Source organism: Siphateles boraxobius, unplaced genomic scaffold (assembly GCF_051911475.1).
Source record: "Siphateles boraxobius isolate OS27281-9 unplaced genomic scaffold, OSU_SipBor_1 16, whole genome shotgun sequence".
NCBI lineage: Eukaryota > Metazoa > Chordata > Actinopteri > Cypriniformes > Leuciscidae > Siphateles > Siphateles boraxobius.
Window position 1 is genome coordinate 1,703,313 of NW_027508766.1, and position 72,089 is coordinate 1,775,401.

A 72,089-nucleotide genomic window follows, 5' to 3' on the forward strand; every position below is an offset into this window, starting at 1 on the left:
TTAGCATATCATGAAAAGGGTCTCTAAACGAGCTATTAACCTAATCATCTGAATCAACTAATTGACTCTAAACAAAAGGTTCCTGAGTCTGAAACTCCAAGCCTGTTTCATTACTCAAAACCGCAATCATGGGTTAGACTGCCGACCTGACTGCTGTCAGGAAGGCCATCATTGACACCCTCAAGCAAGAGGGTAAGACACAGAAAGAAATTTCTGAACAAATAGGCTGTTCCCAGAGTGCTGTATCAATGCACCTCAGTGGGAAGTCTGTGGGAAGGAAAAAGTGTGGCAAAAAACGCTGCACAACGAGAAGAGATGACCGGACCCTGAGGAAGATTGTGGAGAAGGACCGATTCCAGACCTTGGGGGACCTGCGGAAACAGTGGACTGAGTCTGGAGTAGAAACATCCAGAGCCACCGTGCACAGGCGTGTGCAGGAAATGGGCTACAGGTGCCGCATTCCCCAGGTCAAGCCACTTTTGAACCAGAAACAGCGGCAGAAGCGCCTGACCTGGGCTACAGAGAAGCAGCACTGGACTGTTGCTCAGTGGTCCAAAGTACTTTTTTCGGATGAAAGCAAATTTTGCATGTCATTCGGAAATCAAGGTGCCAGAGTCTGGAGGAAGACTGGGGAGAAGGAAATGCCAAAATGCCTGAAGTCCAGTGTCAAGTACCCACAGTCAGTGATGGTATGGGGTGCCATGTCAGCTGCTGGTGTTGGTCCACTGTGTTTTATCATGGGCAGGGTCAATGCAGCTAGCTATCAGGAGATTTTGGAGCACTTCATGCTTCCATCTGCTGAAAAGCTTTATGGAGATGAAGATTTCATTTTTCAGCACGACCTGGCACCTGCTCACAGTGCCAAAACCACTGGTAAATGGTTTACGGACCATGGTATTACTGTGCTCAATTGGCCTGCCAACTCTCCTGACCTGAACCCCATAGGGAATCTGTGGGATATTGTGAAGAGAAAGTTGAGAGACGCAAGACCCAACACTCTGGATGAGCTTAAGGCCGCTATCGAAGCATCCTGGGCCTCCATAACACCTCAGCAGTGCCACAGGCTGATTGCCTCCATGCCACGCCGCATTGAAGCAGTCATTTCTGCAAAAGGATTCCCGACCAAGTATTGAGTGCATAACTGAACATAATTATTTGAAGGTTGACTTTTTTTGTATTAAAAACCAGTGGTTGACCGATATATCGCCACGGCCGATATATCGGCCGATATTTGGCTTTTTTAAAATATCGGCACCGGCCGATAAGTTTTTCTGATTGGCCGATGTGTTGGAAGCGGGACTTTTATTTTGACGGGCGGCGCTGAGTACACCAGCACCTGAGAAGAGAACACAGCGCTCACTCACATTCTCCGTCTTCATTAGTTTACGATCTCTGTCAGTCAGATCTAATATTTTGTTAGACAGAACCGGTGGCTACAGAACTGTTCAAAGAAAGTAAACGGTATGCGAAAAAGTAATACGTTTGCTTTTATATTATTTGTAACCGAAAAGGCAAACAATCAGCCTAAAATACTTTCTCATTTACTGTCAACATTCAGCAAATGCGCATCTACATAATTTAAACAAATCTCTGAATATCTAATAAACATTTAATTTCACAAACCTTGCAGATTTAATCGAATCCAGCTGTGATATCTTGTGAAGAGTGCGTTTGTAGCCTGCATAAACGTGTTCCTGCGAGTGACGGTCCGTGCGCAGTGAGTCAATGCGAACAGAAGATCAGCTTCGCAGGAGATGCGATCGAAACACTTTAAAACCTTCATTTTAAAATATGCTGTGCTATATCCAGTTGCCCACTGTGTCATATTCATGTTGTTTTCACTGTGTGGTGTATGTCCTTTTTATTCACATATTCATATATTTTTAAACAATTACTTTATTTGTGAAAAATTCTGTAATAGGATTGCAGATTCAAGAAGTTGGCATCTAGTATAGGGCATAAGCATGTTTATTTTAAAGATTTTTAAATATGTATTAAATTTATTAAATTTATTAAATATTGATTTATATAAATCTAAAGTGTGTGTGAGTGTATGCATGTATATATGTGTGTGTATATATGTGTGTGTATATATATATATATATATATATATATATATATATGTATGTATATATATGTATATATATATATATATATATATAAATATAAATATCGGCTTTATATCGGCCATCGGCCACCCTGCTCTCTAAGATATCGACATCGGCCATCAAAAAACCCATATCGGTCGACCACTAAAAACACTTCTTTTATTGGTCGGATGAAATATGCTAATTTTTTGAGATAGGAATTTTGGGTTTTCGTGAGCTGTATGCCAAAATCATCAGTATTAAAACAATAAAAGACCTGAAATATTTTAGTTGGTGTGCAATGAATCTAAAATATATGAAAGTTTAATTTGTATCATTACATTATGGAAAATAATTAACTTTATCACAATATGCTAACTTTTTGAGAAGGACCTGTGTATATATATATATATATGCACTTCAAAGACCTTTGAAACTGCATTGATTTGGACTTCAAAACGCTGGAGAATTAGTGAAGTGTCGTGTGTAACACTGTGTACAGTGTACTAAGTATAGTGTGTATGGGATGACAATTTTAGCTTGCAAGACAGATTTGAATTAAGATATGTTCATGTTTGCCAGTTCAGTCGTATCTGCATTTTTGTTACTAGACTCACCTTGTCCTATAGCGTGACAGTAGATGTGCGTGAGGCTCTTTTAAGAATTCAGTTAGTGCTCAGCCATGAAACTGCTTTCCAAGACACAGGGAGTGAGTCTTCAAACTCTGTTTCTTGTCATCCTGTTTGTGCGTCCATTGACCGTAATCTGTAACATCATTGTACTGTACAAGCAATATACACATATTGTGCTGACACGCTTTGAATCACACTTTTAGGCAAGCTTTTATAAATGTTCCTGCTTAAATTGGGAATGATGTTGTAGGAAGGAGGTGCCACTGTTCACAGCTTTTTAGATCTGTAGGAGGGTTGGTTTTTGTCACTATAGCAGATTAGTTTGAAACCACCCTTTCCAAGTGCCTCACTCAGTTTAATGTAGCTGAGGTTTTGAGTGAAGATTGAGTGAAGCATCTTTGAAATGGATTTTGTGTGTGTGTGTGTGTGTGTGTGTGTGTGTGTGTGTGTGTGTGTGTGTGTGTGTGTGTGTGTGTGTGTGTGTGTGTGTGTGTGTGTGTGTGTGTGTGTGTGTGTGTGTGTGTGTGTGCTTGTGCTTGGAATTTATTCTGATGACTTGTTTTTGAGACATTCAAAGAATGTCGTTGTGTGATGTAGTCCTTGGAAATTTTGTCATGTTTTTAACCCAAGCAGAAATGGTGTGTGTGCGTGCGTGCGTATATACAGAATATATTCCTAGTACGCACGCACGCACTAGGAATATATTCTGTTGAGTAACTAATCCTTTAATGGACACACATTTCCTTGTAGTGGTTGGAAGATTAAACTTGCATTTAAAAATACTTGCAAATCTAATGGCTTAAATAGTTTACCATAAATGTATCTAATACTTTGACATTTGATTTTCCACTTTAAATCAAGGTTCTGATTACTCCTAGGTGCCAAGAGGAGTTAATTTATTTAAATTCATTATGCAAAGTTTGCATATAATATACATCTACATCATTGTTCTGGAATATTTTAGATCTGATGGTTGAAATTGAATTACTTTCCTCTTTTCTCCTACAGGGTTATGATGTTTGAAGACAAAGCTAACGGAAGCAGCTGTAAACCCGATGGACCCCCACCCAAACGTGACATCACCAGCCTACCATAGAGCAGTGAAGATGGATTTGATTGCGTCCCTGCTTTTGCAAATCTCGCCCATTTACCATTAGGTGCTAGGTTTCTATAGCCTTACCTAGAATCTTTTTGCCAAGATCCAGGGACATCTTAGTTCATAGATGGACAAAATGCAGGGGAAAAAAGGTGAAAGATGTCTATATATTTGCTGCGAAGAAGTCAAAGCGCAAAGTAGCTTTTTATAAGTAAACAAATGTATATATTTATATGAAAAGGTTTTGTTTTTTTTAAATGGTGTTTACAAGCACAAATCCTGTGGTTGGAGAATTAGTGAAGTGTAGTGTGTATGGGATGACAATTTTAGCTTGCAAGACAGATTTGAATTAAGATTTTTCGTGTTCCCCTAAATGTGAGCTTTTTTTTTTTTTTGGTTTTTGTTCATGTTCGCCAGTTCAGTCGTATCTGCATTTTGGTAACTAGGCTCACCTTGTCCTATAGCGTGACAGTAGATGTGCGTGAGGCTCTTTTAAGAATTCAGTTAGTGCTCAGCCATGAAACTGCTTTCCAAGACACACTCTGTTTCTTGTCATCCTGTTTATGCGTCCATTGACTGTAATCTGTAACATCATTGTACCGTACAAGCAATATACACATATTGTGCTGACACGCTTTGAATCACACTTTTAGGCAAGCTTTTATAAATGTTCCTGCTTAAATTGGGAATGATGTTGTAGGAAGGAGGTGCCACTGTTCACAGCTTTTTAGATCTGTAGGAGGGTTGGTTTTTGTCACTATAGCAGATTAGTTTGAAACCACCCTTTCCAAGTGCCTCACTCAGTTTAATGTAGCTGAGGTTTTGAGTGAAGATTGAGTGAAGCATCTTTGAAATGGATTTTGTTTGTGTGTGTGTGCTTGGAATTTTTCTGATGAGTTGTCTTTGAGACATTCAAAGAATGTCGTTGTGTGATGTAGTCCTTGGAAATTTTATCATGTTTTTAACCCAAGCAAAAATGTTGTGCAGCTCTGATGCAAATATTCCAGTAGTGCTTTTGTCCTCTATTTTATTTTCTTCAAGTTTTGTTTGTATAAGATGTGCTATGTAAGGCAAGCACAATTATCAAGAGGTTTTTGTTTTTTAATTAAGATAAAGACAAGTCAGCAGTAGCAGGTGTGGCTTTCACTTCCATTTCAGATCTTACCTACAAACAAAGCAAATTGTATTTGTCTCCGTCACATCGTATTTTGTAGGGTTTTTTTTCTGTGCCTCTGTTCAAGTTTATTTCATTTTCATTTTCCTCTTTTAGTGGAAATCAGTGAAGTGTAAATTGATGACTGCACTGTATTGCTATTTATTAGAAATGCATTTTTATGAGTTGTGTTTTCTGTCAGCATATTAATTAGCAGAGGCATTTGTAAACTAGATTTTTTTTTGTTTGTTTGTTTTTTGCAAACACCAAAGGAAGTAAATAGCCTTCTGTTACACCTGAACTTATAGTGGATCTCTTATTTCTGTGTGCATGTGAGACAAAATCTCCCTTTGTAGACATTCAGTGATGTCTTGATTTAGAGGGGGGATTTTTTTTTTTTTTTTAGGAAGTTTGCTCTTTCATAATACTAAAATTGCAAGTTTTCTTTTAGGGTTAGAGTTTTAGGTGTACTCTGTACTGTTACAATTATGATTAACTTTCTGTTGACACGATAGAAATGTCTATGCTACACTGTGTTTTTTGTAAGACTTTTTGCAGAGTAATATTGTGAAATATTTTATCAATTTAAAATAACTCTTCTCTGTTTGAATAATTTATATTCCTGTGATGGCAAAGCTGAATTTTCAGCATCATTACTCCAGTCTTCAGTGTTATATGATCCTTCAGAAATCATTCTAATATATGGATTTGATGCTCAAGAATAATTTAATTAATATCGATGTTGAAAACATTTGTTCTGTTTGATGTGTTTGTGAAAACCATTACCAATTCAAAAGTTCTTGATTCGACATTTATTTGAAATACAAATATTTGGTAACATATAAATGTCATAACTGTCACTTTTGATCAATTTAAAGCATACTTGCAGAATAAAATTATTGAATTTGATTTGAGGGATTTTCAGTTCTAGAGAAGTATGGATAAATGTGTTTCCAGACTCTTCAGTTTTCTAAAATATAAAATTAAGAATTTCCGAAAATAAAAAATTATCATACAAGCAGAATTTTCATGTCACAGGTTTAGTGATTGTCGAGCACAACTGAATGAATTCAAGGCACACAATTTCATTATGCAGTATTGTCTTATAAGTGAGTCTCTTTTGAACAAATGTGTGTGGAACTCAAACCAGTAACAGATAAAGGAGCAAACAATCATCTCAATCAGACTTTACTGTTTGTTGATCATCAAACATCAAACAATGACTGCTGCTGTATCAAACCGATGTGTCAGCGTATCAGTAATAATTTAGTCCAGAACAAATGCTACAGTAGTCATAACACAAAATGGTTTGTGTATGTACAGAGCTTACGTACAGCATTTTGTAGCAAAGGGGTCCAAACCTGCCCCTGGAGGGCCACTGTCCTGCCGAGTTTGGCTTACCCCTGACTTAGATGTATGAACAGACAGAAGCCATGATAAACCACATATATTTACACAAACACATGTCATGCACATAAATAACTTATGCACTTCAGCTGTAGCCTGTGAAACTAGCATGTCTGATCTCAGTCATGTTAAAAAATATGCTGTAATTGTGGGTGTGGCAATGGTCACAGGATGATATTAGTTCTAGAGTTTGTTTGTCCCACCATACTTTGTAGTGTGTGTGTGTTTGTGTAGGTTAGGTATTTGTTGTGTTTGTTTTAAACAATGTAAGCATGGCGATAAAAAAAAAACTTTAAAATTACGGAACGACAAGGAAGGAACTAAAACACCTATTCATTTTGCTCTGGGGACAAAAACCTACTTCACTTATGGGTTTTTTAAAATTTTGAAAAACAGAAGTTAATTTTGGGGCATTTCCAGAATAGTGATAATGAAGAGGACCTTTTCATTAGAGTAAACCCAGTGGTCCAGCTCACTTCCTCGTTAGACTTCTGTTTTGCAGATCTAGACAGAAGTTGTCTTGTTCTTACCCACAATCCAGTTCTTTCTGTACATGAAACAATGTTTAAAAATGTAATTTTTACCTCCACACAGTTAAACAGTAGGTCCATATCATTCTCTTTCTGTCTTGAACCTTGTCTTTTTTCACATTCTGTCTGAGAGACGTACAAAAAATGAAATTTGCCACACATTTCTTAAAATCTGGCAGAAATAACAACAGCAAGCACAGGCTTAAGTTCCGCATAACCAGTAGTTTTATATGAAGTTATTAGTAGCCTACTGTATTGTGTGTGGCTGTACTGTCCTACTGGTAGTCAGTTGGACAGGCTTGAACGAGTGTCATGGACTGTGTTGCTCCCTACTGGGATGAAATGGTAAAGCACATCGGTGGGGCACTCAGATTGATTACATTTACTTTTAGGTTGTAATATTTAAAGGTAGATTAAAATGCTGTTGTGACTGCAATAAAAAAAATTGTTTATTATTATTATTACACTTCTTGTTGTATCCAGTTAATGTAATTAGATATGTGTCTTATTTCTCGTAAAGACAAAGAATACAATCATACCTAATATTTTCTGTTACTGTGGGCAAATTTCAAACGGCATTTTTGCACCCTTGAAGGGCCGTTTGGGAAGGGGACGCCCTTTGTAGGGGTGTTCCAAACTAAAGTGAACAACTACCTTCACGAAGGGCCCTTCCACAAGGCCTTTAGCGAAGGGAATATGGGATGGTCACTTCAAGGAAGAAATTTTATCATGGGCATGTGACCCTGTAAATACTCTCGTGATTCATTTTAAAGCTAGATGGCGGGTGAGAGTTACAAACAGAGCAATTCAAATTGTTTTGTTCGTCATATTTCAAACATTTTTGTCATGTTATGTTTAAATACGTTTTTTTTAAACAATTAAAAATTGCGCAAGTCGCAATTGCGACTTTATATCTCACAATTCTGACTTTATAACACGCAATTGCGACTTTCTATCGCACAATTCTGAATTTATAACACGCAATTGCGACTTTCTATCGCACAATTCTGAATTTATAACACGCAATTGTGACTTTATATCTCGCAACTCTGACTTTATAACACGCAATTGCGACTTTATATCTCACAATTCGGACTTTAACACGCAATTGCGACTTTATATCTCGCAATTCTGACTTTATAACACGCAATTCTGACTTTATATCTCACAATTCTGACTTTATATCTCGCGATTCTGAGAAATAAAGTGATTATTGCGAGATGTAAACTCGCAATTGTGAGAAAAAAGTCAGAATTGTGAGATAAAAAGTCGCAATTATTATTATTATTTATTTATTTAATGGCGGAAACAAGCTTCCATAGTATTTTGCCATAGACTATAATTTTTGTTTTTTTAAAGCCCAGTAACTTATTTGCCCACAACTTCAACGTTATTCAGCGGTTAACCCCGGAACATCTTTCCGTTGATTCATGTTTCTAACGGACTTATTTGCAGATGCACCAATACGAGTGCGTCCAATAACCGTCACCGACTGGAATTCATCTATATAGAGAATTTGAAAACTATCAGTTAACGGCGTTACATGGTGTCATAACATAAAATATACGATTCCCCCCCCCCATTATCGTGTGCTCAGTGAGGCCCGACCCAACTGTCAAAGCGCTACGATGAATTAAATGTAAAATCCGATCTTAACGTGACTTTGATAGAGCACAGCAGTCATGTATCATAACGTTACTGTACAACCGAAGCTTTAACTCTTCTATCAAACTTTCCTCCTCAAAATGCATTTAAGTGTAACGTTACCTATCATCCGAGGGGTAAGTTTGAGCTGTTGATTGTCTGTCTTGAATGCATTAGATGTTAAGGCATTTGTCATTGACAGTAATTTACCATGATAACAATGCTTTCCTCTAAAATATCATGGTAACCACAGTAAACCTTGGTAATTTGCTATTAGTCACCTCTGTTTAAAAATAAATTGTTTTAAATACATCTCATATATTTGTATCTATGTTTTACATTGTTAACTGTAACTGGTTACCATGGTTCATTTTATAAGGATTTGACCTAACATGATAGAACAGAACTCATTCATTCCCTTCAGAGCACCAGACACCTGATGAACAGATCCTCACAGACATGGAGATGGAGAGGGGAAATTAATAGAAATTATAGCTTTTTTCAAGGTAAAGGACAGAAATGGGTAATTAGAGTTCTGCAAATGTTCTAATTTAAGTAATGTTTAAGCAAATTTTAAACTAGTGTGTCAACTTTTTTTTCTGCAGATGAGGTGAAATCACTTAGAGCAATGCTCAGCCCTGACATATCAAAGTAAGATATGATGAACAAATTGCTACTGTTTAATTGTTCTTGTACAGTATTTGTAGTAGGACACATGTAATATCACAAACACACACACACACACACACACACAAAACATGTTTGCTGACTTATTACCATGGTTAAAACAGACTAAACACATTGGAGACTGTCTGTCTGTCTGACTAATATTAGCTCATATGGTGTAAATCTACATTTTTGCTAAAATACCACAGATACTACAATTATTGTTAATGTAGTAAAACTATGGTAACTTTCTTTAAGCATGAGCATGTTATTACAATTTCCTCTTGAGCATAATGGTCTATTCACACCAAATGGTTATATTATGTTCCTGATCAGAATTCGTAACATAGGCATCATGGCACATATAGATGCAGGCAAGACCACCACGACAGAGAGAATGCTGTACTACTCTGGCTACACACGGGCTCTCGGAGGTAAGGTGACATTCACTGTTCAGTGATGTTTCATTTAAAAAAAAAAAAAAAGTTATTAATTTAGTTCATTATATATATATATATATATATATATAGCCGCTCTGGAGTAAACCGTGATGTCATCTTCCAGCTCAGTTCAGTTCTTGCATAATAGTGTCAATGCAGGCAGATCAATAGTATTGAATCTGAATATTGAATATTAAATTAAATGTTAAATTTAATATCCCCAACTAAGCAAGCCAAGCCAATGGCAACAAAGTTGGAAAAAGGTGACAGTGGCAAGGAACCAAAACTCCATCAGGTGGCAGAATGGAAAAAAAAAACTTGGGAGAACCCAGGCTCAGTCGGTGGGCCAGTTCTCCTCTGGCCAATGAACGAACAGTGTATGATAATGATTCAGGCAGTATAATAGGTCAGAAGTCAGATTGGTTTGTAATAATCAGAATATTATCCAGTTCCATTTGGTTGAAGATCGGAGTCACACCGGTATGGAGATGGGTTTGTTGAGGATCAGTGTCGATGGCTGTTGTATCGATGAGGCCTTCACAGGGGAGAGTCAAGTTGACACAATCTCTGCTGACTCTTCAGGGATGCATTGTGGTCATGTCTAGGTGCAGGTCCTCCATCTGGTCTGGATACGGCCCGGATCCGGCTGACTACATCATGCGTTGTGGTCGTGTCTAGGTGCAGATCATCCATCTGGTCTGGATACGGCCCGGATTCGGCTGATTACAGTAAACCTCGGAATAAGCAGAAAAACTAACATTAACGTAGATGCCATTCTTGTTATGATGTAATGAGTACATTGGGTGTTATAGGAAGTGTTCCCGGTTCTGGCTGACCTAATTTATGCAGCCTAATAATCAACTGATTTGAATAATAGGAATGTATAATTTTCTATGTCTATGCCAGGTTAAAGGGATGTGTTTTTAGGCTATATTGAAACAGAGAGAGTGTGTCTGCTTCCCGGACAATGTTAGGAAGACTGTTCCAGAGTTTAGGTGCTAAATAGGAAAAGGATCTACCACCAGCAGTCAATTTTGATATTCTAGGTATTACCAACTGGCCAGAGTTTTGAGATCTCAAAAGGATTATAATGCGTTAAGAACTCGCTCAAGTACTCGGGAGCTAAACCATTTAGTACTTTGTAAATAATCAGCAATATTTTAAAATGTATACAATTTTTAATGGGGAGCCAATGCAGTTTTGACAGAACCGGGCCAGCTGTAGTTTGTTTATAATGCGTGTAGGGCAACCACCCATAAGAGTATTACAATAATCTAGCCTTGAGATCAAAGCTAAATAGAAATATATATTGAAAAAACGAATAAAAAAGACAAAAGCACTTAAATGAAAATTGCTGTCTGTATTGATATGATATAATTGATTGATATTGATAAATGGTCACATTGATATGATTGTAAATGGTCATATGTTGTGTTTAGATGTTGATGATGGAGACACTGTAACTGATTACATGGCCCAGGAGAGGGAGAGAGGAATCACCATCCAGTCAGCTGCTGTTACCTTTGACTGGAAAGATCACAGGATTAACCTCATAGACACGCCAGGTACACTTGGGTCATCACATTTGTCAACACACTCATTCACACCTACAAAATAGTATTATATACAGGGCAAGTGATACACACACCCCTCCAAATTGAAATAAGATCTTTAGGCATTATTTTATGGATGCATATAGTAACACAGACTAACTAATTTATTGTCACACTCATTTGATATTCATAAATCAACATTCAAAGTTTTTTTAAGGTTATTTTTTTTAGGTCTCTTATGTTCACCAAGGCTGCATTTATTTGATCAAAAACACAAAAGTAATATTGATAAATATTATCCCAATTTAAAATAAGGCAAGGCAAGGCAAGTTTATTTATATAGCACATTTCATACACAATGGTAATTCAAAGTGCTTTACATAGAAGAAATTAAAATAATCAAAAGAAATCAGAATAATTAAAACAGTTTAGAATAAAGATAAAATACAGAAATAATCACATGAAATCAGAGTAATTAAAACATAAAATAAAATACAGTGCAAACAGTCAGACGAACAGTGGCACAGTGCTCATTCAGTAAATGCACAGTTAAACAGATGTGTTTTGAGTCTGGATTTGAATGTGACTACTGTAGGAGCACATCTGATCTCTTCTGGAAGCTGGTTCCAGCTACGGCTGGCATAATAGCTAAAAGCAGACTCGCCATGCTTAGAGTGAACCCTTGGTATTTCTAGCCGATGTGATCCTAATGATCTGAGTGATCTGTTGGGTTTATATTCAGTGAGCATATCTGCAATGTATTGAGGTCCTAGGCCATTGAATGATTTATATACCAGTAATAATACTTTAAAATCAATCCTAAATGTAACTGGGACCCAATGTAAAGACCTGAGGACTGTTGTGATGTGTTCATATTTTCTGGTTCTGCTCAGCGTTCTGTATGAGCTGCAACTGTCTTATGGTATTTTTGGGAAGGCCAGTGAGAAGTCCATTACAATAATCCACCCTACTGGTGATGAAAGCATGCACAAGTTTTTCTAAGTCTTGACTGGAAACAAAGCATCTAATTCTTGCAATATTTTTCAGGTGATAGTATGCTGATTTAGTTATTGCTTTGACATGTCTACTGAAACTAAGGTCTGACTCTAGAGACACACCCAGATTCCTGACTTGATTTTTAGTTGTTTGACCCCTAGACTGAAGGTATGCGTTCACCTTGAGAACTTCATCTTTGTTTCCAAACGCAATGATTTCAGTTTTGTCTTTGTTTAACTGAAGAAAGTTTTGGCACATCCAATTGTTTACTTCATCAATGCATTGGCAAAGGGAGTCAATGGGGCTGTAATCGTTAGGCGATAGGGATAAGTAGAGCTGTGTGTCGTCTGCATAGCTATGGTAAGCGATTTGGTTCCTTCTCATTATTTGGCTCATTGGGAGCATGTACAGGTTGAATAGGAGTGGCGCAAGAATTGAGCCTTGAGGGACTCCGCATGTCATGGATGTCCACTCAGACTTATGGTCTCCTATACTCACATAATAACCTCTGCCTCCTAAGTATGACCTGAACCATTTTAGGACTATCCCAGAAAGCCCGACCCAGTTTTCCAGCCTGTCAAGAAGTATTTTGTGATCGACAGTGTCAAATGCAGCACTGAGGTCAAGTAGTACCAGCACTGATAATTTGCCTGTATCAGTATTTAAGCGAATATCATTTATTATCTTTATGAGCGCGGTCTCTGTACTGTGGTGCGGTCGGAAACCAGATTGAAAATGGTCAAAGTATCCATTCGAGCTTAAGAATCTGTTCAGCTGATTGAAGACAACTTTTTCAATGATCTTGCCTATGAAAGGAAGATTTGAGATCGGTCTATAGTTGTTTAATATGGTCTTATCCAGATTGCTCTTTTTCAGGAGGGGCTTGACAACAGCAGTTTTCAGGGAGGTCGGAAAACTCCCAGAGAGAAGTGAGGCGTTTACCACTTCTAGGAGATCTGCTTCTAAGCTGTGTAACACATTTTTGAAAAAAGATGTGGGAAGTGCGTCAAGGGCGCAGGTTGATGTTTTTAGGTGCTGTACGGTTTCTTCCAAAATTTTGCCATCAATTTCTTCGAAATCAGACATAGTGGCTACTTTCTCAGGCTGTTGTCTGATCTGCCTGACCCCAGCGCAACTCAAGGATGAGCTGATCACCTTTCTGATATTATTGATTTTCTCAGAGAAGAAAGAAGCAAACTCACTGCACTTTCTCACTGAGAGCATTTCACTGGGAATCTGGCTTGGGGGGTTTGTCAGTCTCTCTACAGTAGCAAAAAGAGTTGCGCGTGTTGTTTATATTGCTGTTTATAATATTCGAGAAGAAAGTCTGTCTAGCTTTGCCTAGTTCCTTATTGAAAGCATGGATGCTGTCTTTGTAGATGTTATTATGGACTACAAGTTTTGTCTTCCGCCACATGCGCTCTGCTTTTCTGCATTGTCTTTTCATATTTTGCACTTCTGTTGAGTTTCTCCAAGGTGCATTTTGTCTGCCACTCTTCTTCCTGACTTTCACAGGAGCAATATCATCAATTACACTCTTAACTTTTGAGTTAAAAGAATCAAGGATAAAATCAACAGAGTCAGCAGATAAGCTTGGTGTTAAAGACATAGCCTTCATAAAATAGTACACTAGTGTTCTCATTTAAGCATCTCTTCTTGACAGACAGAGATCTAGCTTCAATGGCAGGAGAGATCAATATATCAAAGAAAATACAAAAATGATCAGACAGTGCTACATCCTTAATAACAATTGATGAATTGTTTAGACCCTTACTGATAAGTAAATCTAGAGTGTGTCCACGATTATGTGTGGGTCCATGTACATGCTGAGTCAGATCAAAAGTTTTTAAAACAGTTTTGATTTCTTTTGCCATATTGTTTTCTGCATTATCTATGTGAATGTTAAAATCTCCAGCAATGCCAAAGCAGTCAAACTCTGAGGAAATTGTTGATAACAGTTCCGTTAAGTTCTCAGCAAAAGCTGGAGAGTATTTTGGAGGCCTGTAAACAATGATAAGTAAAATGCGTGGAGCACCTTTTAACACAATACCCAGATATTCGAAAGACGGGTATTTCCCAAATGATATTTGCTTACATTGATAGACATCTTAATAAAGAGCAGCTAAACCTCCGCCTCTTCTGACAGCTCTGCAGACACTCATAAAAGTAAAGTTAGGAGGGGCTGTTTCATTGAGGACTGTTGCACTGCAACTTTCTTCTAGCCAAGTTTCATTTAGCAACATAAAATCCAGGTTGTATGTGGTTATTAAGTCGTTGACTATAAGTGATTTATTTTTAAGTGAGCGGATGTTTAAAAGTGCTAACTTAACAGTGTTACTTTTTGTCCCCACAGCAATCTTAGTATGTCGTATAATAGGCACCAGATTAGATGGGTTTGCTGTACGGCTTTTGAAGGCCTTAGACTTTCTATCATGTAATCGAACAGCAATAGAAAAAGATACAGGCACACTGGGTTCCCGCTTGTTCTGTAAACATTTGAGAAAGTTATTGTTATCATAGCGGGGACCCGACACATATCACTGAGAGAATTGTTTAGTTTTTTATTATATTTTCAATGTAATTTATCCCTGTGATGGCAAAGCTGAATTTTTGTAGCAGACATTACTCCAGTCTTCAGTGTCTTCTGAAAGTTCAAAAGAACAGCATTTATTTCAAATATATATTTTTGTAAAAATTAGGGCTGTCAATCGATTAAAATTTTTAATCTAATTAATTACATACTCTGTAATTAATTAATCTAAATTAATCGCATACACAATTTTACAATGTTTACATGGTACAATTTCTGGTAAGCTACGTTTTTATTATTATTGCTTGACACAAATTTCACAATTTCAATTTAATTTAATTATTGTGATGTGATGCAATATTGACTCATTTGGATAAATATTAGGTACACAAGATAGGCATTCATTTTTCTCAAGAAAAAAAATCTCACCCAATGCTGTAAAAATACAGAGAACCATATCAGCTGGTAGTATTTAAGGTTAAAAATAGCTCAAATTAAATATAATGCGTGTTTATTACAAATAACAACTTTGATATAAGTAAAAATATAATCCATACGTAATATACTAGTAGGCCCTAGACTACATAAATTTTGAAAAATACTCTCTATAGCTCTTTTTTTATAGCCAACTATAACATGCTAAATGGTCATGAAATGGCTTTCCTGGGGTAACTTAGGGCTAAATGTTATGTGACATAATTGTTCTCCAGCTGTTTTATTGACCTCTTTTCGCGGTTGAAAAACACGGATTGATCGAGGAATATACATTTCGGTAAGTTTTAGGCTGCCCTACTGTATCTTTCAACATTGGTCATTCGTGTTTATTTACTATTAGCTAGAGATGATCGGTTCACGTGCCGCTATAGGGATCTGTCATGACACATTTACAAGAACCAAAACGGTATTGCTTGATTTTCGTAAAAAAAATTAACAGAATCTGAGAGCTGAGATTTTTTAAATATCATAAGTAACGTGCTCTGTCTTGTCTGTTTCCGTGTCCTCTCTTTGGTGCGCGATTTTTCTGTGGGTGAGAAAATGGTTGTGTGACGTGAGAGCGCGTGAAAAGTTACAACACACACACACACACACACAAGCGCGCTTTCTCTCAGACACACTCGCCGACACACACTCCTGGATGCATTGATGTGGTACTTTAGAGTTTGACGAACTCCGTTTGTTAAAAGTAAATGTTCCAAACAATGATCCAAGCAGCGCGTTCTTGTCTCCCTCCTTTTTACACGAATGCTAGAACGGCTCCGCAAAGGTCAAAACGGAATGGATTAATCTGCGTTATTTTTTTTAACGCGTTATTTCTTCTCAGATTAATTAATCGAAATTAACGCGTTATTTTGACAGCCCTAGTAAAAATATAAACATCTTTACTATCAAATTAATGTAGGTTATACACAATCATGATGGATTATCTTTCTTTTCTCAGGTCATGTTGATTTTACTCTGGAGGTTGAGAGAGCTTTACGAGTGTTAGATGGAGCTGTCGCTGTGTTTGATGCTTCTGCCGGAGTGGAGGTTTGGCTGAAATTATTTATTAATATAATGAATCATTAAATTAACAAATTATTAATTATATTGTATAAATTGATTATGAACTGAATTAATTAAAAAAAATGTTTGGGCAATGTGTTTTCTGTTGAAAAATATAATTTATTTATTTAGAAGGTGGATTTCCTTGTGGTTTTGACATGAATTTCAGGCTCAAACCATGACTGTCTGGCGGCAGGCAGAAAAACATAAAATTCCTTGTGTGTGCTTCCTGAACAAGATGGACAAGCCTGCAGCTAGGTTATAAACAAACATTTTACTGCTCATTTCTCAGAATCTCACACTTAAATTTAAAGCATCTATTACCACGTTGGGTAAAAAAATAGCATGTGTTATTGGTCTGAATGATTGACTGAAGTTCACTAAGGTTTAATCTCATTCTAATTTCTCCTAGCCTGAGGTACTCAATAGACAGCATAAAGACTAAACTAAAGGCCAACCCTGTTCTCCTTCAGGTAACCTCTTTTAAAAATGTTAATCAACTACATTTACAAATGAAAAGATCCAGACTTGGTATTTGGTATCATTTGCAGATTCCCATTGGCTCAGGAAAGAGCTTTACCGGATTGGTTGATTTGATCACTAGGCAGAAAATTACTTGGCAGGGGAGCTCACTGACATATGATGGACGTGATTTTGAGATCAGCACCCTCCAGCCCTCAGATGACCCAGATGTGCTCCAGGCTGTTAGTGAGGCCAGGGAAACTTTGATAGAACAGGTGAAACACAAAATGTGTCTGAAAGCTACATAACAAATGTATACATTTAGTGTTATTTTGAGTACACTAGAAAGTACAGTTCTGTCATCATTTACTCTTTTATGTACGATTTACTTGCTGCTGCATATTCTGAAAACTGATTGTGTGCAAACAACAGTGGGCCCCACTGACATTCATTGTATGGAAAAAACAACAACACTAAGACATTTGTTAAAGCATCCTCTTTTTTTTCCACAGAAGAAAAAAGTTAAACCGATTTGCAACAAATTAGAAATAAGAATTTACATTTTATTTTGATATACCCCTTTAAATGTATTGTGCTTTTTGATATTTTGTTATCCATGCAATGAATTTCAGATATTTCTAAGTTTTGCTAAAGTTACCACACATTGCTGTAAGTGTATAGATTGATATAGGTGCTCTGTTTGAACTGTGTGGACAGGTAGCGGATCTAGATGATGAGTTTGCTGAGCTGCTGCTGGTAGAGTACAGTGAAAATTTTGATGCAGTGCCTGCAGGGAAGGTAAGAATATACAGTTTGTCTGTACATGCTCCATGTTTTTCTCTTTTTATTGACTCCTCATCATTGGGCTATGGAGTGTTATTGTGGAGTGTCCTGGATATTCACCATTGAAATTGAATATCCAGTTTCAGGAGGCAGTGAGGAGAGTGACATTAGCTCGTAAGGGGGTGCCAGTATTGTGTGGAAGCTCTTTGAAAAATAAAGGGGTTCAGCCTCTGCTGGATGCCATCACTGCTTACCTCCCTGCCCCCAACGAGAGGAACCATGAGCTGGTGTGAGTACACCATCAACTCATTCTGCTTAAAGGGATAGTTCACCCAAAAATGAAAATGCTGTCAGTATTTACTCACCCTCATGTTCTTCCAACCCCGTAAGACCTTCGTTCATCTTCGGAACATGAATTAAAATATTTTTGATGAAATCTGAGCTGGATCACTCCTCCATAGGCGTCTTAAGGGATTGAAGCTTGCCAGCCCCGAAAAGCTTTTAAAGATATCGTTAAAATAGTCCAAGTGACTACAGTGGCTCAATCTTAAGTTTATCAAGCGACGAGAATACTTTTTGTGTGCAAACATAAATAACAACTTTATTTCAACTATTCATTTCCTTCTCTATGGGCCTCTAGTCAGTTAACGTAGTGTGATTGCGTAGAGATACGTCACACGTAGGCTCACTATTGGCCGACGCTGGTCATGTGGGTGATGTGTGTGACGTACAACAACAGAAGAACTGCCCTATATCATTAGTGAACTGACTCGAGGCCTACAGAGAAAGAAACAAATAGTTGAAATAAAGTTATTTATTTATTTTTTGCGCACAAAAAGTATTCTCGTCGTTTGATAAACTTAAGATTGAGCCACTGTAGTCACTTGGACTATTTTAACGATATCTTTAATAACTTTTAGGGGCTGGCAAGCTTCAATCCTTTAAGAAGTCTATGGAGGAGTAATCCAGCTCTCAGATTTCATCAAAAATATCATAATTCGTGTTCCGAAGATGAACGAAGGTCTTACGAGGTTGGAACAACATGAGGGTGAGTAAATACTGACAGAATTTTCATTTTTGGGTGAACTATCCCTTTAAGGACAAGAAATATTGTTATGATTATGTATTTGTGTTCCTGTCTTTCCAGGCGCTGGTATAAGGATGATCTGTGTGCATTGGCATTCAAAGTGGTCCATGACAAACAGAGGGGTCCACTTGTGTTTGTTAGAATCTATTCAGGAAGCATGAAGGCTCAGTCAGCAGTGTACAACATCAATAGGAATGGGACGTAGGTTCAGTAAAAATTTAATATTTTCAGGACATGATTTTTGATGTCAGACTTATGTGCAATCTTCAATAAATGAGACCCATTGAGTACAATGCCAAATTGCTGTCATTCTCTGAAAAAAAAAAATGGACTGATCAATGTTTTACTTTTTCAGCATTTCATGTATGTTATTGTGTTTTGTGCTTGAATATTTTTCAAGCACAAAACACTAAAAAAAAGAAAGATAAAAAGAAAATTTACTGTGGGGTTAACAAACGGAAATTTTAACAACAGATTCCTGGATTTCTTCACTTCATGACGATTAATCTCTTAACCATAATGATATTTTACAATGTTTTCCAGATATATTTTATTTAAGCTATACTCTCGAGAACAATCTTTTGTGTGTTTGTCGCTCCAGGGAGAGAATGAGTCGTCTTCTCGTGCCCTTTGCTGATCAGCATATAGAAATCCCTTCTTTGCCTGCGGGAAACATTGCACTCACTGTAGGACTCAAACAGGTAAACTCAACTTTCATGGGACAAAGCACACTTACATGTTTACTCAAATTGTTTGAACCGCTTTAAGAGGACAAGAATAATATAACACCCTTGAAATAAGGTGAAATAAGTAACATCAGTTTTACCTGGTTAAAGTGACTTGTATTCTAGTGGTCGTGTGTTTAAAAAAAAAATAGCAGCCACCATTAGGTGTACAACACTTGCATAGAATAAAGTTTTTTGTACCTGCCAGCTTATAGGAATGAAGTTTTCATCTCATGCATTATATAACCTTAAGAAAATAGTATTTTTTTTTATCTTTTTGTGTGTTTTGAGTTAGACCGTGACAGGCGACACCATCGTCTCCTCCAAAGCCTCTGCGGCAGCTGCGGTTCGACGGGCTCAGAAGGAAGCAGAGAGCAAGGGGAGCTCGCACAGGGAGAGCAGCAGTCTGCTACTTGCAGGGGTGGAGGTCCCTGAGCCTGTGTTCTTCTGCTCCATTGAACCTCCTACTATGGCCAAACAAGCAGGTAAAAACATTTTGAATAGGTCTTCAGAAAATTAATTTTCCTATAGGGCTGCAGCGAGTGCCAGGATTGAGATCTCGGTGTGATTTGTGAAACAGATCTGGAGCATGCACTCAACTGCCTACAGAGGGAAGACCCAAGTCTGAAAGTCAGAACAGACCCCGATTCTGGACAGGTAAAGTCATTTGTTTACACTTGTAGTTCGGTCCTCTTGGTTCATAATACATTTAGGCTACGTTCAGACTGTCAGTCTAAATCTGATTTTTGTGCATATCCGATTGAAATCTGATCAAATTTAGCTTGTGTGAATGGCTAAAAATCACATCATTCCATTTTTTAAATCCTTATCGAGCTACATTCATATGTGGTTTGAAATCCGTTTCAGTCTGACTTCCCTGATCGGATTTCGCATGGTTTATGTGAATTTCTCTCCCCACATAAAACGTAAACGTTGGACGTTTGTTACAGGAAACATGCTGAAAGTCACTTCAGAAACAATTGGCATTTCCAAATACCCACACTTGGGGTCTGGGCCATTTGAGAGCACGTGCACAAAGCTGCCAAAGCTCAGTGCCCTGAACGCACACTATCTTGAATACAGCATTGGAACGGTATTTGAGGCTAAGCGTATCCCATCATGCATTAGGATGTCATTTTTAAGACCAAACCTAAAGATAAAAAATAAAATAAAAATTGTGACAGAACTTAATAAACATATAAAACAGTGCTGTGTACTGGGCCCTTGCTGTATGTGCATACGACGTATATGATGGTATTTTGGCCAGCTGAGAACTCATGAAAAGTGTATAAAATGTATAAAGGAGTCAAAAGCTGCAGCAATTCCTCCGTTTTTACACAAACGAAGATCTGCTGCAAGGAGAATGTGTTTCTGACAACTGTACTGAACTGTAATGGGCAACGTAGCTCCTATAGCGAGAAAAAACTGGTCGCATCTTGTAACATCACGCCCCGTTATTGGTTAATTTAGATGTCTTTGGTCCGTGTGCGTCCATATTTCAGTCGAACCGCATTCATTCAAGAGTTCATTTAGAAGCTTTCACACTTAAAGCTCCAGTAGGTAGCTTTTGTAAACAAATATTTGTTAAAACTGTCATTATGTCCTGAAAGTAGAATATGAGACAGATAATCTGTGAAAAAAATCAAGCTCCTTTGGCTCCTCCCTGTGGTCCTACTGCCATTTGCAGAAATACACCGCTCCCGGTCAGAAACAACCAATCAGAGCCAGGAGGAATGTCTTAGCAGTGTCAATCACGCTCGTGTACGCGCTGATCACCCCTCTCTTGCACAGCGCGAGCGCGTACCGTCGTTCGTGTCTCTCCTGTTCGAACTCGTTCATCCAAATGAACGAATCTTTTTTTGAGTCATTTCGTTCATTCAACGGACGAAATGACTTGAAAAAGATTCGTTCATTTGGATGATCGAGTTCGAACAGGATCACGAACGTGCATCACAGAACAAAGCAAGGCGAGCATTTGTGCTTATAAAACTTAAAGTTTTTTATTTATTTTTGAACTGACCGATCGTTTCGCTAGATAAGACCCTTATTCATCGTCTGGTATCGTTTAAAGCCCTTTGAAGCTGCGCTGAAACTGTCATTTGGTCCTTGAAACGTTTGTGTCCTATTGAAGTCCATTATATGGAGAAAAGGCCTGGAATGTTTTCATCAACCTTAATTTCTTTTTAATTTCTGTTGGAAAATAAACACTTATTACCATATCTGTATTTCGGGTTCGGAGGCTACTTCAGTACTTTTATACACAGTGATATGAACAGTGTTGATGGTGTTGGTTTTACTGTCCTTGTCCTAAGTGCATGCAAAGTGGATTTGTTTTCGCCCTCAAACACTAGTTGTAGCTGAGCCCTGGAAAAGTAACGTTAGACTCTTTTCATGGGCAGCCAGTGAAGACCATAAGCTGGCATTATGCTCATTTTTCACTAACCTACGTAGGTTTGTGTAGGAAGTGAGAAATTAGAAGTAATTACTGACAGCTTGTTTCAGGCAGCTCAGATTTTTTTCTTTATTTCCGTTTGTGGGACTTTGATCTTTGAAACTTTGCAGACCTTTTACAATCAAAAACAGCTATTTTACACCTGACATAAAAGGGACACTTTACATATTTACTGTTGTTCCATCTTAATTTTTGTGATTTGCACGAAGCCCTAATCCTAAGTATTACATTTTGACGAATAACTCATCCTGCATCATTTGTGCTATGGACGTTAAAGGGATATTTCACCCAAACATGAAAATTCTGTCATCTTTTAGTTGTTCCAAACCTGTATAAATTTCTCTCTTCTGCTGAACACAAAATAAGATATTTAGAAAAATATGGGTAACCAAACAGTTGATGGACCCCATTGACTTCCATAGTATTTTTTTCTCTTATTTAACCACATACACACAGACGGTACTGTGTGGCATGGGAGAACTCCACATTGAGATCATCCATGACCGTATAAAGAGAGAGTACAACATCGAAACACATCTAGGACCCTTGCAGGTGGCCTACAGAGAGACCATCGTCCAGTCAGCAACTGCCACAGGTAAGGCCATGCAAACCGTCACCTCCTCATCATGTTATCGCTTTGCTTGTGTAAATCATTAAAACTATTTTCCAGTGACAGTTCATCTGTTTTGTTCGTCTGCTTCACTGTTTTATGATTCAGAAAAATGTTGGTTACAATAGACTTTGTCCATGGTAAAGACTAGGCATAAAACAATAAAAGGAAAAACAAAACAGCATATATGACCAGTCACGTGCCCTGTTTCAGTGTACACTGTTTAAAAGTTTGCGGTCAGTGAGTCTCTTATGTTCACTAAGGCTGCATTTATTTAATCACAAATACGGTAAAAACAGTAGTATTATGAAGCCTTATTACAATTTTAACGTAACTGTTTTCTATTTAAACATATTTTAAAATGTAATTTATTCCTGTGAGTTTTCAGCAGCCATTACTCCACATGAGCCTTCAGAAATCATTCTAATGTGCTGATTTGCTGCTTGAGAAACATTTCTTAATATTATCAACAGTTGTAGTCCTGCATATTTGTGTGAAAACTGCTAAAAAATATATATGTACAGGTCCTTCTCAAAAAATTTGCATATTGTGATAGTTCATTATTTTCCATAATGTAATGATAAAAATTAAACTTTCATATATTTTAGATTCATTGCACACCAACTGAAATATTTCAGGTCTTTTATTGTTTTAATACTGATGATTTTGGCATACAGCTCATGAAAACCCCAAATTCCTGTCTCAAAAAATTAGCATATTTCATCCGACCAATAAAAGAAGTGTTTTTAATACAAAAAAAAAGTCAACCTTCAAATAATTATGTTCAGTTATGCACTCAATAGTCAATACTTGGTCGGGAATCCTTTTGCAGAAATGACGGCTTCAATGCGGCGTGGCATGGAGGCAATCAGCCTGTGGCACTGCTGAGGTGTTATGGAGGCCCAGGATGTTTCGATAGCAGCCTTAAGCTCATCCAGAGTGTTGGGTCTTGCGTCTCTCAACTTTCTCTTCACAATATCCCACAGATTCTCTATGGGGTTCAGGTCAGGAGAGTTGGCAGGCCAATTGAGCACAGTAATACCATGGTCAGTAAACCATTTACCAGTGGTTTTGGCACTGTGAGCAGGTGCCAGGTCGTGCTGAAAAATGAAATCTTCATCTCCATAAAGCTTTTCAGCAGATGGAAGCATGAAGTGCTCCAAAATCTCCTGATAGCTAGCTGCATTGACCCTGCCCTTGATAAAACACAGTGGACCAACACCAGCAGCTGACATGGCACCCCAGACCATCACTGACTGTGGGTACTTGACACTGGACTTCAGGCATTTAGGCATTTCCTTCTCCCCAGTCTTCCTCCAGACTCTGGCACCTTGCAAAATTTGCTTTCATCCGAAAAAAGTACTTTGGACCAATGAGCAACAGTCCAGTGCTGCTTCTCTGTAGCCCAGGTCAGGCGCTTCTGCCGCTGTTTCTGGTTCAAAGGTGGCTTGACCTGGGGAATGCGGCACCTGTAATCCATTTCCTGCACACGCCTGTGCACGGTGGCTCTGGATGTTTCTACTCCAGACTCAGTCCACTGCTTCCGCAGGTCCCCCAAGGTCTGGAATCGGTCCTTCTCCACAATCTTCCTCAGGGTCCGGTCACCTCTTCTCGTTGTGCAGCGTTTTTTGCCACACTTTTTCCTTCCCACAGACTTCCCACTGAGGTGCATTGATACAGCACTCTGGGAACAGCCTATTTGTTCAGAAATTTCTTTCTGTGTCTTACCCTCTTGCTTGAGGGTGTCAATGATGGCCTTCTGGACAGCAGTCAGGTCGGCAGTCTTACCCATGATTGCGGTTTTGAGTAATGAAACAGGCTGGGAGTTTTTAAAAGCCTCAGGAATCTTTTGCAGGTGTTTAGAGTTAATTAGTTGATTCAGATGATTAGGTTAATAGCTCGTTTAGAGACCCTTTTCATGATATGCTAATTTTTTGAGACAGGAATTTTGGGTTTTCATGAGCTGAATGCCAAAATCATCAGTATTAAAACAATAAAAGACCTGAAATATTTCAGTTGGTGTGCAATGAATCTAAAATATATGAAAGTTTAATTTTTATCATTACATTATGAAAAATAATTTTTTGAGAAGGACCTGTATATCCTAAACAAAAAAATCTTACCGACCCCTAACAATTGATATCAGCAGTGCTTATTAATCCTTTTTTGGGGGGTAACATTCTATTAACTAGAAGTAACTTTGCAACTACATGTCAACTTACCTTTTGAGTATTAGTAGACTGTCTGCTTTATATCTGCCAACACTTTCTTTTGATGCTCCCCCAACAGACATTCTATTGACTATAACAGGGCTTCTAAACTCCACTGTCCAGCAGAGTTTAGCTCCAACCCTAATCAAACACACCTGAAGCAGCTACTCAAGGTCTTCAGGATTACTAGAAAGTTATAGGAAGGTGAAGGTGGAGCTAAACTCTGCAGGGAAGTGGACCTCAAGGGTCAGAGTTGAGTAGCCCTGGACTATAAGTACCTTTGCAAGTACATGTCGACCTTTTCTACTAACTATAACCTAACAGTCTACAAATATTAAAGTAAGAGTAAATTCCAGTATGATTTGTATGATCGTTTCAGACTCGTTAGATCGTACTCTGGGAGACAAGAGGCATGTTGTTACTGTGGAGCTTGCTGTCCATGCTCTGATGCAGGAGTCTAGCACTTCTTGTGACATGACTTTTGAGGAGGAAGTAAAAGCTCAACTCCCTGCTGATGTCAGAGAAGCTGTTGAAAATGGAGTCCAGAGCGCCTACCTCCAAGGTAATCAAATAGTTACTTTAAAACTTTTTGTAACAGGGTCATTCATTACATTCATATACACTAACATTCAAAAGTTTGGGGTCAGATTCATATATTGTTCAAATAAATGAATACTTTTTTCAGAAAGGACAAGGACAGGAAAGACATTTATAATGTTAGAAAATATTTTAATTTCAGATAAATTATGTTCTTTTAAACTTTCTAATTATCATTAAATCTCAAGTTATCATGGTCTACACAACTGTTTTCAACATTGATATTAATAAGAAATGTTTCTGGAGCACCAAGCATCAGCATATTCAAAGGATTTCTGAAGGATCATGTGACACCGAAGACTGGAGTAATGATGCTGAAAATTCAGCTTTGGTATCACAAGAATAAATCACATTTTTAAATATATTAAAATAGAAAATGGTTATTTTAAAAGCGTTCACAATATTACTGTTTTTACTGTATTTTTGATCAAATAAATGCAGCCTTGGTGGGCATTAGTGACTTAAAAAAAAAAAAAACATCTATCAATCAATCTTACTATCCTACAGACCCCAAACTCTTTTGAACGGTGGTGTATAACTGATACTTTGGCTGTTCAGCTATTGTTTTGCGGTACACTTGGGCCTGTCTATAGGACTAATGTCCCTGTCAGCCATATGCTATATTGGTAACTTTCTTCCTTTTCTTCCTCTGTGCAGGTCCTGTGCTGGGTTTTCCTCTACAGGGAGTACAGACAATTATCCAGCATGTAGGTTTGGAACCAGGCACTTCTGCAGCCATGGTGTCAGCCTGTGTGTCCCGCTGCATGCTAAAGGTACTCGAACGCTATCCTGTCTCAATCATTTTCAAATAATGTCACATCTGACTTTATTCTTCTCTGTTTGTATGCATGCAGGCTCTGAAGCTGGCTGGAGGGCAGGTTTTGGAGCCGGTGATGGCTCTGGAAGTGACGGTAGGGGAGGAACATCTCAGTCCTGTGCTTGCAGATCTCTCCCAGCGACGTGGTACTCTATGCGACATCCAAACTCGACAGGAAAACAAGGTTTTGATGGCTACAGTTCCTTTGGCTGAGATAATGGTAAGTGTGCAGTGCTGTCTGTCACTAAAAATATTACCATGACATAATGTGTCAGTTAAGGCACAATTTAACTGAAATTTTATAATCAATATGTATAGTAAGGTCATTTAAATTTAACTCACCGGATGACTACCATATACTCCATAACTAACTACATTGAGAATACAAATTTGATATACATTTTCTTTTTTGCCTCAAGGGCTACTCGACCGCTCTACGCACTTTGACCTCTGGGAACGCCACCTTTTCTCTGGAGCTGTCCAGCTATGAGCCCATGAACACTCAGGACCAGAACACACTGCTTAACAAGATGGCTGGACTAGCTTGAACCAGTAACTGTCACAAGCTGAACAGACAATATATATACAAATTGATTGTTCTGTGATTGGCTGCTTCCATATGGTCCAGAAGATAAATCTTAGAGACTGTATGTATGTGTGCGTGTTTATAAAATATTACAATTTTACAACAACAATGCAGTTTGTTTATGTTTTATTTAAATATTTAATTTATAAAACACTTATAACATACCTAGCTTTGGAAAGTAATTAAAAAGAAGACCTCGTTTCAAAGACTTCAAATTCCATAAAATTTATTCACAAGAATAGCCATTACCATTTAATACAATTTGAGCCTACAGAGATAATCCAGATGTACAGAAGTGTATTTAAAAATTATAATCAAGTTCTGGATAACTGGTTCAGTGCATACAACAACAAATCATGGTATTGGAATGGCTAACATGGTTTGATGTTTTAAAAAGTGTTTTCCTGTGATTCCCTTTAATTGTCTACTGTGAACTAAATCCTGAAGTTCACAGGCCCTTGTACTCATGACGACAGTGGCCAACAAATAGAGGTTCTGCAGGAATGCCTCTCCTGATTGGGGGAAAAAAGGGGAAAAAAATCACTTTCACCTGTGAAATATACAAAAATATGCCTGTGCAAATCTTTAGAATTTACTTTGCATTGTTGTATGTTAGTGGAAATGGCTAGTAGATAAGAAATTAACCGAACCTGAAAACTGCCTTGGAAGAAATTAATGTTATAATCATTAAAAATAAATAAAGCAATCAAGAATCTAAAAAATAAATAAAAACAAATAAACCCAAAAATAAACACAGGACTCCTAATCATCATGACTATTACACATATTAATTAACGCAAGAATAAAACAGATAAATGGAACCACATGTTGTATTATTAGCTGGGATTGCATGAATGAATTTGCCACTTGTCATAGTTTAACTCACTTGACCATGCGGCAGCGATGCTGGACCAGACGATTATAGGCCTTACTGACGTCTGTCACGCTTTTATCACTCCATAACCTCTCAGCAACAGCACTGGCTCTTGGCCTGCAATGGCACAACAACAAAAATACACATATTTACATAATTCTTAATATACAAATAAATAATAGGTTTGGTTTCAGTTTTGGTACAAACTCCATAATTTAGCTTTCACTTTTGTTTTACATATTGCACCATTAATTAATCACTTGTTTGTATATGGTTAGTCTTTGTGTTGAAACTTGTTGGTACAGTTGAGTTATATGTTCTTAGTTAAGGTTGCAGTCATACCAGAGTCGAGGAGTGAGGTTGGTGGCATCTACATACTCTCCCCAGAGGCAAGCTTCTCCTCCAATCACCAGCTTCTTCTGTGCATCTGTGCCTGTTGTCAAAATACCATTAAAAAATCATAATTAAGAGTATATAGATTTAGTTTAATTGTAAGAATGATTAATGCAAGACTATTCAAACAGCTAGAAGCTGTCACAAGACTTCCCTTCATGGGTGGGCAACAAATTCAATTCACTGAATGTTTTACAACACTGAAAGGATAAAAAAAATGGTCCGACTACGAAGCAAGAGTTGGTCCAGTTTGAGACTGAATCTTTAAGCAGTAAGACTATATGTGTCTATTGTATCCATATGTCAAACACCCCAAACAAACACCAGAATACCACGAGACAAAGAAAACTATTTTAACTGGGTTGTCACCGAATAGACTAATGACTGTCAGTCTGTACAAAGTGCCATAGTCACGTGACAAGCATGTTTGTTTGCATATCTACTTGAGGAAAACGGGTCACTGACAATGCCATTACTATGACAAAGCTTTGGACTGAAAGAACTATTATTCAATGATTTCAGGATATGTGATGATGAATGATTGTCTAAAATCACATGCCACCTTTGCTATTCACTGTTGCTTTTGATTCAGTGTGGCTGACCTTAAAAACCTTAAACCAACCTCAATTACGTTAAACAAGAAAATTCACCAGATTGACCCATTAACAGACACAACATGGCTAGCTTAATCATGTATTGTGTGAAAAGTCAATGTTTGTTTTTTTTACCCCAAACCTTGAGATGTTGTTTGATTTAACAAATTAGAAACAGAACAGGTCGAACAGAAACAGAGGCTATCGAATAAATCCACATAATCTTTATCTGCGAATGACACACACCAGTGAAATTCTGGGGGTCGGCTTTGTAAATGTTCACCCAGTCCTGGCCGTAGCTGATGCGGTTGAGGTACCAGGGTGCGGAGAGAAGAGCACTGAAACCAGCCGCCGTTACCTGCGCCATCTCATCTTGGTACTGCGGCCGTTCTTTCCACACATGGATCTGTGTGTCGGCTTTCAGCTACACGTGTACACATACACACGCATGTACAGTATAACACAAACGGACACACATCAATGTAGACAAATTCTTATGGACTTCATTTAAGGTCTTTACAAGGCTTTTCATGCTTCATAATCATATCAGGTTTACTTTGTCAAAGATACAGAGATACCAAATTTATCAAGCTGAGACAGCACAGTAATAAAAGACTAGTCACAATAAATAGCTGCTTTAAAGTGACAAAATATAGTTATACAATATTTATATACAATATATTTAAATTATGATGACAAATCAATTACCAATTGTGATAAAAATAATTACTGTTTATCAAAATTGGCACTACATGTAATCCAAAGAAATACGCCCATGAGTTTCATATTATAAGATGCTCATCTTTGACTCTGAATCAACATGCATGCTTTCTCATTAGATCATTAGTTAATGGCATGACAACAGTTAAAGGGATATTTCACCCAAATGAAAATCCTGTCATCATTTACTTTTACTCACCCTCAAGTTGTTCCAAACCTGAATGAATTCCTCTATTCTGCTGAACACACAAAATATTTTGAAGAAAATGGGTAACCAAACAGTTCATAGGCCACAATTTTTTCCATACTATTGAAGACAATAGGGCCCATGAACTGTTTGGTTACCCATGTTCTTCAAAATATCTTCTTGTGTGTTCAGCAGAAAAGAGGAATTCATACAGGTTTGGAACAACTTGAGGGTGAGTAAATAATGACTGAATGTTTATTTCTATCCATTTAAAACTGTTGTTTCATACAATAGCATCTAATAAGATGTAGGCATGTTTTTGCAGTGATATTGGTGTATTGATTTTAACAAGGCTGGAGCAAGGTGGAGGAGGAACTCAAAAATTCAAGGTGAGGTTTTATTTTCAGAAATAAATTATTTTTGATCAAATAAAGGCGGCCTTTGAGAGCATAAAAAACGTCTTTCAAATAAATTTTTTTTTAATCTAACCGACCCCAAACTTTTTAATGTTAGTAAATAATTGCTAGTGACACTTGCTGAAACGCATTCTTTCTAAAGTGTACACGAAAAGATGTTTACAATGTCTTCAACAACTGAACTCAAGATGTGGCAAGAGTTGATCAGGGTGCTCAAACACTCTAACATACTTACTTAAAACTAAACACAACAACCTACTAGTGACAAACAAAGACAAGCTATAAAGAGACTGAAAGAATCACAATTAATCACTACAATAACTACACAGATATTACAGGAATTTCTATATATTCAATCCATGGTCGATGACAAGAGCGCATGTCCTCCATTAAAATGCTGGTGTTACTCATTAGAGTGGTGCAGGTATGACGTCACTTTGTAGGCCATCCGGCAGTTAGCCTCACACTGGATGCCTCGACAAAAACCCAATAGGATTGTCCCATAGGCTTTTGGATTAACGCAAAAAACAAGCTCTGTGATCAGCAAAAGTTTATGATACTTGCTTGTTTTGTCCATCAAGATAATTTTCACAGATGAACACAACTTTTATGAATTTTGAAGCCTAAATGCAGTCGCCAGAAGTAAAAAGCTCAAGGGTAGGCTATAAAAGAACTACACCATCGCGGGCCTTTTCAACGTCACCATCACTAAAATTCCAACATGTTTTTTTAGTTTGTATCTAAAAACATTTTCCCAGAAAGCTCAAGTTAGAAGAGTGGAATGAGTTTACTTGTTCAGCATGACGACTTTTAATCTCCTCGACAGCCTCTAGTCCTATTTAGCCACTTGTGAGCAACCGCCTTTTTTAAGACACCCAACAGCTTTAAAAAATCACGAGTGGGGTAATATTAATGTATTTTGTGTCATAGAATAAAACGTGAAAGTGTCTTGAGCTTGTGTTCACCACAGACCTTATTTCAGCCATTTAGCCAAAATCCCATTTAAAAAACCTATTGACTTAGGGACTATGGAACTGGAAGTGCCAAATCACTAAATTCGCTAAAATGCATTTCCGTGTTTTTGCCTGCAAAATTACGTCATACCTGCACCACTCTATAGACCTTATGTAGCCCCGCCCCTTTTCAGCGCTGCGCTCGTTGTCTTTTGACTTCCGGTCTGTATTTTGACAGCGATCTTGCATAGTATGAATGAACTGCTCGTAAAATATTTCCCGGTCGACATTTGTTAAGACATCTGCTTTACAATGCTTATGATAAACATTACAATACTCATGATAACATTTGTTAACTCTACAATAAGTAAATCCACTTCACCAGCTAATTACTCCTCGACAGTGATGCCATAGAAATATACAGAGCGACCGCGAAACCGGAAGTTCAAAGACAATAGGTGCGTTCCATTTGACAGGGTCCCTACGCAGTGTTCACTGCTCCCTACTCCCTGAACACGGTACATCAGTTGAAGTGGACTTCGCTGACAATAATCTCTCATTTGGAATGCCCTGCAACGTCATCAAAGAAAGGCAACAACAGGGTCAAGCAGATTATGATATAACTGAATAAAATTTTGTAATTTACTTTCCTTTCTAATTTAAAATCATATAATAGGCCTAAAGATACATTAATCACCCCAACCGTTCATAAATACTCTAGTTTGTGTAATAATAACAATATTTATGAATACTCAATGCATACGTAAACTATGAGCCGTTAGAAATTTAAATTTAAAATCTATTCCAACGGCTCTGCTCTATGGTTAGTTCAGACTGGTGACGCGATGCACAATGACAGTTGGTTGATTTTCGCTCTCCACTTCCTGTGAAGTGATGTATCGATGTTCCCTTATTCCCTACGCCGTTTGCAGTGCCCTTCGAACAGAACATGTTCATTCCCTTCGGATTGGAATCTCACTTAAGATGGCGAAATACCCTGTGAAGTCCACCTCGCAGTCCACTTACGGTCGAATGGAACGCACCTAATATTCTAAAGATGACGGCGCCCACGTTTCTCTGGTGCATAAGGTCTATAGACCATCTCTACCCAGACAACATCCTCAACCCCCAAGCCTATTTGTGATTTAAAGGAGAACTCCGGCGCAAAATGAACCTGGGGTGTAATAACACATTGGTATCGAGTCGACTGTTCTCTGGGATTTGTTTTCATGATAATCGAGTGTAAAGAGTTTTATCTCTAAAAACTGTTTAGCTTATAACGCTAGTATATGGGGCATATAATACTGTAAGTAAAAAGAGATCGCTAGTTAATACCACTAACAAGGCTCAAAATAGCCCCACACTAACACGGTAGCTTAATGAGGGTCTCTACATACAAACCGAAGCACTGAGAACTTTGTAAGTGTACAGACAGTTTAATAATAATATACTTTATAAAGACAGTACCATCGCGTATACAGGCAGGAGCCATCTTTGGGAAACAGCCTCGACCAGTCGAACCACTAACGCCGTGCTAAGTGAGCTGAACTGTGAGATTCCAAGTCACAGTTCAGCTCGTAGCATGGCGTTCCTGGTTCGACTGGTCGAGACTGTTTTCCAAAGATGGCTCCGCGATGGTACTGTCTTTATAAAGTATATTATTATTAAACTGTCTGTACACTTACAAAGTTCTCAGTACTTCGGTTTGTATGTAGAGACCCTCATTAAGCTACCGTGTTAGTGTGGGGCTATTTTGAGCCTTGTTAGTGGTATTAACTAGCGATCTATTTTTACTTATTATATGCCCCATATACTAGCGTTATAAGCTAAACAGTTTTTAGAGATAAAACTCTTTACTCGATTATCATGAAAACAAATCCCAGAGAACAGTCGACTCGGTACCAATGTGTTATTACACCCCAGGTTCATTTTCCGCCGGAGTTCTCCTTTAACACCAGGCCAGCTTACATGGCAAATGTAATTTGCACAATTTTCAGTGCAAAAACCAGGTTAAAATTTTATAAAAAGTATAGTGCTTAAAAACCTATATTTTTAAATATATTTAAAAAAAACTCTAAACTTAATAATCTGGACCATCTTTCTTAACTTTAAATTGCAAACGATCACTAGAGGATAATCAGTAGTAAACTAATGGTGCTAAAACAAACTAAATGAGACTTTGGTTGAAGAAACTAACCAGGGAAACTGAGTGGCTCAACTTTGTAGTAGTGTTGCCAGTCCTGTCCATAGCTAATGTAGTCCAGGTACCAAGGGGCAGAAAGAATAGTTGTAAATCCTGCCCCAGTCACATTCTGTAGCTCCTCCTCCATCTTGTTCCCCATCCAAACTTCCACAACAGTGTCATCCTTCAGCTGGAACATGCATAAAGCACATTATGTGCTCAAATTAATTTTTTTTCTCTCTTTTTGGCTGTTTAATTGTTACGAGGCAACAAATACCTTTACTTGCAAGCACAGTTAAAAATGCCACTTTAGTGGCATGTTAGCAGTGGCTTGTGAAAAAGCAAGCATGCAAGTCAGGCTATTTGTGATTAAGAAGGTTAAAGTAGATTAGGCTTTGATTTAAAGTCATTTGAAGTTACAAGACATTGTGGACCTACTAGACTAACAGCTTCGTCTAACTAACTAAGTTCCCAATAAGACTGTAAAGTCTGAATATGAATTTTATGGATCTACATTACTTTCTAACAGCACAAGCACATTCATACAGATAAGAAGAGATGAGCCTTACCTTCACCCCGTTGTCAAACACTTCTTGCCACACCATGTAACCTTTCTTGGTAGCAGCCACAATGTCAAGTAACCTGATTGTCATTGATGAATAATGTAAGAATAACTTTGCTAGATTGTGTTCTGATTCATACTTTAACACAATTGCTAAGGAAGACAATAAATATTAAACTATAACTACAATTACATATTAATGGGGGAAAATAATAGGCAAACTATCATAAACATCTTGTTATTTATATTACAAGCCAAAATAAATGGACTTCCTGACTTTACTGAAGCTCTGACCTTTGAATGTAAAAGGATTCCAGTTTTCTGTAGTCTGTGCCAAAGCCCTGCTGCTCCATAAACTTCCGAACATCAGGATTAGACTTCCTACAGGAACAATGAGTAGAATGTAAGTATTGTGTGATTTACAATATGATTATTGGCATTAGGTTCATATTCTGGAAAATGATTTGGGTAAGAAGCCTCTCTTTTTCGCACCAACAATTGAAGTCAACCTCGTCTCCCCCCAGGTGAATGTAGGCATCAGGGAAGACAGTGCTGATCTCTTTGAAAAACTGGGCCATGAACTCATAAGAGGAGTTTAAGATGGGGTTCACCGGCCCAAATGTTCCAGAAGGAGTAGAACCACTGTAACAGGGCGTTAGCAGACCCTTCATGCCTATGGAAAGGAGCGACAGAGAGAAAACAGTTTTATTAATCGGTAACTGAAATATGACTGTATAAATCTCTCATTTATCTTGCCCAAACTAACCATTGCCCCATGACTCTGTGTGTCCTGGGGTGTCAAACTCCGGGATGACCCGGATCCCCCTCATACGGGCAAACTCAATGACCATCTTCACGTCAGATGGAGTGTACACATGTGTGAATGGGTGATAGGCTCCCTGTCAGTCACAAGACAAATAGGGAAAACGTGATCAATACACAAAATTAAACACTTCGCCAGTCAGTTTTTACAGTGGCAGTTGGATTCTACACTCAAAGCATGTGAACTGAAGCTTATGCTTTTGATTTAAGGTGAAATGTCTACTCTAAAGGAAACTGACACGTCCTACGGCAGTATCATCATTTTGTTGTACATTTTTATTCCTTACCTTTTGCTTTCAATGCAGCAAAATACAAAATAAGTATATACATTTAACTATACATTTAAAAACTATTTAAAATTTATTTATTTTAAAAGATGCCTTCTCTTTTTTAAGTCTTTAAATAAACCTGAAATGTTTCAGTGTAATTATAGTTTGATACATTAACTTGTGTTTACCTATTTACATAATGTTAACCACCAACATAAGTGATAATAGGAGTTGGAGCCACACTTATTTAAAAAGTTTTTTATGATTTTTATGATTTATGATTCTAGCTAGGCAAACCACTAACAACCTGTATGAATGAAATCTACAATATATTTTGTGCCCTGAGGCAGTCAAACTTGAATCCAAAACAGGTCATGTGTGTGTGCATCACATACTCACCTTCTGACTTAACTCAGGGAATGTACGGCTCATATAAGGAAATGACTGATCATCCACAATGTGCCAGTGGAATACGTTAAACTTGTTCATCGCCATAGCTTCCTGTGAAAATGAGATGTCTCTTTACTGAACACTGGAATAAGAAGAATTTCAAAACCTGGGAAATTCATTGCACCAATGTCCATTGATAGGAACATTTAATTCTAGATCAAATTACAAAGCTACGGACAAACATTCTCACCACTGTGCGCTCGCTAGAGCCCGACCGATATATCGGCGGGCCGATAGTATCGGCCGATTTTAGGCATTTTCCTAACTATCGGTATCGGCATTTATAATGGCCATTAAATGAATATTTTTAAAAATGCGGTGTGGTGATTCATGTAAGGGTGCGCTGCCAATAAAGCACCTAAAAGCTGTCACAAGAACTGGCAAAAGTAATGATTATGAATACAACAAATATAGCAAGGAGACATTTTAATTGTTTATTAATAAACTAGTGTTTTCAGTCAGTGTCAGCCAAAGATGAAGTTGACGATGCTGACTCGCGATCTTCAGTGAACGCGCGAAAGAGAGAAATGCACATTTCATACGATTACATGAGTCTGTCTGTCTTTCGTTTTGAATTGTTCTGTTTAAAAGTAGACATTTCAATATAGATATATTTCAATTCTCAGGTCTATACGCTGAGTTTCGGTTCATGAGACGAGCTCCAGTTCACCCGCAGGCGCCTCCGTGTCGAGATTGTCTATCGTCTGCTATATTTACTTCTTATAAATTAAATGCAGGCAAATGGTTGATGAAACATTGATTAAAATTAAGATACAATTAATACAAAACGAAATTCACTTTGAAACGAAAGGTTTTGTTTCTTTCTGTTTGATGTCTATGTGAAAGTTTCAAAGCATTAGTGCCGCTTTCAGAGCGCTCACGTCCGTAGTGCTGAACTGTCGCGTCTGTAACATTGTTTTTTCCTCATAAATGCAAACACGAAAAATAAAATAAAATAAAATGAATATTTTGTGTAGCCTGTGGAGACTGAGAGCCAACCCTTCTTCATCCGGTGGGTAGTAGCCTACTTGTGATTTGCGCAGTGTAATTCACAGAATTGATTTCTCTGCTACAAGCCTCTGTCACGTATTGTGTGAGCTTGTGACTATTGCAAGCGCGCAGCTGAGAAGTCCTGATTATATTGTCTGCTATATTTAGGCCTACTTCTTATTTATTAAGGCAATTGGTTGATGAAACATTGATTAAAATGCGTGGCGCGAGCGATCTCCGACAGTAAACTGATTCTGCTTTGTCTCGGGTAAACAGCTGTTGCGACGCGAGCAATAACGGCCGTGTAGACACCGTGTTAAAGCTCATTCTGCCTGATAACGCTACGTTACAACATCAAGCAATATTCCAAAAATTTATATAATTATAACACTTTATATAGGGCCATTTTGCATTAAGAGTAGCCTAGTTTCACGTTTAGTACATTTTGCTTACTAATTATTTAAAATAGTATAAAAGTACTGTACATGTAATTAAAAACGTTTTCATTATGATATTATTAATTTTACTTTAGTAAAAAGATCTGAGTTCTTCCTCCACTGGTAGAGATTAGAGGAATTAAGAGTAAAAATAGAAGATAATAAGGTTTTGTCAGTGACACTTTTTATATATTTATTGATACAAGTTATGACTAAATTAAAAGACAAAGTCGTTAGTGAAGATTATGCAACAGTATTTAGAATATAATAGAATAGAATATAATATAACATGCAATGCAAACTAGTTTGGTTACAGCTCAGCTGTATAATTCTCATTCTATCATTCCCCCTGCCTCCATTACATATCTGTCACACAAGTGTATGATTACCACATTTGAGTGATCATTGCAAAACTTGTTTATAAAATATATTTATTCTGTTTATAGCTCATGTGTAAAGTACCCATCAAAAGTTTGTACACACCAATAGGAAAGTGTCCAAACTTTTGATTGGTATACTGTACTATAATACACAAATAATATTGCTACAGTATTATAATATACACATAAATAATATCGGCGATATATCGGTATCGGGCTTTTTTTACTCCCTAATATCGGTATCGGCATCGGCCCCCAAAAATCCATATCGGTCGGGCTCTAGCGCTCGCCACAATTTTTAACAGACAAACCTTGTGATGAGCATCATCTTGTCTTGTGATTACTGTCATGAATGTAAAGAACCTGACTTTACAGTCTTACAAATAAAATAACATCCTTGAGCTATTTAGCTGACACATGTCTTCACCAATTAATCACAGCCAATTTTGCTGGTAAAAAAGAAATTGCCCCTCTAGACCCATGTATGTTTTTATGTCAAGCCTGTCATTATAAAGAATTTTTTTTCAGCTCACCAAATTGGCCAAAATGACTTTGAGTGGCAGGAAGTGGCGAGATGAGTCCAGGAGGATCCCTCGATGGGCAAACCGTGGGAAATCTGAGATGACTGTCTTATTGATGTTATTCTGTTGAGAAGACAAAAAGATGCTTTGATTTGAGAAGAGCTTAGACGGATCAATAATTGATATTAATTCATACAGAAAGCCTTAGGTGTCCACCAAAGCGTTTTTTCACGCAGCTGGCGTAAAATTCCAATTGTTTTCAATGGGAGCGCCGCGTTTTTTAAACGCCATGAGCGTAACGAGCAAATATAGGTCTCTGCAGGACAGTAATAGAGTGCCGAAGTTATGATGTCACTTTGTAGGCCAAAACGCGGAAGTGAGTTAGCATTTAGCACTTCCGGTTCCCTCGCCCTAAAGTCTATGGGTTTTTTGAATGGGTTTTTGCTAAAGCGCCTGAAATAAGGTCTGTGGTTAACAAAGCCTCTAAATATTTTCACTTTTGATCTATGCAATAAAACCAGTTAAAACCTGCTTGTGGTTTTTTTAAACTTTATTGGGTCTGCTTGTGGATTTTTAACTTTATATAGGCTTCAAAATTTATAAATTTTGGATTAACTTGTAAAGATTATCTTGATAGACAAAACGTGTAAGGGTCACAACTCTTTGTTGAACACAGATCTTATTTTTTGCGATTTTCCAAAAGTCTATGGGGAAAATGCATAGCTTTTCGATCGAGGGAACCCATGTGCGCTAACTTCCGAGTTGTCCTACAAAGTGACGTCATAACTTCGGCACTCCAGATCAGTGGGCGAGGCCATAAACAGAGGGGCGTTTTCGACCGCGTTACCTGATTTGCCCATGTCACAGTGAGGGTAGGGTTAGGTGAAAGGCATCATTTTCATTGCATGATTTATAAACACCCACCAGTTTGCAAACACCCACAAATTGAGAAACGCTCAGTTTTGTTCTGCAGAGACCCCATACTCGTAACGAGGCGCTGAGCGTTATTTTCACGCTGAAGCGCCCAGCGTTTTTTACTGGTCGCCGAGAGTTGAAGAATGTTCAACTTTGGGTAAAACGCAGCGCTCATCACTGTCACTTTTTACCCAGCCGTCCAATCACAATAGAGGAGGGGCGGGACAAATACCACACTGACCAACTGTCACAACATTCTTTCTGTACAACGACATCAACCAGCAGAGCAGAGCTTTTAAAAAAGAAAAATTCATTTTTAGTATGAAACAAATTATCTGTGAAATCAGTTACAAGTAAACTGTGCTGCAGATATTCTGTATCATAGCAACGAATCGTCTCAACTGAAAAAACGCTGCGCTGCCACAACGCTCTCAAGCGCCCACAGCTATGCGTTTTCAGCAGAGCGTCTAGCATTTTCAGCTGGCTAAAAACGCTTTGGTGGACACACGGCCTTAATCAAGTACAACAATGCAGCAAATAAGCGTTTGCTTTGAACTTACAACTCCATAGTCATCCTCATAGACCAACTGACTGAATGTTTCCAGTCCTTACAACAATAAGCAGATGAAGAAGTTACAAAATGAGGAAACCACACAATGATAAAACATCTTATATGGACAGGATATAAAGACTGCAGTCTCTTCTTCTCATAATTTAATATGTTGGGATCGCATAGAAATGTAATTGAACTGCTATCTTAAAGTATATGGGGTTGTTAAACGTGGTAAGCTGTTCCTGTGACCTATTTTAAATTTGTCCTACAATTGTCATCAAGAAAATACTTTAAAGTTTGTCTGTGTTTGTTAGAGAAGTTTGTAAAATTTACACTACCATTCAAATGTTCAAAAGATTTTCTTTTTGTTTTTGAATCAAAAACATCTCTTATGTTCAAAAAGGCTGCATTTATTTGATCAAAAATACAGTAAAAACAATAATATTATGGCAATTTAAAATAACTGTTTTCTATTGCAATATATTGTAAATTGCATTCCTTTCAGCATTCATTACTCTAGTCTTCAGTGTCCTGAACTTGATCCTGAAATCATTCGAACAGGCTGATTTGGTACTCTGAACATTTCTTCTTATTTTCAATGTTGAAAACAGTTTTGCTGCTCAAATTATGAGTAATATTTTGTTGGGTTCACTGATAAATAGTAAGTTAAAAGAACCCCATTGTGGAGTTTTGCTTACCTAGCAAAGCTCCCCATACATTAGCAGCTTTCAGTACAGCAGACGGTTCATCAACTGACAGCTCATCTACACAAAGAGAGCAAAATTTTACACAGTTACAAAGACAACCAAACTATTCACTGGCTCACGCCCAGCCCACACAGGTTGATCACAACACATCTGATTGAAGAAACAGTGATTGACTTTGATAATGCCGTTTACGGCTACACTTTATTTTAAGGTGTCTTTGTTACACAGTAATTATACATTTAAGTACTGAGTAATATTAAGTTACTTACTATATATTAAGTATGTAGTTGTTAACGGATTAGGGTTTGGTTTATGGTTAGTTGCACGTAACTGTGCACAATTTACAGTTATTACTATAGTAACTACGTAACAATAACCCCTTAAAACAAAGTGTTTCTTTTTGATAACATTAAAAAGAAAAACGTAACAGAATACTTTGCATTGGTCAAATGGTACTACATCTAAAAAGACCTCGTCGCGTTAATACATTAACCAGATTACAACTCCGACAAACAGGTGTCTATTATTGGATTTTCCCATCTTCTATTGGATTAGAGAGCACTGAGGTTACGGTGTTGTGGATCACAGAGGCGGAAGGGAGAAGAGCTCACATGACTCGTCGGTTTGCAGACTCGGGTAACCGTCGCACTCCGGATCAGCTGCTGTGATCCATACCTTAAGCTCCACAAGATCGGAATCAAACGCTTTCTTTCGGCTCTTCTCGTGCTTCTTACGTTCGCCAAACATGTATTCAAAATATCTGCAAGGCAAATGATCAGTTCATGAACCCAAATCGATTGCTTTACTGTATGTTTGACGTGATGGGGCGCGCTGACTGAGTGCTATGAATCGCGCGTGATTCTGTAACTGTTACTTCCTGTTAAAACTCAACATTAGCGTCTTTCATAAGACAACGTCAGCATAAATATAAATGAGATATGTTACAGTACCTGCGAAATGCATTCTCCAGTAGACTGCAGCTCGGTCCGGCGGAGGACTCTTTCGCGTGGACGATCTGAAATCTGGCGGGGCTGAGTTTAAAAGCGACAGCGGACGACTGGAATTTTTGCGGTAGCGGCCAGAGAGAGATTTCATCCAGCTCTTTCTGTTTTCCAACAAAGTCGCCGAAGAGCCACCCGTGGCAGACGGATACCGCTAAAAACAGCGGCGCAAATTTGAGCAGAAAGTACATGGCTGTTTGTTGAACCCTGTGCGGTCAGCTGACTTGCTTCCAGTCTGAGCTCAACTGACGAGTTGGTTGTTGTTAGTTAGTAGGGGCGGCGTTTACCTCAGCTAACTCAAATCATGGGACCTATTTCACCACACCTCCCTCGGTCTTTAAAGAACTGCACATAACCAAACCTCACTTCTTTTATCTCTGCATTTGTACAGAGCAAAATGAGGGTCAATGATTAGTGTCAATGAATGATTGTCGGGTTCACTGATAAATAGAAAGTTAAAAGAACCCATTGTGGAGTTTCGCTTACCTCGCAAAGCTCCCCCATACATTAGCAGCTTTCAGTATCTACAGCAGAGGGTTCATCAACTGATAGCTCATCTACACAAAAGAGAGCAACATTTTACACAGTTGACATAGTCAAATGACATAGGTTCCATGATTTAGGCTACAGCAAAACTGTAAAGTGAAACATGAATGAAAGAGAACACGTGACCGAGACAAAGGAAATGATATGAGCAAATCTTATGATTATAACAGAGGTGTCAGACTCATAGGTCAGACTGCATGCATTTTTCAAACATTTCACTTAATAAAAACAATTAAAATTGGAAGGCTATTATCTAAAGTCATATTCCATGAATATATTGAATATATTAAAATGAGAAGTTCTACAGAACGAACTCTAAAGGAAATAATTTTAGATATTAAAATATTACAGGTCAAATATGTGTTTCTTTAGCTATTACCTAGAAACATATGTAAATTTCATAGGTAACACTTTGCAAGTCCCATGTGTTAACAAGTATGTATTAACTTTCATGAACGATATGCATTATGCAATATACAATATATGTTTTTTTTTTACTGCATGTATTAATATTTGAGCAATACAATTGTACCTTGATCATTCATATTAGTTTATAGTAATTAACTGAGCTAATAACAGATCAAATAAAAACTCAATATAAAATGTATTACTAAATGTTGAAATTAACAAAATATCAATGAATAATTACTTCTACAACATGTATTAAACTTAGTTAATGCTAAAAATGGAATCTTATTGTAAAGTTTTACAATTTCATATAAATCAGAAGAAGCAGGCTTAAACATGGCCATATTTAAATATATGCAAAGGCCAGAGCATTAAAATTACATAAATGTAGACCTATATTACGTGTTGCCTATATCCTCTCACTTTATTCGCTTCTAATTTTGAACACTTGATGATTATCTAATCAAAACAGCAATATGTATTGTAGTGATAAAAAAGAAAAAATTGAATGCGTTTCTGATTTGTTTAAATGTTTCTGTCGGCTGCATGAACATATCAAATTTGAGAAATCACGTCACTTTAAATATGCAACTTCGCCGGCTAATGAATGCATAAAAATGACCAGCTGGATATAAACTAATGGAAATAGATGGTAACAATTGCGAAAACTTTAGCTAGACAACAACTTTATTCTAGAGTTGTTGTTAAGCCAAAACAATCTCTGTTACTTTTATTTCCTATTATCACCGTAAAGCTGCTTTGAAACAATCTATATTGTTAAAAGCGCTATATAAATAAAGATGACTTCACTTGACAACATTTGGGTCAGGTTTGCGTGTGTTTTTGTCACATTGCTTAAATCACTTGCGGTAGCCACTACTAATGTTAGTCCTCTCAGCCTCGATTGCAAACTGCGGTTATTTCTCTGCTAATGCAGCATCTAGTCAACAAATTAATTACTTTATAATTATATGGCAATATGTACTTTAGTATTCTGTATTCATACGGTTTCACTCTCTGTGTTTTAAATGCACATCTGTGTGCAAGTGTCAGCCCTCTCTGTGCTGCGTGTTCTCTCCAGTGACAACTCAGTCAGTGAAAGTTTTTTTATTTGCCCTCTAGATGCCGCTCCTGCTCTGTATAATGCCAGCAGTCTCTTGTCAGCACTCTCGTTCTTTCTAATGACAGCGCACTCTTCTCAGCCCCTCCAGCAACGGGCGCAACCAAAACTATCGGTGTAAAAACTACAGATTTTTTTGTAATGATTTTTGATTTCTGATTTTTGTACTGATAAATCAGTCGACCTCTACTCGAAATACTCAGTCCATCAGCGGGGAAAATACCCTTTGTCAAATAGTCAAATCAGTCCATGAGTCCATGCAGCATAATCTCTTTGCTCGATTCCGGGGTTCTTAGGGCTCTTGCCACTTTTATAGCTCCTGGCACACAAAGACTCCCCTCGCACCTCTCTCGAACCACATTGAAACACTCCTTAAATAATGAACTTCACACGAATCACCTGTGCACATTAATTTCATTAGGGAGCACCCATTAACATAGGGGGTGTGTACGTTAAACATCCAGTTATCATCACATTAGCCCCCTTCCAAGCTAAAGGACTCGCCCTCGAGTCAAGCAGATAACTAGTAGTCCAAGAACCGGAGCGGTAACCTCCTGGTCCGCGGCGAACGTCCTTCAGCAACTCCATTATGTGTCCCAGCCCACAACTTGTCATGATTCTGCTATGTCTTTTGATTTCCCTGGTCTTGTCAGAATCATGACAGACCCATGTTTTGTGTACAAGCACACGGCCTTTTGCTTGGGCCATGTGCTTGTGTTGTTATCCTCGTCTTGTCATTATTGTCTAGTCAGTTTCACCTGTCCTCGTCATTAGTGTTCCCTATTTAATCCCCTTGTGTTTGCTGTCCTGGGTCGGTTCATTGTGTCAAACAATGTGTGTATCATTCTCTGTGCTTATCTTACCTGTGAGTACTTTGTGGAAGGTCGTGTCGTTGTGAACATTTTATTAGTAATATTGTTTGTTTTCGTATAGTCATAGTCTAGTCTTGTCAGTCTAAGTTTCCCTGCCCTGTCCGTATTTTGCCCCCTCGTGGGTTTTGTTTTCTTGTTTGTTACCAATAAACCTTGTGTTCATCGCACTCTGTCTGCATTTGGGTTCATCTCCTGCATCCACATAACAGAATGAACCAACCAAACCGAACCCTGCAGACCGTTTGCCCGTCCCTGCCAAGCGTTATCCGGACCCCCTTAGAGAAGTCTGGTTGTCTTCTCACCTCAACAAGAGGAGTGTCACCCTTCCATACTCACCCGAGGGTGAGTGGATCTTGTCGAACTTCTCTCGTCTGTATGACCACTTCTCCCGGGAGGAGTCCGAGGCGGCATCCTCGAGGTCTTCACCTTCTGCCCGCCTACCTATCATTCCCGAGGGTCGAATGATAGGCGTCGTGACGCTTGGGGACAAGGCTGGTTCCCCCACGACTCCAGAGGCGTCTTCCACACCCGCTGACCTCCGTGGGAAACGAGGGAGACGAGTTTCTTGGGATTCCCCCTCGGAGTCATCGTCATCTGACCTCACCCAACCAGAAGTGCCTTCCCTGTTCCCGTTTCGTATTCCATTGAGCCCGGCCAGCCGATCGCGAGCCCTGCTGTGACCATTGCACCGCGGCCAAAGAGAAAGAAGAGAAAGAAGGGAGCTTCCCGTTTTCTATCGCCATCTTCTCCTGAGTCTGTTGCCGCGAGTGCTGTTAATGAAGCTGCAACTGTAAGCGCTGTTCCTGAATCTGCAGCCGCGACCGCTGTTCCTGAGGCTGCAACACTAAGCGCTGTTCCAGAATCTGCAGCCACGACCGCTGTTCCTGAGGCTGCACCTAGAAGCGTTGTTCCAGAGTCTGCGGCTGAGAGCGCTGTTCCGGAGGCTGCAACGCTAAGCGCTGTTCCTGAGTCTGCAGCTGTGACCGCTGTTCCTGAGGCGGCATCTGTGATCGCTTGTCCTGAATCTGCTGCTGGAAGCGCGATTCCTGAGAGGGCGAGATCTGATGCAGTGAAGCCTGCCGTGAGAGCAGCGGCCCATCGAGCGGCTGATGCAGTTTTGCAGTCTGTTTCGTCACAACATGAGATGCCTGTCATCATAGCTGCCAGGACCCTATCCAATTATTTGTCATGTCTAGTCAAGATCCTCGAAGTCCCTGTCCGCCCTGTCTTGCCCTAAGTCCCCGAGCCTGCCGCCGAGAGCGCTGCACCCGAGCCTGCCGTCGAGAGCGCTGCACCCGAGCCTGCTGCCGAAGACCGCTGCACCCGAGCCTGCCGCCGAGTGCGCTGCACCCGAGCCTGCCGCCGAGGGTGCAGTTTCAGATCCTATGGCGGTCACCGAATCGGAGTTCTGGAGTGTTGATTCTGGGTCTACCTCTGGGAGCTCTGTTCTTGTTCCTGACAATCCCCTTGTCTCCGTTCCACTACCTGCTGCGGCAGACCCCGCTGTCTCCGGTCATCCGTTTGTTTCCCCTGTCTCCTCTGTCATGTCTCATCCCCGGAATGTTTCCCCGTTCGTCCCTGTCGCCACTAGTCCCCGGACTGTTCCCCCTGTCATCACAAAACCCCGGACTGTTTTGCCCAAGTCTCGTCCTCGTGTGTCTCCCTCCAAGCCTGCCCGGATTCTTCGCTCCCCGCCCTCATCCCGTGGACCTAAGACCCCCAACACACCCATCCACCCTGGACCACCCCCCATGAACTCTGTTATTCCTCCACCTCCCCTGCCATGTTTGATGTTTTTATTGTTCCATCCCAACCCTGTTATTATTTTTTCTTGTATGCCTTTATTAGTGTTTTCCAAGTTTTGTTGGTTTTTATCCATGTCACGGTCTGTCTTGTGTTTAGTTTCCCTTTGAGGAGCGTCTGGTAGCCCTCCTTAAGGTGGGGGTTCTGTCATGATTCTGCTATATCTTTTGATTTCCCTGGTCTTGTGGCAGAATCATGACAGACCCATGTTTTGTGTACAAGCACACGGCGTTTTGCTTGGGCCATGTGCTTGTGTTGTCTCGTTACGTTACCCCGCCCCCTTGTTATCCTCGTCTTGTCATTATTGTCTAGTCAGTTTCACCTGTCCTCGTCATTAGTGTTCCCTATTTAATCCCCTTGTGTTTGCTGTCCTGGGTCGGTTCATTGTGTCAAACAATGTTTGTATCATTCTCCGTGCTTATCTTACCTGTGAGTACTTTGTGGAAGGTCGTGTCGTTGTGAACATTTTATTAGTAGTATTGTTTGTTTTCGTATAGTCATAGTCTAGTCTTGTCAGTCTAAGTTTCCCTGCCCTGTCCGTATTTTGCCCCCTCGTGGGTTTTGTTTTCTTGTTTATTACCAATAAACCTTGTGTTCATCGCACTCTGTCTGCATTTGGGTCCATCTCCTGCATCCACATAACACAACTCGCGATGTAGCCATAAAAGATCCTTCACATGAAAAGGTGCAGCCACATTCAACTTAGGTGCTGACAGCAGGGTAAAAGCAGGAGGTAGCGCAACATCAGACACAGAAGAACTAGGCTGCGCAAAATCAGAAAGCATCACAGGATCAGGAGCCAATTTAGGCTTTGCAGGGTCCAGGAGCGCAGGGTCAGGAGGTAGTGCAGGGTCCAGCCTAGTAGGTTCAGGAGGAGGCAGTTCACTCTCTGCACCCGCCACAGCAGACATTCGATCCTCCCCACCACTCTGCCGTTCCGGCATCCCTGCAAATTAGTTTGAAACATGTGGCTTAAGACGATTAAAATGTACAACTCGCTCAGGCCCTTTTTCCTGTGGGGCTATCCGGTAAAAAATATCTGTAACTCGCTCAATGACTGTATAAAACTGATGGGAAACTTTTACATCGAAACATAGTTTTTGACTTCCTGAAGCTCTAAGCTGATGTGCTTTCGCAGCCTCTACTACAGTAGACAAGCTCTCAGCTACCTTCACCACATAATCATTTACTGAATCAAAACGTTTACCACTTCCAACACAACATCAACAGACAAAACAATCTCTCGTCCAAAGAGAACATTGTATGGTGACAACCTAGCATGTGTACTGCTCCCATAAGCCATCATCACATACTGCAGGAGTATGTCCCATTTCTACTGGTTACCATCCACAAACAGAGCCAGCATGGAAAGGAAAGTCCGATTAACCCGCTCCACCATTCCATTCGATTGTGGATGATAGCAGTCGTTCTGGTTTTATTCATCTGCAGCAACCTACACAACTCTGTAAATAGCGTAGATTCAAAGTTGCGACCTTGATTTGAGTGAATACTGCGTGGGACCCCAAATCTGCACACCGACTCCTGCAGGGGTGGCTTTCATACTAACCGACCTCGCTCAAACTCCAATTGGTCCCACACGGGCAAAAATCCCCTCACTTCCGTCCTTGTCTGTGCCGCCGCACGCCCCTCCTTCCCCCGCAACCACAGCTGCGTTACAATCTGTAAGTCATCCCTCTTAGACGGCTTAGCCTTCAGATTAGCCTGGCGTAATTTACAGAGGACCTCATCCAGCCGCTGAAGATGTTCCCCAAATGTTCTCCCAAAAACAATAATATAAATCTATAATAACTATAATAAATAAGGCAAGTGGTACACTGCAAATCCAAACCAAATCCTTTGCCAGTAACAAAGCCAAAACCAAATCCATAAGACGCTGGAATGTGCTTTGTGAGTTCAAATTGACCCTGCCGTGTTGTAGCAAATTAGCTCTAAAGAAATATTAATAATCAATAATAACTTGTTATAATTAATTATGAATATTTGGATCAGTTAATAGAATTAACTTTTAAATGTTGTAAATTAATATTACAATCAATTAACCTGTTTGTCCCATGAACACTCAGTGTTAATTGTCTATTAATTCTAAGAAATGTAAATTTCCGGAGTATGGGAAATGTCTTTCTTACTTTACAGTACTACGAAGAGGAAGTAGTCAAAATTTATGATTAGCGACTCCAGTATATGAGCTTGAGACACGGACAACTTTACGTGTGACATGAAAAAGACTTAATTAACTAGACTAAACATGTACATACACATACACGCATACAGTTTACCAAGGGAAAGAAAGCTGAAGCAGAATACAGGAAATCAAGAAGTTATAGCATTGTTTGAATTTCAGCAGATCAACATTCAGCAGATTGCCCTTCTTAAGAAGGGGCAAGGACACTTAATGTATCAAATAATGAAACTAAGTTTGATACTTGCATTTCTCCCCCATTTGAATTAAACTGTCCTGATGCAATTTGTTGATGCTCCCGTTGATCTTTGCTGATGTTGCCTTGATGAGAGAGAACCAGTGGGAGTCAGAGGATCTTTGATGAATGGAAAGACAAGGCCGCAGCCTGGCACAAGTTTGGGGGTCCTTAGAAAACTTCTAGTTCAGCATTAATCTTCGTTAGGATTTCAGAAAGGGACTAAGAGGCTAAGAGACTTGATCCTGTGAACAGTGATTTTTAAAGCGTGAAGATGTCACACCCACTGGAGGTGTGTGAGCCAATAAGAAGTTTTCCCTTTGGAGGGAGATTTTACGACCCATTGTGTTCTAGCAGGGCATTTGAATATATAATTTGATTGGGTGTTTAAGAAGAATCTTCAAGATTCTTATAATACAAATGCGTCACAAATTTAGAAAAATGTAATGTAAATTAACAAATGGTTGACTCTAGATTTTTTAGAGACTAAACATACTACACATATGATTTAGGTTAACCATAGTATGCAAGTCTGAAACATTAATCCATAAGAGTTTAAAAGAGAAAATGAAGACATAGGCCAAACCACATAAAAGGAAAATCATGAGATGGGAAAATTAGATGCATGTTTATACCTTTCTCACGTGGTTATATATAGAATATGTAGGATTAAAAGGGTTTATTTCTCTTTTATCAGTCACTTTTATCAGTCATCAGTCCACCACAAGAAACTCGGAAATTACAGTGAGGGAATCAAATTGGCAAATAGTTTGCCAACGTCCCAAAATTGGCAACCTTCCCCCGTTAGCCACACCCCCATAACAACGTCTGCTGTAGGTGGGTGGTTAACATCCGACGAGACAAGTTTCTTTCAACAAACACACGAGTCTGCAGCCGACACTTTCAAAGTGAAGACGTGAAAAGTGAAGACGTGATAGAGCCTCTGACTCCAGCTCGGCGGAGACGTCTAAAGAAGGGAGCTATTCCAGTGCTTTTTCAATGGAACAATTTCAGTCTGCCAGCCCCTCGGCCCGGAGTTTGCGAAAGGGCCGAGCGTCCCAATACAGAAACCACGCACGATCCATCTGTGGAATTGGACTATCCTCCTGACCATGACTACTGCGACAGTAGTGAACCTGCTGCACTGGATATGTCTCTTAACCGCATTGAAGAACTTCATAAAGAAATAGCAAGACTCAGAAACGTAATAGAGGAGATATCTATCAGCAACAAGTTCTGCTTGGAGCGGTTTGCTGGATCAGATGATGACATAAGGTTCTTCACAAGGTAAATTAAAATGTCCACTGTGTTTAATATAGACGTTTTAGAGCTTTTAACATTGATTAGTGTTATTAAGCCTATCTGTTTAAATGTTGCATGTGTGATGTGTGTTGTTGTAAGCTACTGGAAACTTTGAATTTCCCTCGTGATGAGAAAAGTATCAATCTAAAACTATCTAGATCTATCTACTAGTGCATTGTATTTTAAAATACTGAGAAGAGCAGTAAGCAAAAGGACTGACGTGTGTGATCCAGTTGCTGACCTTAGTGCCTAAATGTTCCAGGATGTTTACAGTAACTGTCAATACGGAGGCTAACATGCTTGCAATTTAATGTTGTGTATGGGCAATTAATGTAATGTAATGAAATGTAACACCTATGTCCCAAAGATTTGCAAGTCATGCCCACCTGATGGCCTTTTGGAAGCAGATAGAACCAGCCACCCGCAAGATGGTACGGGTGACAAGAGCACAAAGTATGAATGATGAGGTCCCTCACACTGGAAGTGCAACGGTGAATATATTTTACAGTTGTTCTTACGAAGCAAGATATATTGCATAATCTTATCAGATCCTTACATCTAATTCTTTCTCTTTTCAGATTCTTCAACCCATTGACGATTTTTTTCTCTTTATGAATTACTTGTCATTGGGTCTGATGCAGAAGGATCTGGCCCACAGATTCAAAATCCACCAGTCAACTGTAAGCCGCATCATAAATACACTCTTTATGAAGGTGCCATCAGCGATAAAGAGATTCTGAAGCAGTCTGGCAATGTGGCTCTCTTAAACCCATCTATGGCCATAATGGTTGACAAGGGTTTTCTCGTAGAAGACTGTGTGCCCTTGCAAAGTCCACATACCTACCTTTCTGTGTAAGAGAGCACAACTCTCTGAGCCAGAGGTCAGGAAGACACAATCTATTGCCAGACTGAGAGTCCATATTGAGCGGCTCATTCGCAGGGTTAAGGAACGTAAACTATTCGGCACAGTAATCCCTCTTACATTGACGGGCAGCATTAATCAACTTTACACAGTCGCATGTCTTTTGGTCAACTATCAAAATGGCCCCTTGGTTAAAGCCTGGGCAACACAATTATGTGTAAATGCATGAATAAATCATTTACAACACTTTCTGCATCCCCTTATCTAAAGTGAAAACTATTCATCACTTGTACATGTGTTACACAGCATTCGTAGATTACCACTTCAAGAATCAATGATGTCTAACACATTTACAAGTGATGAATAGTTTACACTTTAGATTAGGGGATGCAGAAAGTGTTGTAAATGATTTATTCATGCATTTACACATCTATAACAGGTAATGTGTACTGCAGTGTAAGTGCTGACTGGTGAGGGTACAAAACTTATTTTACATTTATTTATTTTACAATTACAATTTATTTTACAATTTGATATGTTACAATTTGTATATGTGAGGATTAATATTACAGTGTGGTAAATAAAACAGTTGACAAAATAAACTTTAAAATGATTATACAATAATGCAAAAAGTCATGTGTCTGTTCAGTTACTTTTTATAGAGAGGTATTTGGGCATGTATGTGTTAAAGAAAAACAAATCACATCTCTCTTTCAGGCAGCTTAATACAGTGCTGTCTCTGTAAATGCACTGCACGAAAATGTCATCGTGGGCACAAACAACAAAATCACACCATTCTATGCCTGTGATGAGTAACTGTCCCTGGACTTGCCAGTAATAACAATGGCTCTCCTTCAATTTGTGTAGGCCATGGTCAAATCTCAGGAACTTACAGTCTATATAGCTGGCTAAATTAGGGCATTTCATTTCAACCAGACCAAATGATGGTCGCTCAAGTGGGTCATATACCAGCCCATCAGGCGATGCACCCAGCCAAGGTGCGTCCGGGTGCACGGCTAGCCCACGCTTGGTCAGATTGACATTTTTTAGAACCGCATAGTCCTTCAATGCACCTGCTTCCATTTCTAGCCCCCTTTTCATTAGCGGTGTTTGTCTTGTCCCTCTGATAATTCTTTCTGCCAGTTTTTCTGCTGTGCTTGTACCTCTTACATAGCTTACCTCCCGGAAATGTGAAGCAGTCACTCTCTCCTTCCTCAGGGAATGCCACTCGGGTGTTACACTTTGGCATCTGGTTGCTGCCTCAATCTGGTATGACTGTGTCAAAGTCACAGACAGAGAACTGAGGTGCAGCTTTTCTTGATTCGTCATGATGGCGAATGAACACTCTGTTTGTTGTAGATGGTAACCTTCCAATGGCAGTTTTGGAAAGGGTGGTGCATCCTCATGGATGACAACATTGTCAGGTGGAGGTGGTGGGTGTTGATATGACAGGATACTGCCAGTTTGTACCTTGCCAAAAATTGAGTTCCCGAGTGGTTTGTCAGATGTGATGTTCATTCTGCAGATAAGGGGAAGAGAGTCTGGTTCCATGGCAGCATAGGCAGGTAGTGGGTTGAGGGTTGATGGGTCTGGTAGCTCACCACTGTATCCCTTGTAAAGTGTAGATCTGGAATAACAATATCAGGCCAGTGTAGGATTCTTATGAATTCTAGGTGTAACTGTATAGAATTCAGACTACCTAATAGTCGACTGCGTTGTGTATTTCGTTGTAGCGGTACAGCCTGATCATGACATTTGAGATAACCAAGATGTCACTACACAGCAGGAAAAGTAAACATACTCACTAGGAAATACACCATTATCTAACAGCTATCAATAATATATATTTTGCAGCACATTGTAATCTGCCTATTTAATTGGACTCTGCATTCGTAATTCCGCTTGCAGAAGTAGCATTTGGTTTGGGCTTCACTACAACCATGGCATCCACAGGTCCTGGCTTCACTCCCTATTTATTTATGAATGGTATTAGGAGAGATGCTAGTATGCATGTGATGTGATACAACTGGTATTGAAATGATACAAACCATTGTTCGTGGTTTATGCCACTTCTGCTCAGTTTCAGTGCACGAAAGTACAGGAGGGACGACAGACATGCCACATTCAGAGTAATGGGCAGTCTGATAAAGTAACGCAACCAAATGATTGCATATCCCACACCCAGCCACACCGGAACAGTATAGCTTTTAACAAGCATAAATGGCTGTGAATCACTGCCAATTATGCTTCTGTGAATCATCTGGCTGTGAGTAATGTCATCTGAAATACACAAAAAGCATAATTGAATGCGTTTTGAAAGAAGAGGGTCTACACAAGCAGCAGTAGGAGCAAAACCTGTTCTTTCTTTTTATTGGTGTAAGCCACTTGTCTACTGTCACTTTTGTGCTTTTCTGCGTCACTTTCCTACTGTCTTGCACCACTTGGCTATACTGTCTTCCGCATACCTGCCAACACTCCCGTTTTTATGTTAAATATAAGTCGCAAAGATATGAAGAAACGTAAAATTTCATAAATGTCGACTGTCACTGTTTAATGTTTTCTTCTGTTAACCGGAAATGTCCAAACATCCTTACGCCAATGCGAAAGTGATGCGTGCATAGAGCCTATTCAAACCACATATGGATGTAGCTTGAAACGGATTTCATGTGCTTTTTTGGGCTGACAATCTGAACGGAGCCTATTTCGGGATAAGAAATAGAAGGAAGAATAGCAGTAAGGGCTAGAGAAGCTAGCTCGTTCGGATCTTTACCACATATTAACTTTAGTTCGTCAAAATTCCGTGCTCTTTCCTGCTTACTAAGTCCTTCGCTGTATGATTTCGCAGCTCCCATGTGTTTAGTGTAACAATGTGTTCAGTAGTACATAATAGTGATGTTACATATGACACTGAAGCTTCAAAGCATGTATCGAGTTCGCAGCGCAATTTCTCATGAAACTCCGTGCCGTAGCGCGTATTGTTTTCAGAGAAACACGTGATCAACATAAAATTAAGCCTCACTTTCTTTCTAGTCACGTGAATGCTTCACTTTGCGTGTCGCATGGTCGCAATGTTTAAACCCAGACCAATACTCTACAGGTTTTTGGAAGTTTAAGTCCATTTACTAACATTTACATTACATGATCATATATTCTGCCATATAAACAGCATAGAAACCATAAAATAATTAGACCACCATTTACTTGCATCAAGCAACTCTGTTGGTATTTTTATAATTAGTATTGATATAATTGTTACATTTAGTTTATTGCCACACTTTAATATGTGGACTATATTATCAGAAAACTGAACATTAAGCGTTGTCAGGCTTTTATTTGTGCTTAATAACTTATCTAAATTGACAGAGTGTCTAAATGATATAAAATGCTGGATGACGTGTAATTTCCTGCTATTAAATTCAGATAAAACGGAGGTACTACTTATTGGTCCAAAAAACTACCCACAAAATCCCTTACAATACAACTTTAATTTAGAAGGATGTCCTGTTACTTTATCCACTACAGTAAAAGACCTGGGTGTTATACTAGACCGCAACTTGACTTTCGAAAATCATATTTCATATATTACAAGAACAGCCTTTTTCCACCTTAGAAACATTGCTAAGCTACGTAACATGCTATCTGTTTCTGATGCAGAAAAGCTAGTTCATGCATTCATGACATCGAGAATAGATTACTGTAATGCTTTATTAGCTGGTTGTCCTGCATCCTCAATAAACAAGCTACAGTTAGTGCAAAATGCAGCCGCTAGAGTTCTTACTAGATCAAGAAAATATGATCATATAACACCTATTTTATCATCTCTACACTGGTTACCTATTAAGTTACGTATCAATTACAAAGTATTCCTACTGACCTATAAAGCCCTAAATGGTTTAGCTCCTGTGTATTTAACAGACCTTCTATCGCCATACAATCCATCGCGCTCTTTAAGATCACTAAATTCGAGGCTTCTGGTCATTCCTAGGATATCTAAGTCCACTAAAGGAGGGAGGGCGTTCTCGCATTTAGCTCCTAAACTCTGGAATAGCCTTCCTGATATTGTCCGAGACTCAGACTCGCTGTCCCAGTTTAAAACTAGATTAAAGACGCATCTCTTTAACCAAGCATTCACTTAATGCTTAACCTTTAATACTACTGCTGAATCAGTTCGAATGCATTAACATTATGAACATCAGCTATGCTAATTATTTCCCATCTGCCTTTCTGCTGTTATCTCGGGACGCTAGTCCCGAGGTAAATAGCGTTCGTCAGCTCCAGTTTGTATCCAGCCTCTCACGGAGACTTTAGATGCCCCAACGCCTGTGAAGAGACGACTCGACGCCTGTGAAGAGACGACTCAAAGCCGGCGATATGTTATGCCATAAATTAATACATGATTAACTAACTGTATTTTTCTATGTACATTTCCGAAATGCACTTTCTGTAAAGCTGCTTTGAGACAATGTGTATTGTGAAAAGCGCTATACAAATAAATTTGAATTGAATTGAATTGAATTAATAGATCAAAATAAAACAATGGCGCTGCGCTCCTGGGTTTATGGCTGCTATAAATTTTACCTGCCCCAGGATGGCGCTGTTTTCAACACTCTTGATGCTTCAAATCTTTTTCTGGAACAATCTTTTTTTTTTCAGGGGAAAGCCTCAGTGCTTCATGAGGCTTAATTTGCCCATCCCTAGTACATAAACAGTGCAATCCATGCTGTTTACATCAGAGTATCTCCAATATGGCCACGCATCCGGTTTACTGACCAAATCGTGACGTAGGTGCAAACCCTCTATTATTGAAACTTGAGTGCCTGTGTCGACTAAAAGTTTAAGATCACACCCACCTAATTGAGCAGCAAAATAAATCCCAGGGTTGCCTTGAAACAATGAGGCCAACTGGTAAAAACATTATTGAGGTGGGGCTATTTATTTGGCCTATTGTGTCTGCCCCCTCACGTTTTTATTTTCAACCGCTCTCGTTCCCCTCATCTTTCAATAAAATATAACTGCGCTTGGCCTCCAATGGAAGGCCACTATAAATATCTTGAGTGCGCCCCTATAATAAAAGTGCCATCCAATTTAAATTTCATTCCAATTATTCACCACAGCTGCCATCTCAAACTGCGCTTTCCAATCTGACCATTCCTGACCCATGCCAGTAAAGGTCTCCGGCATAAATACCGGTGTTGCGGTTTAACTGGTGAGCATGTTAACTGGTAACTTCTTGCACTTAACCCATAGACTGTAAAAAAATAGGATGAACCCCAGCTGTTAAACGATCGGCCGCAGATTCGTCAATTTCCAAACACGTAGGCTATTACATGTCCACGTTACAATCAAATGTTCCCCCTACGTGATGTTATATGTAAAAGTAAACAAATAAGTGATTTCATAACTTTTAACAGCAAAAGTACGTTTAATAAAAAAATGTCTGAAAATCCTCGTCGTTTTGGGATTCGAACTCGTCCAACAAAAACATGATATGCCATTAAGGCGAATTATCTAATTGAACTACTTCAGACTTAATTTCAATGTGTGGTTCTTGGTATTTAAATCATTCACAATTCTTATGCGTTTCATCATAGTAATGGGTTGGGCTCGTGTTGACTTGTGCCTTATGCTCACAAGCTGACAGTATTAAATAATGACACTTGAAATGGCATTTCTCGTCAAAATGCTGCTCCCCCAAATATGGAACTAAATAGCCCACTTAATAAGTTACGGAGTCATTCAGTTAGCGAAGACACTTTGCATTTGTCAGTAATTTTAAGGCAATAAGAACGTCATCACAAAGTTCAATTTAAATTCAACATGTTCACCACAGAACTTTTCTGGATTAATCAAATGAAGAAAACAAAAAGCTGCAAAAAATATGTAATTTCACTGGACTTTATTGCATGGCTGTACAATAACATGTTGGGATCCTTGAAATGCTTGTGCCCCAATATCTCCACAGACCTCTTCCATCGCTTGAAGACTTACTTGGTTGTAAGGGTTGCGATCATGTACTTTCCATCTCCAAGAGAATAAGAATTCCTCAATTGGATTCAGGAAAGGAGAATATGGAAGGAACACCATCCTGAAATGTGGGTGATTCTCAAACCACTCTTGCAGAATGGTGGAATTGGACATTCTCCCAAACTACAGTGTTTTACAGTAATGGCATTGATTGCAGTCAATACTACTGTGAAACTGTTGCTGAAGTTTGAGTTCACACTTTGAAGCAGCAGTATACAAAGATATGCCTAAATCTTTCACTTACAGTAGCATGGAATAGTTTATGGACACATACTTAAAATTCAGGAAAAAATATATCTTTGTGTTGACAGTAAAAGTGCAGTAATTGGGTTGCACATACTTGAACAAACTGGTCACAACTCCTTCACTCTAACGGAGTTCTCTCAAAGGGCACCTTGTATACTTGCTTCATTCGGATTGCATTTCTCCTTAGAACACGATCAATTGTGGAGAGACTGCATTGGTGGATATTGTGGAACAGTTGATTGTCCTGTTATTCTTTGCTGAATTTCTTTGAGGCAGAGGGTGTTGTTCTGGACCACTATGTCAACAAAGGCATGCTGTTGTTCAATTGAAAGAAGTCTTGTTCATCCACCTGAATGTTCTCTAACTTCAATTCTGAAAAATGTTGGGACAAGCAGGAACATTTACTGTAGAAATCTAGACCTATGTCAAACAAGACATGGACTCTCATTGTAGAAGTAGAATGATATAGTTACTTACCGGTTTTCCCTCTGAAATGTGCGGATAATTGAAGCCACTGTGGATGTGTTTATATTGGGCTGAACTCTCTGCCCAGCTTCTCTCAGTGAGAGACCATGATTTATGACATGGTCAATAAGTGTGGCTCTGATTTCATTTGAAACACGTGAAATCCTTCTGCCTCTCCTCCCTCCTTACACCTTGTCCTCTTCTTACACCTTGCCCTCCTCTTACACCTTGCCCTCCTCTTCCTCTCTGTCCATCTCTTCTTATATTTTCTACTCTTTCCACTAGAGTTGGGTCCGAGTCCGCCTTTGTCGAGTACGAGTCAAGACCAAGTCCTTAATCATCAAGTCCGAGTCCGAGTCCAAAAGTGTCCGAGTTGGACTCAAGTCCGAGTTCTTAAAGGCCGAGTCCGAGTCGAGTCCGCCCGAGTCCAGAAAGTAATTAAATTGAAAAAAGATTAGAAATTGGTATTGTAAATTTTACATTCTAATAATATTTTAACCTGTCAACCTATTAAACCAATGGCAATATAAAAATGTAATTAAATACCACTATTACATCTTGTCATTGCCATTGAACATTTTTATTTTATGTCAACAGAACTAGTTTCCTATCGAAAATGGTTTCAAAGAAAAGAAGGGATATAGAGGTATATGTAGAACTTTTATTATTATAAGTGCATGAAAATAATCCTCCAGTTAAAGCTGACATTTCAATGACTTAATGCCTCTCACCCACATTTAAATAGGCTGAGGAAATACTCAGAGTAAAATTTAAACCTATCAGCTGGTAATAACAACAAACTTAAAGCTTTATTACTGTGCTTAATCAACAATAAACTCCTTTCTGAACAGCTCTCTGGTCTTGTAAAATGAGCTGTAATGAACAATGAACATGCAATGTACTATTTTGCACAGTCAAGCACTAAACCAGGGCAATATTGCTTTTCAGAAATACAAGCGCTGTGACCAATTTATGAGTTAAGCGTGCACAATGTGGTCTCACGATGAGGCCACCTTTGCTAAAGACACGCTCTACTGGTGCAGAGGATGCTGGTATAGACAGCACTTTTACAGCCAGAGAGTAGAGCTGTTGGAATCTCTCCCTGTTTGTCGACCAAAATTCAAGTGCTGTATTTGTGTCTGTGTCTTGAATGGCATCAAAGTACTTGTGTATCTGAGCTGAAATGCATGTATCCTTAGCTGAGTGGCCCAGGTGCTTGTGGTCGCGATAGCGAGCTAGAAGTCGTGAGCATTTGCCAGGAGGAGAATCTGTGGTTTCACTTTCATCAGCATCAACTCCATAATGCAGCATGTCTCGATTTGCTGTGGCCTCAACTTCTGCAGTCAAAGTATCTGAAAAATATGAAACATACACAAATAACACACGTTAAAATGCATTATTTGGATTTAGGGACCTAAGGACCATTATTGTATGCCTACTGCATATATATGCTCTGCACTCTGCAGTATACAGAGTTTACTTCAGAATAAAATGCAGAGAGATAATTGTTAGGTTATTAAAGCAAATAAATTGCATTACCTATAAGTGTTCTTTTCAGATCCTCTCTGAATTTCTTCACCGAATCTAGACTCTCACTGTTGTTGGTTACATCTAGATCAACCCAGTTAAGACCAAACTGAGGATCAAGCATTGTAGCTAAGAAACAGACATTATGGTTGAACTGGTCCTCTTTCCCATTTTGCTCAACCATTTTGGTTCTCACAAAGATCCCAGAGAATCTCTTTAAAAGTGATTGCCAAGGGCTGTGGCTAGTGGCCGGCAATGACTTATTGACTCTGATATTTGGAGCAGATTAGTGTTTAAACAAGTACACTGGGGACCACCATACTAATAGTGACCATTTTCTCACCCTCTGTAAGGTCAGTTGCTTCTGCAAAAGGTAAGAGAACAGAACCTAAATCCTTCAGTTGATTCCATTCACGAACTGAAAAAAGAACATGTTGAAAGTCTGAACTGAAATTTTGAGTGAGATCCCTATGGTCAAGTGCTGTAAGGGCCTATAGCTGCTTGAATGTACTGTTCCAGGGTGTGGATGTAGCTGCAGGAATTGATCCATCTGTCCCAAATGTAGCCTCAAATCGCTCTTTAAATGTAGTACTTGTATGAAGTAATGAGGTTAATTTTGACATTTTGGCAAGTGCTGAAGAAAAGGCCTTGGCTTCTTTCATTCCATCATGTACAACTAATTGCAGAGAATGTGCAAAACATGACAGTCTTTGTCTTGTTCTCACCATGATAGTCTCGTCTTCCCAGGTCACATCCACCCAAAGACTCTCATCATCTAAGTTTTCCTCTTCTGCATCACTGCCATCACTGTGCTGCTTTTCTTGTGGTAGCTTGACTTTGAATGCACACTTCATATTGGCTGCATTATCAGTAATAATGTACCTGACTTTACTTTCTATGTTATATTCATCAATGATCTCGTCCAATGCCATGGCTATGTTGTCTCCACTGTGTCTGCCACAAAACCTCCTACAGTCTAAAAGAAAGGACTCCAGCTGATTTCCATCTTGGTTTAATCCATGGGCTGTAACACCGAAGAAGGACCGCATGGTTCGATCAGACCATATGTCAGCAGTTATGTACACAGATGATTGGGCCTGGAGCTTACTTTTAATTGAATCCTTCACCTGGTCAACTAACAAAGGAATGTGTTTTTCAGTGATTGTTTTTCTTGCAATGGGAGTGTATCTGTTGTCCATTACTTTCAAGAAATGTCTGAAATGCTGATTTTCAACAATTGACAGAGGTAAAGTGCAGCCAATGAGCAGATCCTTAATGATGGCATTATGAATTTCTTGTTGTCTTGGAGAACTTGCATCATGAAGTTGCACTGCTTGTTTTGCCAATTCTGGTCTTGCAAATCCTGCTATGCTGGGCAGTGCAGCATCTGCTGGTTGCTGCTGTCTTTGGTACTCTCTTATTCTAGGACAAAAAAAAAGAGAGAATTTTAGCAATTCAAAAACAGAAGGTAAACGTAAAACAAAGGTATTTGTCTAATGTGCCTAAAACATTTTTTTCAATTTTTAGTTTAAGCTACTTAACTAGTTATTGCAATTCAGATCACATTAAGTAATTGAATGAAAATTGCATTTAAGAGCATTATGTAATTTTAAATGTAATTAAAAGGACTATATTTTACACAGTCCCTGCATTTCTGTGGTGATATGTTAATTCCCTTACTAAAATGTAAAAAAAAAAACCTCAATCAGCAGGGTTTATGTTATTTCCCACATGAAGAATTACATAACATTTTGTAAAATGCAAGACCGGAATATCCACATGCTAATGTTTAGGGGTGGGCGATACTAAATCTTATTTCATGATAATTATATGTTTTATAAGTAGGTTCTTACGGCCGCAACCGTAACACAAGTGAAAACATCACAACACAGCTCATTCTATAGGGGATTTATTATAAAAAGTGATGTCGACCACACGAAAGGAAAATGAAACGGAGTAAGACACACAAGAGAGCACACAGAACCGCGCCGAACACCACGGCCGCCTGAACAGATGTGGCCGCTTGAACTTCTTATGCCAAACGTACATGATCCACAGGTGCCGGCCATCAGTCCCTAATAAAGAAAGACACAAACAAGAACATACTCGCCCCCTAGAGGACAAACAAATCATAACATAGAACAAATGAATCAGAAATACATGCACATGTAACACCTTCACCCCCCAAAAGTGAACCTTCACCTTTTTCATTACCTACCAAGTTCACGCCCCTAACTCACCCGGGACAGGGCATCAGCTACAACATTATCCTTACCTCGAACGTGTTTGATATCGAGGTCATATGGTTGTAACGTCAGACTCCAACACATAAGACGCTGATTAGTGTTGCGCATTGAATTCAAGAAAAGGAGAGGATTATGATCCCAATACACAACAATAGGACGAGAACAAGTCAAATAGACTTCAAAATGACAGATAGCGAGGACTAAAGCTAAAGCCTCCTACTCAATAGTAGAATAATTCCTTTGGGCAGCAATGAACTTCTTTGAAAAGTAACACACTGGGTGTTCCACCTCATCAGAACCCCTCTGCTGAAGAACAGCTCCCGCACCCACGTCACTCGCATCCACTGCGAGGCTTAAAGTGTCACATGCCTGTCCTGTCTTGTGTTGCACATGGGTGTTTTGTTATTTTGGGCCATGTGCTCTGGTCGTTGTCTGATCCCTCCCCCTCGTTACCTGATTATTGTTTGATTTCTTCCACCTGTCCCCTCTTTATTTGTTCCCTTCTTAAGTCTCCTCTTGTTTGCAGTCTTTGTCGGATCGTTTGTCTAATGTCTCCTGTTCCCCGTGATTCCCCATTCCCCGCTTCATGTTAAGGTTCAGTTGTTGTTTCATTTTTATTCATTGTGTTTTCCCCCCTTGTGGGTTTTTTTGCTTTGTGTTTTTTTATTTTTGTATTAAACCATTCTCCTGCATTTGAGTCCTCACACGTTTTTGCCTTACCCGTTACGTGACATAACGATCCGACCTCATGAGGACTCAGCGGAGAAGAGGGGCCATGCCAGGGACTGTTCACGCTCCGTTTGCCCAGTCAGAGACTGTTCACGTTCCGTCTGCCCAGCGTGAGACTGTTCACGTCACGTCTGCCCAGCGAGAGACTGTTCACGTCACGTCTGCCCAGCGAGAGACTGTTCACGTCACGTCTGCTCAGCGAGAGACAGTACACGCTCCGTCTGCCCAGTCAGAGACTGAGCACGTCCAGTCTGCTCAGTCTGAGACAGATCCGGAAATGCCCATTTGTGTGGCCGCCAAGGCACTTACGGACTATCTGGAGCGTCTGGCTCGGATCCTGGACATGCCCGTGTCTCCTGTTCCAGAGCCGGAGGCAGAGCCAGTGCCCGTTCCAGAGCCGGAGGCAGAGCCAGTGCCCGTTCCAGAGCCGGAGGCAGAGCCAGTGCCCGTTCCAGAGCCGGAGGCAGAGCCAGTGCCCGTTCCAGAGCCGGAGGCAGAGCCAAGGCCCCGTTCCAGAGCTGGAGCCAATGTCTGTTCCAGAGCCAGCGCCTGTTCCAGAGCCAGTGTTTGTTTCTGTGTTTGTGTTTGTTCTTGTGACTGTTGCAGTTCTTGTGTCTGTTCCTGAGCCGGTGTCTGTTGTTCCTGAGCCGGTGTCTGCTGTACCTGAGCCGGTGTCTGCTGTACTTCAGCCGGTGTCTGCTGTACCTGAGCCGGTGTCTGCTGTACCTGAGCCGGTGTCTGCTGTACCTGAGCCGGGGTCTGCTGTACCTGAGCCGGTGTCTGCTGTACCTGAGCCGGTGTCTGCTGTACCTGAGCCGGTGTCTGCTGTACCTGAGCCGGTGTCTGCTGTACCTGAGCCGGTGTCTGCTGTTCCTGAGCCACCGCCCTGGCCGCCCGAGGGGTCTTCACCGCCCTGGCCGCACGAGGGGTCTTCAACGCCCTGGCCGCACGAGGGGTCTTACCTGAGCCTGTGTCTGCTGTTCCTGAGCCACCGCCCTGGCCGCCCGAGGGGTCTTCACCGCCCTGGCCGCCCGAGGGGTCTTCATCTTCGATCTGGCCACCCGAGGGGTCTTCAGCTTCGCCCTGGCTGCCCGATGGGTCGTCTGCTTCGCCCTGGCCGCCCGATGGGTCGTCTGCTTCGCCCTGGCCGCCCGATGGGTCGTCTGCTTCGCCCTGGCCGCCCGATGGGTCGTCTGCTTCGCCCTGGCCGCCCGATGGGTCGTCTGCTTCGCCCTGGCCGCCCGATGGGTCGTCTGCTTCGCCCTGGCCGCCCGATGGGTCGTCTGCTTCGCCCTGGCCGCCCGATGGACTGTCTGCTTCGCCCTGGCCGCCCGATGGGCTGTCTGCTTCGCCCTGGCCGCCCCATGGACTGTCTGCTTCGCCCTGGCCTCCCAGGAGTAAGCGTTCTGTCCCTCCCGTCCCGCCCTGGTCTGTCCCTCCCGTCCCGCCCTGGTCTGTCCCTCCCGTCCCACCCTGGTCTTATGGAGCGTCTGGTAGCCGCTCCATAGGGAGGGGGTAGTGTCACATGCCTGTCCTGTCTTGTGTTGCATATGGGTGTTTTGTTATTTTGGGCCATGTGCTCTGGTCGTTGTCTGATCCCTCCCCCTCGTTACCTGATTATTGTTTGATTTCTTCCACCTGTCCCCTCTTTCTTTGTTCCCTTCTTAAGTCTCCTCTTGTTTGCAGTCTTTGTCGGATCATTTGTCTAATGTCTCCTGTTCCCCGTGATTCCCCGTTCCCCGCTTCATGTTAAGGTTCAGTTGTTGTTTCATTTTTATTTATTGTGTTTTCCCCCCTTGTGGTTTTTTTTTTTTTTGCTTTGTGTTTTTTTATTTTTTTATTAAACCATTCTCCTGCATTTGAGTCCTCACACGTTTTTGCCTTACCCGTTACGTGACAAAAAGGTCTTAAGTGATCAGGTGCCATCAAGACAGGTGCTGAAATCAACAAGGACTTAACATTCTCAAAAGCACTCTGACACGAGTCTGACCAGTGAAACAATGGCTTAGGACTTAGCAAATCGGTAAGGGGTGATACCACAGTTGCAAAATTTCTACAGACCGCTCGATAATAACCGACCATCCCGAGAAAACGTCGCAATTGTTTTCGATCGACAGGTGGTGGAAAATCACAAATTGCGGAAACCTTTGCCACAACTGGGCGAACCTGCCTGCCACCAATCACTTTACCTAAATAAATTAGGGTGGCCTTACCAAATTCACATTTACTTAAATTGGCAGTCAACTTAGCATTTGCCAAACGAAAAAAAACCTCCGTAAGCAAGTTCACATGCTCATCCCAGGAAGAACTGTATAAAACTAGATCGTCTAGATAGGCTTCACAACCAGATACGCCTACCAAAACAGTGTTCACTAATCTCTGGAATGTGCTAGGAGCATTTCGCATTCCGAAAGCCATTACCCGATAATTAAGGAACGCATCAGGAGTTACGAAAGCTGAAATCTCATTAGCACGTTCCGTTAAAGGTCCCTGCCAGTATCCTTTTAACAAGTCCAGTTGAGACATATGTAGCTGAACCTACTCGATCTACACAGTCATCCACTCATGGCAATGGATAACAATCAGCCTTAGTAACAGCATTTACTCGCCGAAGTCAGTGCAGAATCGATAGCTACCATCAGACTTCCCCACCAGCAAACACGGTGAACTCCAAGGGCTGATACTAGGCTCTGCAATTCGATTCTCTAGCATATACTGAACTTCCTTATTCAAAAGAGATCTTTTTAACGGATTCACACGATATGGATGTTGTTTTATGGGTCGAGTGTCAAGTCCCACATCTATATATTGCTCTGTAACAGATGTTTGACTAGGGATGTCACTAAACAATATCGAGAAGTTCTTCACTAATCCCGAGATGTCAGTTTGTTGCATTGCAGATAAGTGTGATTGCTGACTAGGCAAGGTTAGTAGCAGTTCAGAATTTCTCAAACGACCTTCAACCACACATCTAGAAGGTCCCACCTCTTCATACAATGGTTCCTGTGCAGCCAAGCAAAGGGCAGCAGTCATGTCAAGTGGTTTTATGCTGGAAGAAACACATTTCTCAGGCTTCTCAATACTCAACTCCCTCTCATGATAGGCCTTTATCATATTAAAGTAACAACAGGTAGTTTTTTGCTCTCGGGCTCCCCCTACAGTTGGGAACAGTATTGTCCTCTACATTTGTTGACAACCATGATAGCCCTGAACACTGTAGGAGGAGGTCACATGCAGGTGTTCTCGCGTGTGTGAAATGTCTTCATCCCAGGTACAGTGGCATATATTTCAGCATGTCATATGAATATAATTTCATGTGTTTTATTTTTTTTATAACGACAAATGATCGCGATGATCACTTTTATAAGCCAGCGTCATTATAGTAGCCTAGTCTATTGGTTACCGTTTTTCTGAATCTGTATGGCTATTCATTCAGAATAAACTTTACTTTGCATTCTACAAGACACACGTTTGTGTGTTTACACTCAGCAGTGTTGTCTAGTTGCTAGTGATGAGCAGGAACGTGAGAAGACAGGTTCTTCTTGGAGAAAAGTCACATAATCCTTATGTGAAGAATCACATAAAAGGGCAATTACTTTGTTGATTACTCAGAACAAGCAACACATTTGAGTTCTACTTTTGTTGAGGTAACTTAGTCATGCACTGAACACAACAACCCTTCATGTTTGTAGAATCTAATCACACAGAAGTATTCCACAAGAACAACATGAGGGTGGAAATTAGTCATCCGAAAAAATTGCGACAAGAATCCCGTTTGCCTCTGTATCTAGCAATAATCGGAAATTACACAATCAAGTAACTTTACACATGTAACAAATGAGAAGCTATGAACTCAATGATAATATTATTATCTTCCTCCTTTGTTTGTACATGTTGAGTAGACTACACTTTTTAGGTCAAACATTTGCTATTTGCATTTCATCGATTGCAAAGTTCCAATCAGAACGAGAATGCTAAAAGAACGAGAATAGCGTTTACTAGCTACCAGATTGATAATTCGCTACTCTACTATCATTACTTCATTCATGAAGATAAACGGAGGATAAAATAGCTTCCATAACATAATCAGGCAGCCAAAAAAACAAAGAGATAGTATGCACGCAATATACTTACTGGTCCAAAAGCATGACAGCCAAGTCAGCATCTGTCGGGAACCCCTCCTCCTCTTTCAGCTCACGCCAGCGAGAAAAAGCTGGCCCAATGTTGATCCTCGTTCTGCCTTTTATGCGATCACTTTCTCTTTTTCTCTTTTTGCTTTCCTCCGACAAAACCTTTGCTTTCTTTTTTCTCTGTGCTGCTTCGGCCATGACTGTATAAAATTTGGCTCGCACGTCCGACTTTAAGGAAGTGGGGGTGGTGGTGGAAGTGACGTATATGCCGTAAAGCAGTCGAATTATGTAGTTCTCTTTGTTCGCCGGTTACTACCAGAAACCCGAGGTTTAAAAGTACAATTAAAAACGCTACAGACCCCGTCAGGCTATGGCAGACGTGTCATTCAAACTATTGTAAGTCGATGTACCATCACAAGAGACTTGGAAATGTATTATGAAGGTTGAAAAGTTACCTGTTGTTACTTTAATATGATAAACTTTTTTTTTTACCGCGATTCTGGGACATGAATAACATAATCACGTTCAGAAAGTTTCTTTTCCACTACATAAGGACCACTATACCTGGCTTGCAGCGACCCTCCCAACACAGGTAACAAAACCAACACTTTGTCACCCGGACTAAAACTTCGTTCTTTAGCTTTCTTATCATACCAGACCTTCATTTTACCCTGCGTTTTCTCAAGATTTTGTTTAGCCAATTCACGGACTCTATGAAGACGGGTACGAAAATCAGTAACATATTCAGGAAGGGATTTACATTTTTGATCGGATAGCCATTTTTCTTTCAACACTGTCAAAGGTCCACGTGGAGTATGGCCAAAGACCAGTTCAGCGGGACTAAACCCGAAAGATTCCTGCACTACCTCGCGTGAAGCAAAAAGTAGCCACGGAATCCCCTCCTCCCAATCTCGTTCTAGCTCGAAACAATAAGCGCGAAGCATAGATTTCAAGGTCTGGTGAAACCTTTCTAATGCACCCTGACTTTCAGGATGATAAGCAGATGAAAGATTATGCTTAATGTGGAGACGTTTAAGCACTTGCGAAAATATACAAGATGTAAAATTAGTACCTTGATCGCTCTGGATTATTTTCGGTAAACCGAACATTGTAAAGAACTTAACTAGTGCTTTAGGTATCGTTCTCGACGTTATAGTACGTAAAGGGACTGCCTCAGGAAAACGTGTAGTCGCGCACATGATGGTCAGCAAGTATTTACAACCAGATTTTGAACGGGGAAGAGGCCCAACACAATCAATGATTATGTGTTCAAAAGGTTCAGTCACCACGGGAACCGGAAACAACGGAGCTGGAGGAATAGTTTGATTAGGCTTCCCAACCAATTGACACACATGGCAAGTTTGACAATAGCGGGAAACATCTTTCTTCAAACCTGGCCAGTAAAAATTACGCAAAACTCGCTGGTATGTTTTTCTTACACCCAAATGACCAGTCGTACCATCATGAGCCACACTCAATATCATGTCCCGATAAACCACTGGAATCAAAATTTGATCAACAACATTCCAAAAATCAGAAGAGTTAGAAGGCACCCACTTTCTCATCAATATCCCATCTCTGAGAAAGTAACCTCGGAGTGCATTCCCACTCATCTGCTCGGTATGAACCAATTCAAACAATGACACGAGAGTAGGATCTGACCTTTGAGTGGCAATTAGTTTATCAGAAGACAAAGACGAATCACTAGAATAGTCAAAAACTTCTTCAGCTCTCAGAGGATGTGGATCTAATTCCTCCTGTGGAGCAACAGAAGACAAATTGGTTAAATCAGGACTTTCAAACCATGTATCACTTAAATCCACCCCCTCCGAGACGTGAACATTATCAGGTTTAACCATAGAGCGTGTAACCGCACATGCCGAAAACACATCAGGGTACTTCACAGCACACTCATCGGCCGTAGCAGCGAGAGGTGATGTTACAACTTCAGGTGGCACGTTTGAACAACTCCACACACTACCTCCAGCTAAATCGTTTCCTAGGATGAAAGATACGTCAGGAATTGGCAGAGACGAACGAACACCAACTATCACGTTCCCCGACACCAATTCAGACTTTAGGTTAACACTGTGTAACGGAACTTTTATAACTCCCATTTCGAAACCTCGAACTAGAGCAAAAGTACCAGTAGCAGTCTTCTCAGACAATGGTAATACTCCCTCCAGAATGAATGATAAAGCAGCCCCAGTATCTCGGAGGATGCTTACTGACACACACACTCATTAGAACTAAACACGGACACAGTTCCACTATTCAGGAACGGCCCATATCCAGCCTTCTCCGGTTGAATCACGGGGTCAGATGAAAGAACCGACTTTGAATAAAAATCACCTGAAATCAAACCAACAAACTTTGGGCTGGACTTCTTTTTAAGAATGGGACAGTTTGCAATTAAATGTCCAGAAGCTTTACAATAAAAGCAAGCCCTGTCATCAGAAGGAAAGATTGTTTTATTGACAAATGAATTTTTAGAACTTAAGACCGACGAAGGAACAGGAGATCGATCCCATGACTTCTCCATAAACACTACCTTATGCGTCAGCACAAAGTCATCAGCTAACGTAGCAGCGTTGTGCAGTGTCTCAGCCTTTTGTTCATTTAAATACGTAGAAAGAACAGCAGGCAAGCCATTTTTAAAGTCTTCCACCAACATCAGTTGTCACAACTGTTCTCTGCTTTCAGCTTTTTTTGACGCGCACCATCGATCAAACAATATTTCTTTCTCATGCCCAAACTCCACATAAGTCTGATCAGAAAGTTTTACATAATGTCTGAAACGCTGTCTGTACGCCTCCGGAACCAATTCATAGGCTTTTAAAATGGCGGATTTCACGGTTTCATAATCTGCTGCTTCGTCCATAGTCAAGGCAGAGTAAGCCTCTTGCGCCTTACCAGTGATCACACATTGTAGTAATAAACACCAAAAATCTGCAGGCCACTTTAAAGTAATCGCAACTCTCTCAAAATGACTAAAATATTTTTCAACATCCCTTTCACAAAAAGGAGGAACCATCCTCCGATTTCGTCCCACATCAAACTCAGAGACCGAAGCACCCTTCTTAGTGGTCATTTCTAATTCCATCCGTTTTAATTCAAACTCATGATCCAATTCACGTCTTCGTAAGTCTAATTTTGCATTTTCAAACTCCAACTGTCTTTCTTTCAAAGCTAATTCTCTCAAACGAATGGCATGATCTTCCACAGAATGACCAGCTGTTTCTTCTGCTAAGGGCCTTTCTAAAATACCCAACCTAACAAGATTTCTTTTCAGTACACTCCGCAAAGTTTCCTTTAAATTCCTATCCTTAGAGGTTATTTCTATTTCATAAAACTCTGCTATCTGCAACAACTGCTCCTTGGTATACAATGAAAGCAGTCCTTCAGATGGAGATTCCCGAAAAGTATTCACCACCGAAGCCATCTCGACGAAGTTTTATCCGCACTCGAATAAACGAATGAATGTCAACACTATGCATGCACGTATACAAAGAACCTGCTCTCCCTAACGATCATTTCCTCAACTAAACGAACTATTCCTCAACTATTCAATTCAATCACACTCCACGAATTTATAATGGAGTTTTCACAACTGGAAACTAATTGTAACTAACCCACACAAAAACTGTATTTACCCTATAACCATTTTCTTTTCTTTTTTATCACCTAGTCTTCAGTGGCGTTAGGCGCCCGGGGCGACTTTAAACGCTAAACTCATGCCCACCTGCGCACCGATCCCATTAACAAGATCAGCCGCACGTGAACTGAAACGTACCCCCACTCCGAATAACCACTAAAAATAAAAAAGGCAAAATAACAAAGTAGCAGGTCCAACCTACCCGACAACTACAAAAATACAGGGCAAATATTCACGTGGGACCACAGTAGTTACACCAAACACTTTCCAGGACGGGCAAAATACGTCACACATTTTCCTCTACACAACCTACACAAAAACAAAACAAAAAAACATAATATTTTCGGACGAGCCCCCAATTATGTTAAGGCCGCAACCGCAACACAAGTGAAGACATCACAACACAGCTCATTCTATAGGGGATTTATTACAAAAAGTGATGTCGACCACACAAAAGGAAAATGAACCAGAGTAAGACACACAAGAGAGCACACAGAACCGCGCCGAACACCACTCCTGCTGAACAGATGTGGCCGCTTGAACTTCTTATGCCAAACGTAGCATACATGATCCACAGGTGCCGGCCATCAGTCCCTAATAAAGAAAGACACAAACAAGAACATACTCGCCCCCTAGAGGACAAACAAATCATAACATAGAACAAATGATTCAGAAATACATGCACATTTAATTAGGTCTTAATAATATTCAAGTAAGAATAAATAATAAAGAAATTAAATAGGCTAAAGCAATTAAATGTAAAATAATGTACAGTGATTGTCATTCAATTTAATAAAGTTAGTCATCAGTTGAGTAAGTGAGTGATTTTGTTTGATCAGAATTACGGCAAAAGATTAATTGCACTGATATTGACGATTTTTCCCAACTGTTTATAGCCTACATTCACTTAAGACGTCTGTCTTTAGGCTATGTAGCCAATGTAGGCTACATAACCGGCTGTGTACATAAAATGTACATAACCGACTGTTTACATGAATACTCTGCCAACATTACATTTTGGCATAATGTGTGTGAATTTATTTGACCGTACCTGAGTGAAACAACCGTTAGATATTTAATCCATTACTGATGATGCACATTGCGCCCTCATTTCTGTTTGAACGATTTAAGTTTGCACGCACACACACACACACACACACACACACACACACACACACACACACACACACACACACACACACACACACACACACACACACACACACACACACACACACAGACTAGAGACTGACATTTTTTCGGGAATCCCACGGGTCACGGGATTCCCGTGGGATTCCTGCAGGATGGGAGTCATCTTTGCTATCAATCACGGGATTTGGACGGTACAGGATAAATGGTTAACGGGAGCAGACGGGAGCGGGAATCAACCAATAGCAAAGACGACAAAAAAAGAAAAAAGTAAATGCATCATTTTGTAGTTTCCTTTTAATACGCCTACAATGTAACGCAATTAAAAAATAACTACACGACCCAGCCGTCCCAGAAGCCATCAGTGCTTTTTGTCACGGCTTACCGCCGAAATTCAAAGAGCAGTGATGGAGGGAGCTAACAGCCGCGGAGAAGTCGATGTGGCAAAAAATGATTTACAGCGCAAAGTCAGAAGTAATGACATGTCTATTAAGTTCACAGAACTGGTCGGAAAGTCTGAAATATTAATTAAGTTTATGAGAGTAGAATGTGACGGTGATAGCACAATGTACGCTGCTTGTAAGACATGCTTAGTCTTAGTCAAGTACGCAAGTGATTCAGGGACGAGCGGTCTGAAGAAGCACACTTGCAAGGCAAATTCGGGAAAGAATCAGGCAAGCATCGCTTCGTTCATCAAGCGAAAATTGCCGTATATGGGAGCGGTACAGGAGCGGGAGTCAGTTTAAACAGGAGCGGGATGGGATTGGGAGTCAATTTACCAGGAGCGGGATGGGATGGGATTATTTTTTAAACTTTGGTCTGGGAGTGGGACGGGACAAGATTTCTTTCTATGGGAGTGGGACGGGACAGGAGTGAAAATCCACTCCCGTGTCATCCTCTAACACAGACCATATATATTTATTGTCATATCGCCCAGCCCTAACAATGTTATTTGGATTTAAGTTGATATAAAAGTTATAATAAGCATATTAAGCTACTTACCTTTCTTTATGTTTTCTTTGAACATGTCGGTAGAAATTTTAAGTCGTGCCAGAAACATCAGTCAGAGTTGTTTTGCAAAATTTGCAATCCGCAGAGTGCTTCTTTTTACCGGATGTCTTGCAAATAAATTCTCAATGATTTTCGTAAGCAAAACAAATTTTTGCTGACTTTGAAGACATCGTCCTAGCCATGCATATCCATGCACTGTGTGATTTGTGTTTTGTCTGCAATCATAAGATGATGCTACTGCTGCCTGCCGGTGTGGTGCAGTAAAATGACAGGCGGGGTGACATTAAACAATTTTAAGACAATTTTAAATTGTATGCTGGTTTTATTTTTTGTTACACATGATGCGGACTCGACTCTACTCGGAATATTTTCCGAGTCCAAAATGTCCAAGTCCGTGTCAAGTCCGAGTACAAATTCATCCGAGTTTGTGACGAGTCCGAGTTCATTCAAAATTGGACTTGAGTCCAGACTCGAGTCCGAGTCCAAGTTCGAGTACCCCAACTCTACTTTCCACTATACCATTGCCCTCCAATCTACCCATCTCTTCTCCCTCTATTGCTCTTGCTATCTTCTCCTCTTCCTACATCCTCAGCTCTTCTTTCTCCTACATCCTCAGCTCTTCTTGCTCCTTCTCCTACATCCTCAGCTCTTCTGGCTCCTTCTCCTACATCCTCAGGTCTTCTTTCTCCTACATCCTCAGCTCTTCTTTCTCCTACATCCTCAGCTCTTCTTTCTCCTACATCCTCAGCTCTTCTTTCTCCTACATCCTCAGCTCTTCTTTCTCCTACATCCTCAGCTCGTCGTTCTCCTACATCCTCAGCTCTTCTTTCTCCTACATCCTCAGCTCTTCTTTCTCCTACATCCTCAGCTCTTCTTTCTCCTACATCATCAGCTCTTCTTTTTCCTACATCCTCAGCTCTTCTTTCTCCTACATCCTCAGCTCTTCTTTCTCCTAAATCCTCAGCTCTTCTTTCTCCTACTACATCCTCAGCTCTTCTTTCTCCTACTACATCCTCAGCTCTTCTTTCT

At 39.8% G+C, this 72,089-nt stretch overlaps 3 protein-coding genes across 4 annotated transcripts in view; 2 read left to right on the forward strand and 1 right to left on the reverse strand.

Moving 5' to 3' along the window:
* aif1l (allograft inflammatory factor 1-like) overlaps positions 1-5,269 on the forward strand; it is a 37,288-nt gene extending 32,019 nt beyond the window's left edge. Inside the window, exon 6 of the mRNA XM_077231066.1 lies at positions 3,728-5,269. Coding sequence (XP_077087181.1) covers positions 3,728-3,815 — 88 coding nt within the window. The 3' untranslated portion in view covers positions 3,816-5,269. The remainder of the gene's footprint in view (positions 1-3,727) is intronic.
* Positions 5,270-8,346: 3,077 nt separating this feature from the next.
* gfm2 (GTP dependent ribosome recycling factor mitochondrial 2) lies at positions 8,347-26,714 on the forward strand. Its single transcript, XM_077231063.1, has 20 exons — positions 8,347-8,686; positions 8,974-9,055; positions 9,155-9,200; positions 9,552-9,649; positions 11,095-11,220; positions 16,173-16,261; positions 16,446-16,534; positions 16,689-16,749; positions 16,828-17,013; positions 17,456-17,536; positions 17,662-17,810; positions 18,669-18,809; positions 19,210-19,309; positions 19,629-19,818; positions 19,914-19,990; positions 22,242-22,380; positions 24,985-25,167; positions 25,860-25,975; positions 26,057-26,239; positions 26,439-26,714. Exons 1-20 carry the CDS (start codon positions 8,651-8,653, stop codon positions 26,565-26,567), a joined length of 2,301 nt encoding a protein of 766 aa, XP_077087178.1. The 5' UTR covers positions 8,347-8,650; the 3' UTR covers positions 26,568-26,714.
* Positions 26,715-26,814: 100 nt separating this feature from the next.
* hexb (hexosaminidase B (beta polypeptide)) lies at positions 26,815-40,824 on the reverse strand. 2 transcript variants are annotated; one of them, XM_077231065.1, is made up of 14 exons: positions 40,480-40,824; positions 40,141-40,289; positions 39,521-39,586; positions 38,830-38,876; positions 37,367-37,477; positions 34,976-35,077; positions 34,252-34,384; positions 33,978-34,158; positions 33,780-33,866; positions 33,493-33,565; positions 32,939-33,113; positions 27,822-27,912; positions 27,492-27,596; positions 26,815-27,117 (listed from the first exon to the last, which is right to left on the reverse strand). In XM_077231065.1, exons 1-14 carry the CDS (start codon positions 40,719-40,721, stop codon positions 27,054-27,056), a joined length of 1,626 nt encoding a protein of 541 aa, XP_077087180.1. In that variant the 5' UTR covers positions 40,722-40,824; the 3' UTR covers positions 26,815-27,053. The 2 variants fall into 2 exon arrangements, with proteins under 2 accessions (XP_077087180.1, XP_077087179.1); XM_077231064.1 differs by lacking the exon at positions 32,939-33,113 and adding an exon at positions 28,712-28,889 and having other exon boundaries at positions 40,480-40,803.
* Positions 40,825-72,089: the final 31,265 nt, after the last annotated feature.

What these genes read in the sequence shown, in the direction of transcription:
- gfm2 (XM_077231063.1), top strand. Translation starts at nt 8,651, where the DNA reads ATGCATTTAAGTGTAACGTTACCTATCATCCGAGGG. An exon ending in CCAACCCTGTTCTCCTTCAG is followed by an intron (nt 16,750 to 16,827) that starts GTAACCTCTTTT and finishes TATCATTTGCAG; the next exon opens with ATTCCCATTGGCTCAGGAAA. An exon ending in AACATCAATAGGAATGGGAC is followed by an intron (nt 18,810 to 19,209) that starts GTAGGTTCAGTA and finishes TTGTCGCTCCAG; the next exon opens with GGAGAGAATGAGTCGTCTTC.
- hexb (XM_077231064.1), bottom strand. Translation starts at nt 40,721, where the DNA reads ATGTACTTTCTGCTCAAATTTGCGCCGCTGTTTTTAGCGGTATCCGTC. An exon ending in CTGGAGAATGCATTTCGCAG is followed by an intron (nt 40,290 to 40,479) that starts GTACTGTAACAT and finishes TTTGCCTTGCAG; the next exon opens with ATATTTTGAATACATGTTTG. An exon ending in CGACCCCCAGAATTTCACTG is followed by an intron (nt 27,913 to 28,711) that starts GTGTGTGTCATT and finishes TTTTGACAACAG; the next exon opens with GCACAGATGCACAGAAGAAG.